At 33.6% G+C, this 71,636-nt stretch overlaps 6 protein-coding genes across 11 annotated transcripts; 3 read left to right on the top strand and 3 right to left on the bottom strand.

Annotated features, from left to right (window-relative positions):
- Positions 1–222: 222 nt before the first annotated feature.
- LOC131180993 (GRAS family protein RAM1-like) lies at positions 223–2,365 on the bottom strand. The gene is given in 3 exon segments (XM_058149304.1): positions 223–1,344; positions 1,443–2,203; positions 2,206–2,365. Coding segments are annotated over 3 exon segments (2,043 nt in total).
- Positions 2,366–9,118: 6,753 nt separating this feature from the next.
- Positions 9,119–10,981, top strand: LOC131180839 (major pollen allergen Ole e 1-like). 2 transcript variants are annotated; one of them, XM_058148661.1, is made up of 3 exons: positions 9,119–9,262; positions 10,055–10,172; positions 10,277–10,981. In XM_058148661.1, the coding sequence occupies exons 1-3, from the start codon at positions 9,221–9,223 to the stop codon at positions 10,609–10,611; spliced, it is 495 nt and encodes a 164-aa protein (XP_058004644.1). In that variant the 5' UTR covers positions 9,119–9,220; the 3' UTR covers positions 10,612–10,981. The 2 variants fall into 2 exon arrangements, with proteins under 2 accessions (XP_058004644.1, XP_058004643.1); XM_058148660.1 differs by having other exon boundaries at positions 9,122–9,262; positions 9,840–10,172.
- A 4,826-nt stretch (positions 10,982–15,807) lies between these two features.
- Positions 15,808–17,791, bottom strand: LOC131180838 (omega-hydroxypalmitate O-feruloyl transferase-like). Its single transcript, XM_058148659.1, has 3 exons — positions 17,666–17,791; positions 17,069–17,542; positions 15,808–16,861 (listed from the first exon to the last, which is right to left on the bottom strand). Exons 1-3 carry the CDS (start codon positions 17,666–17,668, stop codon positions 16,001–16,003), a joined length of 1,338 nt encoding a protein of 445 aa, XP_058004642.1. The 5' UTR covers positions 17,669–17,791; the 3' UTR covers positions 15,808–16,000.
- Positions 17,792–32,757: 14,966 nt separating this feature from the next.
- On the top strand, positions 32,758–41,891 carry LOC110636446 (protein ESSENTIAL FOR POTEXVIRUS ACCUMULATION 1). 2 transcript variants are annotated; one of them, XM_021786159.2, is made up of 11 exons: positions 32,758–33,117; positions 33,480–33,545; positions 33,730–33,824; positions 35,096–35,893; positions 35,972–36,071; positions 36,141–36,281; positions 36,394–37,206; positions 37,295–39,652; positions 39,725–39,797; positions 41,071–41,222; positions 41,314–41,891. In XM_021786159.2, exons 1-11 carry the CDS (start codon positions 33,039–33,041, stop codon positions 41,643–41,645), a joined length of 5,007 nt encoding a protein of 1,668 aa, XP_021641851.2. In that variant the 5' UTR covers positions 32,758–33,038; the 3' UTR covers positions 41,646–41,891. The 2 variants fall into 2 exon arrangements, with proteins under 2 accessions (XP_021641851.2, XP_021641848.2); XM_021786156.2 differs by having other exon boundaries at positions 35,066–35,893.
- Positions 41,892–45,097: 3,206 nt separating this feature from the next.
- Positions 45,098–49,177, top strand: LOC110636442 (cation/H(+) antiporter 15-like). Its single transcript, XM_021786151.2, has 3 exons — positions 45,098–45,662; positions 45,921–46,919; positions 47,091–49,177. Exons 1-3 carry the CDS (start codon positions 45,414–45,416, stop codon positions 48,297–48,299), a joined length of 2,457 nt encoding a protein of 818 aa, XP_021641843.2. The 5' UTR covers positions 45,098–45,413; the 3' UTR covers positions 48,300–49,177.
- A 12,059-nt stretch (positions 49,178–61,236) lies between these two features.
- Positions 61,237–64,988, bottom strand: LOC110636465 (ACT domain-containing protein ACR6). 4 transcript variants are annotated; one of them, XM_058148658.1, is made up of 8 exons: positions 64,782–64,982; positions 64,231–64,384; positions 64,079–64,124; positions 63,707–63,821; positions 63,543–63,610; positions 62,346–62,951; positions 61,917–62,021; positions 61,237–61,825 (listed from the first exon to the last, which is right to left on the bottom strand). In XM_058148658.1, the coding sequence occupies exons 4-8, from the start codon at positions 63,762–63,764 to the stop codon at positions 61,523–61,525; spliced, it is 1,140 nt and encodes a 379-aa protein (XP_058004641.1). In that variant the 5' UTR covers positions 63,765–63,821; positions 64,079–64,124; positions 64,231–64,384; positions 64,782–64,982; the 3' UTR covers positions 61,237–61,522. The 4 variants fall into 4 exon arrangements, with proteins under 4 accessions (XP_058004641.1, XP_021641876.2, XP_021641878.2 ...); XM_021786184.2 differs by lacking the exon at positions 64,231–64,384 and having other exon boundaries at positions 64,782–64,988; XM_021786186.2 differs by lacking the exon at positions 64,231–64,384 and having other exon boundaries at positions 64,079–64,095.
- Between the last annotated feature and the right edge of the window lie 6,648 nt (positions 64,989–71,636).

The following is a 71,636-nucleotide window of genomic DNA, read 5'->3' as shown; positions in this document are numbered from 1 at the left end:
TTAATCGTGAGATAATTTTTCTACAAAAGCAAACAAATAGGCCGATTGTTATCCTTTAATATTTCTTGGCGCTAATGTTGTCTTTGTTGAATGGATTTTATTATTATTATTTTTTACTTGTACCAAACGAGTTAAAAACCTCAATAACAAACAAAAGAAGACCCATGACAAGAATATGACATACGCGTGAAAAAGAGGATAGAAAGAAGCTAGATTATCAACTCAGCATCGCCATGCAGAAGCAGCAAGTATAGCCCTGTCTTGCCACCCCAGGAGCAAGCAACCTTTATCCTCTGTCAATCTGTACCCATCGCATGAATACAAACCCAACAATATCTTGGACTGAGTCACTGCATTTGCACTCAGTGGCACCCCTTTAAATCCTTTCCCTTCCATTAGCTTCCTCCATTTCTCCAGCCTTTCATGCCTCATTGTCCTCTCGATCCCCTCACATGCCACTATGTTTCTTATGTCTGGAGCAAATATGTACTGCTCCACTTTTGCCCTCTGTGCAGAATCTGGTGGAAAAGTTGCATCTAATGAGTCAAAAATTGCTGAATAATAGTGCAATGCCTCAAGGAACCTACCCAGGAAGTATGGTCCGTTGTGGCTTGCTTCTTGTTCAACTAGTGTTACTATGTTTGGTGCTTGGTCACGGATCATGGCTAACAGGTTTCCTAGACAGTGTACAGGGACACGGTGGAGCCGGTTAACGGAGTTAACAGCTAGAGCCTCACCAACCCTTCTGTTGAACATGTGGGGTTTGAGGTCTTCCAGTTCTTCAGCCACTGGATGAAACTCAAATGGAACATGGAGAGAGTGTGCTAGTTCTGTTAAGCAACGACCAGTCTCTCTCACGCCCTCTATGGAGGAGCCGACTCCGGTGATCCGGAGAAATGGAGCACCACCTGGTCTAGCTGCTAAGGCTTGCATGAAAGCTGGCCACTGATAGCCTTGGAGAATGTCTAGGTCAATAACATGAACACGTTCTTCTGCTTCGAAGGCCTCAAAAATGGCTTGATTGGCGGTGAAATGAGCAAATTTTACGTATGGGCAAGCTTGGTAAAGAATCTGATAAATTTTGAGAATTTCCATGGAATTTGGAGGGTAAGGAGAAAAGGGTTTTGCAGTGGAGGTACTAGGTTTAGTGCTAAGTGTTGCAGCAAGCCTAGCACTTAGGGCTTCAGTGAAGCAGGATGCCACTCGTTGCATGGAGTCACCAAGGGGTGTGACCACCCCATTGAGGTGGTGGAGATATTTTCTTGCTAACATATAGTCCTCCTTGGCCACGGCTTCAGCACAAACAAGAAGGAGGTGCACAAGTTGAAGTCCACTGTCTTGCTCCTGCTAAAGTATATGAAGCAACTGAGATTATACTGAAAATGGAAAGAAAAGATTAATGATGATGAGAGAGAGAGAGAGAGAGAGAGAGAGAGTTTCACCTGCTCATCAGAACCAATAGGGAGAGGCACCATCAAGCTGTGGTTAAGATTCTGCTGTTGCTGCTCTGGGGATGGCGTTATTGATGGTGGCGGTGTTGTTGTTGTTGGTGTTGGTGGTGGTGGCTGTTGCTCTTGTTGCTTCTGTTTTTGTTCTTGTTGCAGTTGTTGTGACAGCGTTGCATTTCTCAGAGAGCCCATCGGGTAAATATCTCTATCCTGGGTCAGTTGAGAGCCTGCTGATGATGTTTCACTCACCGATCCACCAAACCTCGAGGGATTTGGCATGGCCATGCAATCCAACATTGCAGGAACTCTGCTTGGCATATCAAACAACTGCGATGAACTTCCATTGCCAGATGACAGCCTAGTTGGTTGGTACCCTCCAAGCCCATCTCTTTGATAATCATCCAAGAAATCCTCAATAGCAGGCAAAGAAGAAAGGCTCTCAATTTGCATGTATTGGTTATTTGGAGAGTTAAATACCCTATGGAGAGGGCTTTGTCCCTTCCCTTTATGACTGCTGCTAAAAGATCCAAGCTGAAATAAATGTCGAGGAGGAGAGCACCCTGAAAGACTCTGCCCTTGCATTGCATGAACGTGGTTGTAATTGCAGTTTGAGGTTTGTGGAGATGGCAAGTTCCTCACTGGAGATAAGACCATGAAGTCGGAATCCAAATGATCAGAGAAAAACGTCTCCCATATCGAACTATCAGGCGACTGAACTTCAACATCTCCATCCAACTCAAATTTAACAGCAGGAAGCTGAGGCTTGGAGGGTTTAGGCTAGAATGCTCCATATCAGAAGATAATGGAGTTTTCTTGGATTCAGAAATTGATGATCCATTAGGAGAAGTAGGTTGCATCTTGGTGCATGAGCTCTCACTTTTGATTGACCCCATGCTTCCACAAAGAGAATTAATCATTCCTTTCCCTTCTCTAACGCACTAGCTAATTAAATAACTTGTTCTTCACTTCAATACTGGTCTAATAATCATGAAAATTTTTCAGAGCGTAATCTTGCACGCTATGGTTGGCAAACTATAGAGCAGAAGTTAATTAGAGACTGTTTTCTCTTTTTATTTACAAGGATTTGTCTCATTGTCCAGTATGCCTTTGAAAAGGAAAGTGAAAGAGACAAAATGCAGATCTAATATCTTTTGATTGGAGCTTAGCGAACAAACAGCTCCAATTTATCACCTCCCACGAGGTTCCTTGCCAAGTTTTGGTGTTTCCTAGAGGGTAGAGGCTCAATCTTGTCACCTTGGATTGCCTGTTTTTTAACCCTTTTGCTCCTCTACCTTGGGAAACCCTGTACTTCCACTAAATGACAATTTCTTGACAGGTCCCCACTTTCATTGGGCCGGCCCAGCTCAGAACAAGGAATTTGGAATGATTAATTGTTCAAGGAGGAAATCATATACATGGATTAATAAGATAAGGGAGGATTAAATTTGGAGCACTAAATGCATAGATTAATAAGACAAGGAAGAACTTCATCAATGCGAAGATTTGTGAATAAAGACAAAATGGATCATAACATAGTGCTTTGCGTTAACAAGGAGGCCCGCAGTTCTTGATACTTCGGCTTTCTTCTTCTATTGTGAATATTTACTCCTGTGGCACCAACCTTGTGTTCATTCAACTCAGTTATTCAGATTTCAGACAATTTCAATTTTATTTATCCTCTAAAATTGATGAAATATTTATATTTTAATCCTTAAATTTATTTAATTTGTAGATACAAAATTGAGATCTTGTGAAATCATTATTTATATCTAAACTTTAAATAAAAATAGTTAATTATTGAAACAATATTCCTATTGTATTTTATGTTATTATGTGCATGTAAGCATAAGCACATACAAGATTTTGGATCGCCATTGTAATGTAGTGTAGTATATATTAATTTATGGTCCATATATGTCGTTCATGGTAAAAAAATATAGTTAAAATCGTTTTCATGGATTTCAAGTTTATCACTTTGAAGTAAAGAGTTGACTTTACTACCATGCACACAATGGCTACCTCCTAATAGGGAGATACAAAACTATTATGAGCTCTCATTTATAAGTTTAAATTTTTAAATTGAGTGATTCCTTGATATGGCATAAGAGTCTCTTAGACTAAAAGGGTCAGAGTATGAATTCTGACCACCCCATTTATTAGTTAAATATTTCAGCATAAAGTAAAGTGGATTTATGCTTATTCACACATCAAATTCAGTGAATTTTCACATATGAGGTGTAATAGAGATATATAAAATTATTTTTAGAGTCCTCATTTACACGCTTGAGAGCTTATAAATCACTAGAAATTACAGTAGGATTTACATATTACTCACCCACAAAGAATTATAACAACAATAGGTGAAATTTAAACTTGAGATGAGTGTATTAAGAACCAAATTTTTAATCACTAAGTTCATCATTTGTGAGTGCCTTCAACTGTATTATAATGATGCAGAATACGCGTATCAAATTTCTCGAGTAAAATTTTTAATGTTAATTTATATATTGAGTTATTAATAATTTTTTACATGGCCATTATAGGGTGATTAAGTGACTAATCATTAAATTAAGCAAAATATTTTTTTTTTCCCAATGTACAACATATAGTAAAAAAGTGACAAAACTAGAGGGGGAAAGATAGAGAGAATTATGCAAGGTGGAGGAAGAGAAGAGAAAAGAAGACAAAAATGGAGAGATATGCAAGGTCGTCGGATGTGTCGTCGGTGGCGCCGCCTACGCCTTGGATTTGCCAAAGGAATGAAGTGGTTGTCTTGTCCACAACCCCCTTTGTACTCCTAGGCGGCATCTCTCTCACGTGACCTTCTTCATCATCATATTGATTCCCCTTATATATATATGCCTCGTGCTATGGAAACATCCCCATTTGAGAACAACCAAGTTTGTCCAAACATAATCATCTAAATTTCCCCTCTTTCTTGTTTTATTTCTCACCACTCACTTAAATCTTTTAATTCAAGAAGCCAAAACACATCTTTTATTTTTTGAACTTTAATTTTTTTAAAAATTATTTTATTAATTATTTAACTCGGATTGAGTCTTGATTCAGTTGAGTAATCAATAGTTTAACGGATAAAATTTTTACATCTATTAATATACATAATTTAATTTAATTCATTAATTTTTAAATTTAGATTTTAATATTTATTAAACTATTTTTTAAGAAAATTATTAAATAATATTAAAAAATTAAATAAAATATGGTTAGTTTCATAAATTATTAAAATATTTTATTAATATTTAAAATTTAAAATTATTAAGAGAAATAATTATTTAATTTTATTTATTATCAAAATAAAATAAAATAATTTTAATGTAGTTTATATACAATAACTTAATTCATATAAAATAATTTGATTCCTATGTGAATTGAAGCCAAACCATCCCTCTATGAATCAATCATATTTTAATTACTTTGGGTCCATTTGCTATGATTTTTAATTTTAATTTTTTTACTTCTCTGCCTTAAACGACACTTATAATATTAAGAAATTGTTAAAAAAATAAAAAAATTATACAAAATTCCATCAATATAATTTTTATTATGAGAAAAATAATGAATATTTTTTTTACTCACAAACCATTAAACAAAATTTTCATTTACCTCATAAATTCAAGCCACCAATTTAAACCGAAATATAAATTTAGGAATACATATGCAATTAGCTATTGCAGTTAATGTAGTTGTTTCCTCCATAACTACAGTACTATCCAAATTTCAAAGCTTTAATTCTTTGGTGTTTGGACTGTTCATGGCCAGGTTATGGCACTGCTACTTTCATCAAACACTTTTCTTTCATTTTCTTTTCTTTTACAAGGACTTTCATCAAACACTTTGCAACAATATTTATGATGAAAACGACATCTCAAAGGGCCAAGTCTTACTGTTTAGTGAAGATAAGTGAGAGGAGTTTCGGTCCTTGCTATGGAGACCACTCCAATAATAAAGTTAATTCAAAAATTGTTGTTTTATATTGGTTTAAGATAAAGTATTTATGTTAAATATAATTTTTAGGTAAATTTTCTCCTTCCTAAATTATTTTTTAAGGTGGAATTAGACTCGATTCATTTTTTCTACACTGTCGATGAGAGCATAGTACTTAGGATGAAAGAAATCAAAATAAGGATGATAATTATTTTTAATCTCGACTCAGTCCGGTCTGCTTTGCATTCAATTAATTTTTCTTTTGAGAAATTAATTAGAATTTTAAAAAAAATCCCCAATAGAAAACCTAGCTCACCCTACTTTTTAGTAAGAAAGTCTCTGTTTTAATTCGGATTCTCTGCAGAGTGGTGATGGCAAGACCAATCCCCACTCCAATCTTCTGATTGTTATCTCTATGTATAAAACATACCTTAATTCTAAATAAATGTAATCATATAATGAAATTAGATCTAAAAAAAAGGACCTTTAAGAAAAATTTAATTTTAAATTATTTTTTTAATACTCTCTAGCTAGTATATTTAAAAAAGTGATTTTCTTAACAGCAGTTTTAACAGTAATACCAAACAGACTTTAGATTTAAAATTTGCAAGATTGTTAATCATTATCAAAAAATAAAAGGATGTTAGTCATTAAAATCTTGAGTGGAAATTTTATTTCACCAAAAATCTTATAATTAACCAATCCAACTCATATATCAAATATAAAATTAAATGTTTAAGCTATTTTTAAGGGTTACGCTTTTGAGTTGGATAAGTTGAAATTTAAGCCCTTTTATAGTTATTAGCTGATAGCTGTTATTATTAGCTGATAATTGATAACTGATAATTGATAATAGCTGTTTTATATTAAGTGTTTGGTAAAATTATATTTAGCTGTTGCTATTGATATGTTAAATGATTAATAAGAGTATATATCATATAATTTATTTTATTATTTAAATAAATATAAAATTATAAATTTATTACATTATATTATTTATTTTATTATTAAATTAAATATATATTTATTAAATTAATATATTATATTATTTAAATAAATATATAATTATTAATCTATTATATTATATCATTTATTTTATTATTGAAATAAGAAAATAATTATTTTTAAGATAATTAAATAATTTAAAAATATAGATAAAATATTAAAATAATTATTATTGTTAATAGAAAAATTTATAATTAATTTTAAGTTTTTAGATATAAATAAATATTTTATATTTTATGTTATTAATAAAAAATATTTTAACAAAGTTGAAATGCGTTAATTAACATATTAAAATTACAAATAAAAAAATAAAAATATTAATAATATTAATTTTTAAGTTAAATAAAAAAATGATAATATGGTCAAAATAAAAAATAAAACCAAATCAGCTATCAGCTAATAAGAAACAGCTCTAAAAATAGAGCTAATACAAACTGCAACTCATATCAGTTGCCCATCAGCCATCAGCTTTATTTTTTTAAACTTGTTAAACACTATAATTTATCTGCTTTGGTGTCTATCAGCTATCAGCTGCACCTAATAGGTAAACCAAACACCTTCTAAATAGTTTAACTCAATTTGGGTAAGGAAGTTATTTTTTGAAAAGTGAAAGAATTAAAAGTCTTAATTATATGCGAAGTTAAAAATAAAGGCCAATCAAAAGCTTTAGTGAGTGAGAAGTTGCTCTCATTAAACAAAAGAAATCAAAAGATGGAAAGAAATTAAATTATTTATTATAGATTCTTGTCATTCAAAAGGAAAACTAAACAAGAGTAAATAAACATTAAAAAAAAAAGTTGAATCAAACCAAATATGTAGTTGAGGATAGTGTTTTATTTTCAACTTAAAATGAGTTGTGGTCCAATGTGATTTAGGCCTTATTGGTAATATTAATCATTCTAATAATTATTAATTATTTTAATAGTTGTCGATTGTTTTTTATCAATTATTAATTATTAGTAATTAGTTATTTATATAGTGATTTAAAGTAGAAATGTTCGATAAAAATAGCTATTAGATTAGCTATTAAACGTAAAAATAGTGATATCATTTTATTAATCCTAGTCAAAATACTCCTTTAACCTCTAAAATTAGAAAATGTAAATTTTTATGAACTATTTTCTTAACCTCTAAACACTAGTATAAATATTATACTACACAATAGTACAAATAAAAGAGATATTATTTAAATTATAATTAAAATATTAAACGCTATCTTAAAAATTGTTGCTAAATAAGACATTAAGATAAATTTTTAGCAGATTATTTTTGTCAAGGAAAAATAGCATTTGGTAAACCTTTGTTTTCTATGCAATACATATTCATACTAGCATACAATCATCTAACTTTATCACAATTTATTTTTCAAATAATAAATTTAAACATTTTAATAAATTTATATAATTATTTTAAAATTTTAAATGTTTAACTAAATTTTAAATTCTAAAGCTTAAAAATTTTAATATAATTAAAAAATATATATATATCTAAAATTCATCATAAAATGTTATATTTAAATTAAATAATAATAATAATAATAATAATAATAATAATAATAATAATAATAGACCTATATATAAATTTATTCTGAATTATTTGATAAACCTCAATTATATTCTTGACCTTCTATATATTACACAATTCCAATTTAATTTTAAAAGAACAATTTTCTTAAATATTAATGATAAAAGAATATTTGGATTTTGGATAAATTACAAAATTTGAGATATGCTTTTTCTCCAATAATTTCAAAATAAAAAAATATTGTCATTAAAAAATAAAATTATTTCATTTAAATTGATGGAAATAATTATATCATAGTTTTAAATTAAATGATATTTTTTAGCATTTCATCTTTGATATTTGAATATCAAGATGTGAAATTTCTTTTATAGCTTAAAATTATTAGTTATTTTATTTTAACAAATAAAAGGTAATAGTCCAAGTCCAGCTGGTCCAAGACAAGTGGGCCCAAGGGATACCTGGTCCAAGGCAAGTGGGCTCGACTCGAGGCAATATCTTTCGAAGACTGGTTTAGCCACTACTCTGTGAAGCCTGCACCCCGTGCCGATGTCAATAATATTAGTTATTCTCATAACCGTTAGCTATTTTAATAGTTGTTAATTATTTTATTAGCTAATTGTTAATGATTAATTATTTATATAATGATTTAAAGTAGAAATATTTAATAAAAATAATTATTAGATTAGCTGTTAAATACAAAAATAATAGAATCATATTATTGATTTTAATCAAAACGTTTTTTAAATACTATTATAAATATTATGTCACAAAATAGTATAAATAAAAAAGATAATATTTTAACTATAAATATTACTTTAAAAGCTGTTATCAAATAAGGCCTTAGTATTTTTAAGTCAGAGTATTTTTATTGATTTGATTTGTGTCAATTTAAATTCGAATTATTAGAAAATAAATTTGAATCAAATAGGTTTTATAAAAAAAAAAATTAAATTGAGTGGATATGATCCAGTTTTATTTTTTTTCATTTGGATTTTTTTAATTTCAATGATAAACAAAATTTAAAAATATATTAGAATTTAATGAAAAATAAAATATATAGAATGAACTAAGTTAATTAATCACTACATATCTTTTAAAAGTGTAAAATTTGAATCCTCTATTCATCAAATATTAGTATAATCTAGGCTGTGCAATTGAAAATGTCACATGGGTATAAATAGAGGGATTCCATTCCACTTCATTATGGCTTCCCTGTCACAAGGAGCTGAGGAAGAAGCTTAATTTTCCACAAGCTCTACCAACTCAACCATGATACCAGCTATAATGCAGACAGGCAAATGCTTCAAGATGATCTGCTGCTCTTCTTGAGAGGTGCAAAGGTAAGTTGATAAACTACATCCTCTCCTTCACTGCAAATGCTTTTTGTTCATTACATGGCAACTCTTGTGAAGCATTAAGTGCCTGCCATTTGAAAGCTCACATGAGCAACATGAACAATCCCTGATTCCCTCTTAAAAAAGCCTTTTCTTCTTCTACAATTTACTCCACATCACCAACACATGCTGTTCAGTGCAATAAATTCAAAGAATGAATTTCTTTTGTTTAAAGTAAAACAACACTTTATTATCTTCAGACATCATATAAACATACTCATGGAGTACTTCAATTTGCAAAGTCTTTTTGGGTCAAGTATTAAAGGTTTAATCTCTACTTAATTAGTTTCTTTTCTACCATGATTGAGTATCAACCTCCAGTTCTGTTCTGTGGGTCTATAAATGCCCTGTAGCTTCTTTCCTGTGAGCTATCCTGGAAAACGGACCTTGAAGCCCCACAAAAAAAATCACAAAAAAAAAGAGATACTTTTCCTGCACATTTAAACTTCATATATGCCAAATGACATTCACATGTCTTTGTTTCTAGTGAAAAAGATAAATCTCCTGTAGCTTTTGTTTACAGTTGGATCTCCACCAACTCTCCTGCTGCTTATCCACAAAAGAGAACTCATCTTCTACTATATGATAATGCTTTGATTGCTATTCACTAGAATCCAACAGTTCATTCAAGTGCCCATCTGAAGTTTTTCCCTTTTTTTTTTCACCCTTCAATCTCCCAAAATTTTTGCTGCCATGAATCCAGTAATTCTCTTATTTCTCTCATCTTTGTTTATCAAGTCACTGTCTTCAAAGGTTGCGCCAGCCAAAAGCAATGCCCACATCACTGTAATGGGTTTTGTTTATTGTGACATCTGCTCCAACAACAGCTTCTCCAGACACAGCTACTTCTTACCAGGTGATTGATCTGCAAATTTCAAGTTTTATTAGATATATTTTCTGGGAGATTTCCATATGAACTAGAAGTTAATAGCTTTTCATGTGCATAAATTGTCCAACCAGGCGCAGGAGTTAGAATAGACTGCAAGTTCAAAGCAAGTTCACCAAAAATCAAAGAACAAGTATCGTTCTCAGTAAACAGAACCACAAATAGGCACGGACTCTACAAGTTGGAAGTACCTTCTGTTGATGAAATTGCCTGTGCAGAAGTGGCCATTGAATCTTCCTGTGAGGCAAGCTTAATGTGGAGTTCTTCTAAATCATGCAATGTTCCTGGATACAAGTCCACATCAGATCAGATAACAATCAAAGCCAAACGCCCCAATCTCTGCATCTATAGCCTCAATGCGTTGAATTTCAGACCATCAAAGACTGATCTTACCTTATGTGGAAATTAAGAAAAAAGAAAGATTTCTGCAGTTCTTTCAACCTTTTGGTCACCGATATATGGCTTTCTTCTGTCTAAATGTCCACCTTTTCTCTTTGGACTCCTCTTCTATTCCTCCAATTCCGTCTCTCCTTCAAAATAAGTGCACTTTCCATTAAAATATGCTCCTAAGCCCATCACAGGTGATCACCATTTGCTAATGCAGTATCTTGGGAGCTAATTATTTGTTTTATATATTTTTATTTTGTTGTTTCTTTTTTCTTATGTTTGGTCTCCAACTAGACTTTGGAAATGACTACAATATCATTGAGTTAAAGCTCATTAGTATTTTGTTAGTTTGTTGCAGCTTATACTAATGTAATGTTTGAATATTTTGTGTATTTTAAAGTCAAGGTCCATGGACAAACTCCACTATTCCTCAACTTCACAACTCTCTCTCTCTCTCTCTCTCTCTGCCCCTCCTCCTCCTTTTTTCAATTCTAATTTACATTAAGCTTTTGCTAGCACTTAATATTGCTGAATTTTTAATCGTTTTTTAAAATTGAACAAATCTAGGAGCAACACATGATGCCCAGCTCCAACAAAGTTGATCAGGCAAATTCCCTACTGTTGTGCACTGCGTAAACATGTAAACTGTGAATAAATAAAGCAAAATACTAATATTTGCATGATTCACTCTCCCTCCATAGGGCTACATTCACGGGCATGCCATCATCCAATATAATCAAATAATAAATCACACATAAGCTCAAAACTATACTACCAATCAACCCACTTACACCCAAGAGATCACTCACAACAAACTACTCATAATAAATACATTAGTTAGCCATTTCAATCTCTTCTAGACATAACTCAATATATTTACTACTACAATTGCTACTTCACAAATGGTGTCTTCAACTACATAGGCAAAAGCTCTTTCACTAATGGATAAGAATTCATTCCCCACTCTCCATCGGCTAAGCCTCTTTTGTAGGCAAAACCAAATAACCTTTCCACGATTCTCCTATTTGTGTTAATTCTCTCAATCATAATCTAATTAGGAGTCCCACTCAATTTCAGAATAAAATTAAAATAGGAATTCTACTCTATATAGGAAATACACCTCCTATTGAAAAATATTTCTCCAACTCAAATTAGAAAAAGGTCTCTCTCCAAATCCCACTAGGACTTTGAGTCATAATTCTAACACCTACCTACAAAAGAACTACTAGAACCCATGACATTTAGTAAAGTAACACTTGAATCCCTACTGCTTAAAAAATATCAATATATGTCCTTAAACTAATATTAGTGAAACTAATATTAGTGAAGTTTTCAATAAAATTGAAATTGAGGGACTAAATAAAATCAAAATTTAACATTAAATGACAAAAATATAGTAAAAGACTATACTTTTTCAGTTAAAGACAAAAATGTAGTAAAAAAAAATTAATAGTATAGCACATAAGACTAAAATTTCAGGAGAATCATAGAAAGTGAAGTGCACATTTATTAAACAAGGACCGAAAGTATTAATTACACTAGCATTTGGGGAGACTCAAGTAATTTTTCCTCAATGTTTACATCTCCAACTCATGTGGATCCCCTGAAAAAGACACCGAAGTGATCAATAAAAGCCCTCTCATATGTATTGTCAGGTCCATTAAATTAAGGAGCAGCCTTGCCCAACAAATTTACATTATAGGTTAAACTTCAATACTTCAACTAGACAATGGGTTCTAAGTCTTCACAGTCATTTCCTCCATCATCTGCGCTTCCACTTCTCCAGTTGGAAGATAAGAACTTTACCACAGGCAAGTCATCATTTCCCCTTTGTCTTTTCTGTATGAGTAATTCTTGCCTAAGCCATATACCATGGTGGACCAAGACACATATTGCATGTGAGACTCACATGTTTTGTGTCTCAAGACCATGGTCTAGACAATTTTTAGAAAAGCTAAATGGTGTAACCAAGGATTCAAGAAACAAATATTTCATCCCGGAATACACCTACAAAATTAAGAAAATGGCTGTAAAGCCATTTTTTTTTTTTAATTACATTTTGCAATCAGCATTAACCCATCATGCCTCATTGCCACATGAACCAATAGTTCTTTGCCACATCAGAAAAAGTCATATGAACATGCATACAACAATCTAAATATGATGATCATATGTAAATCATGTGACTTTTCCTGCAATAACAAAAAATAGTGATTTGTATGTTGGAGAATGTTAATTACCATATTTTTACTCATTTTCAAAAATCACAAAATTAGATACCCACAACAGCAAATCATCTAGATGCAGAATAACTTCTGCAGCAACGAGTTCGGAGAAAGAACAAAAATGAAGAGATTCATCTGCTTTCTTGCTTAACATTCCATTTGATTTTGAAATGTTTCATGTCAAGATCAACTTTATTCGCATACAATTTTCAAAAACAAAAATTATTCAGCTAAAGCCTTGTTAAACCAAACTTGCATCTTTTTGATAATCATAAGGAATAACAGTATCCTGTTAATGCTGTTTTCTTATGGCCTACGCAAAGTGCCCTACATGCATTTGTGGCTCACCTTTTTCAGAGTTGCAACTGTATGCACTCTATAATGGATAACGAAAGGTCACTGAAAAGAAATGAAAAGATGCCTTTAAAGGAAATTCAAAATTGAAAAACGGTTCCAATGCATACAAGTTGAGCAAGAGGACATGGAAATAAACCAAGGAATTCTGTATTTTGAATATCAGTTATAGTTTGTCAAACCTCTTAAAATTCCATTAGTACATACCAAAAGGCAAAATTATTGCCGCAAAAAGTAATTATACATCCAAAGAACTAAACTAACGCAAAAAGTTGCAGAATCCCATCTCCCTACATCCAATTTGGCAGCATATAAAATAAATGGCAAAATGTTTAATTTAACCCCCAAGTTCAATTTAGCCTATTTTTAACATTTTGTCTAATTTAGGCTAGAAGTTTAATTTAAGCTTAATTTAGCAAAAAAAAAATTAAAATTTATAGAATAAATTTATTGATTTAAAAAAAAATAAAAAATGTTCAATTTTTTTAATTTTGAGACTAAATTTCTTGATTTATTAATTTAAATCCAAAATCAAGAAGTTTAATTTCTTGATTTTCTTGATTTTTAGGTTAAATTTAGTTTAAATTGAAAATTTTGAACTAATTTGGACAAGAAATTAAAAATGGACTAAATTGAATTTCTCTCCGATAAGTATTGGGCCAAATTAAGTTTTAAGCTGCATATACTGCAGTATCATCCACTCATCCGATTTTTTCTAAAATAAAAAGTAGTCATTGGTTTTGTTCATGTGCAGATTTACTGTACCACAAGCTACATCATCTCGCATTTCCATTAACAAAAGGGTCCAAGATTACTTAAGATGGATGGCAAGGATGGGACTTCACATAAATTGAGACAAAAAGAAAAACACAAGCAATTTGCTCCATTTGGTTTCTTGGAGAAAGTAGGAATACAAAAAAATAAACTTGTTCTCCTATCAAAATATGTAGTACGGAAATGGAAATGCAGACAGAGAAACGCAAAAATGGAAAAAAAAAAAACATTTTCAAAAATATAAAAAATAAAAATATTATATATATATATATATATATATATATATATACAACAATTCTTTTTTTAAGAAATAGATCCCTCACCTGCGCCACGTTGCTGCCGTCGCCGCCGCCAGGTAAGTCCTCTCCTCCTCTTCCTCCTTCTCCTCCTTTTGTCTTCTGATGCGGGGCGAGTCTAAGGCAAGAGACGAGAGTCTGCGCTTTTAACCTAAGTATTTTCTATTTTTAAGAAACGGTTGTCTGACTTCTAGTAATTCCGGAAACGCCTCGCCGCGGTGTCATCTCGTTTCCATGTCGGAAACGTTTCGGGAGGGGAAACGCCACCCAGTCTCGTTTCCATGTCGCAATAAGTTTCAGTTGGAAGACAAACCCAATTCGCGAAAGAGCTAAAAATGCAAAACCCACTCTTGTAACAATTAGCTGATGGAAGGAACCCATAGACATTTAAAGTATGAGCGTATACAATGACGAGCCCAAAACGCCCTTTTCTCATTTCCGTTGTCTTTGCTTCCCTCTCCACTACTACTGGCATCTCCCCTCCTGTTAGACCAGAGATTACGAAGCAAAGCAACCAACCGCAATGTATCGGGCCGAAACCGCCTGTTCGACCCGGATTTAGTTCAAAATGGATCCAAGGCGATTCCGAATCAGTATTGAGTATTATTAAACTATAATAAATTTAAATTTTAGATATTATTTATTTAATTTTTAATTTAAAAAATATAAATTTTAGAAAAAAAAAATCAAACTGATTTGAATTTGGATCTATTTGAATCGGTCGGTTCAAGTGGAGATAGCCTTGAATCGGCCCTCCTAACCCTGGTTTAGGGCCTGTTGAAGACCCAAGCCATTGACCCAGGTTGGTTTTGGGTTTCATCCAGACCACTCTAATCTGGTTCATGAGCGAAACTGGCCCTTGACCGGGAATAAAAGTATGATCTAAATACGACAGCGTTTTCACAAAGTTTCTATTGATTATGAATTAGATTTTTTTTATTTAAGAATTAGGTTACATTTGGTAGAAAATTAAAAAAATAAATTAAATATTACTTATATAAGTTTTAACATTTAAAAAAATAATTATGATAATTATTAATCTATACCCTTCAAGGTTAATATTTAATTTTTTAAGAATATATAAATATTAATGAGATTAAAAATTAACTTATTCTCTTTTAAGTATTCAAATAATATTAATAAGAGTTAAAATGATAATAATTATCCTTTTTTAACTTGAAACAAATTCTTAGGCTTAAAATTGAATTCTCAATCATCAAAATTTAATTTAATATATCAATATTGATATGCTTTTTATACTATCGATGGGAGATTTTGCTCCCACATTCAATATTTCAACAAAAATTAAAAATTTTTTCACATATAAAATCATCATAAAATATAAATATAATATAACTCAAATTCTCATTTGAATTTATGAATTTAAAAATTAATTTTTTATTAATAAACTTTAACTTAAGTGATATTAAAATTATTTTTAACAATAAAATATTAAATTTTAATTTTAATTTTAATTAAAAAAATATACATTTAAAAAAAAAAAAAAACTAAATGTTATATTCACTTTACAATAACAAAACAAATTGAAAAAGAAGGAAGAAAGCAACAAATAGAAATTATGAAGTTTCAATGAAAAAACTTCACAGAGGTGGTAGATAAATGAAAAATAAATAGACGCCTATAGGTGCATTAATTTTCTTTATCAACCCATAAACATATGTATAATGGTAGTCTAATACAAAGATCAAGCCACCATGGTAAACATAAAGGCAATAACATGATTAAAGATAATTCTTTTTTCTCATATCTGCATCAATTCTTGGAAGATCTTCATGGCAGAAGCTGGTAATCCCAGAAGCACATTTATGCTTTTTCTCTCTTTACCATGTGATAGGAACAAGATCACTTCCTTCTCTGGCAATGCCACTGGCCCTGACAGAATTGGTTCTCCCCATCCAAAATCTGTAGTGTGAAAAGATAGCCTAGACCAAGTGGTTATCAACAGAGTAGAAGCCAGGGAAGGCCTTGCTCTTGTCACTTCAAAATAATCTATAGCAGATCTCATGTAAGAGTCTGTAACCATTTTAATTGCATCTTGAACTAGCCCAACTGCATGTGAGAGTGGTTTTTCTAGTAGTTCACCTGCTTGGCTTATAGAATTTGTCAACACAATTCCATTTCCAAAGTACCCTTTTTGCAGTGGTGGGTTGAATTTAGGCCTTCCATCAACAGCAAATAGAAGTTTTGTTTGTTGATCAGGTAGCAAATTGAGTGCCTTGGCTCGAGCTCTCCACACGAATGCTGTGAGGCCTTCAAAAGTAGTGCACTTGTCAAGAACCTCATCTTCCATTGCTTTCATTTTGATCCTTTCAAGCATTTCAGAATCGAAACAGAAGGAGCTGTACAGCATTTCATCATCTTTATAAAGGTTATTGGTCTTGGATTTATCTTCTAGCTCAGAAAATTCTTGGTGAATATACTCTATCTTTGGTGGGTTCCTAGCTTTAAGAATGCTTCTGTCTGTAAATGGAGGAACAGAAAGTGGCAAGCCTCTAGCTGTTTCTCCCCATGAGTTCACAAATTCCATAGCACCAATTCCATCAAACATACAGTGATTCATGCACAATCCAAGTGCAAATCCACCACATTTGAACTTGGTCACCTAGAAGAACAAGAAGTTGATTCTTTAATATCATATTTGAGTTAAAATTATGCAAAAATTGCAGGCAGATGATCATTATGCATCTCCATGGCTAGCGTCATCCAGATGTGTAAGTGTCTGAATACACTTTTAAACTAAATATTAGTATGCAAGTCATGCACACAAAATTTATAGCTTAGGATAACATATTTGGAAGAGTTAAAAAACCTGAGCCACCAGAGGCGGCATCTGCAAAATGTTCTTTGCATCAGGAATGTCATAAACAAGCTTCCCAAGAGTTTCTGGATCAGGCTTTGTAATGTCTCCAATCTCTTCCATTGCACAGTTTGCTTCAGCCTCAACAAAAACAGCACCCTCACCAGTGCAATTTATAATAAGCTTTCCCTCGGAGCTAATTGTTAGCCTCCCTGCAAGAGGGTAGTAGTGAACAAGAACCTTTTTCAAGGCATTCTTGATAACTTCTGCAGCAGTTTCATTCCCTTCCTCATCTGACTTGAAGCAGTAGACTGTACGCACAGTCACTGCAATATTTTGATCAAGATTAGAGAGAAAATAAAGACCTTTCTCTGTCTCCTTTTCCGGAGCAACCAGAGTAGGCTCCCCTTGTTTCACAATTAGTTGAGACATATTGCCATTAGAGTTCTCCATTGCAGCACCAGCAACCTTTTCAATCTCCACAACCTGAGCACAACAAAACCAATAAAATAGCATGTGAAGTGAATTAATAAAAGAAAAAAAAATAATGCTAGCCTGTATAGAATTGAGTGTAAATGCAATATTTATTGATTGAAAGAGACCACAAACCATGTGAACAAGCTTGGGAAAATTTCTAAGGGCAGTATAAATGAATCAATTAATCCCAGAACCCAGGACAGAGAATTCCAGCAACTGAAAAATGGTGATTGTATTTAAACCTGAAATCTGTCAAGGTTTTTAATTGGCAGTGGTATATATGGAAAGACGGTGGCCCAACTCTAACAAAGTTGATTTACTTCTTTGGGTAAGTGAGATTGTGAAAGTACAGGTGTCAGTCCTTGACTGGGAAGATTGGTGCCTTGCAGAGATATTTTATAGCGACCACGTTGAATTTTATGTGGAAACGATAATTATGTTCAAAGAATTTTTGTTTTCTTGATCATTGATTTGGTCATGTGGGTGAGGGTAGGCCACTGATCTTGGGAACAACCATTATCAGACTTGTGTGTGTTTGGTGGAGTTGGCATCCCAAATTTGCTTGCTTGATTCTCTTCTTATTAAAATCTTTTTCCTTTAGATTTTTCATAGTTGAATATTGTTAGCTGATTCTTATCACCATTTTGGCCTTAAGAAGCATAGGATTGAAGTGCTATTGAAGTAGAAAAATACCTTATAAAAGCAATTAGGAAATGGAAAATTTTTGTTAAATTTGGTTTATCTCGAATTAAAGATATAATATGTATAGCAGAACTCACATGTAAATTAAGTGTAACTTGTATATTTGTGTTTGAGGCATGGACTAGAGAGCAGGTCAATTGATCCTACTCAATTTTTGTTTTTCTTTTTCAATTATGATATATGTATTTATTTGAGAGCCATATTAAAAAATGTAGATTCAAAATACAAATATGTGAATTTTACGAGTTTCATTATATATAATCTTGAATACATAATAAATTAGATCTGAACGATAATTTTCAAATAAAACAATCTCCAATTGCTAAAACAATTAAACTTTTGTATTTTTGCATGGAAAAATTATAATTTGGTCTCTAAGTTTTACCCCCTAAATTTTAAAAAATTAATTATTTAGTCTTTAAATTTTATACTATATCACACTTTACTTTCTATTATTTTAATAAATAAAATAATTTAGTCTTCCCTTTAATGGATAAAATTATTATAAATATTAAAATTATAGAGACTAAATCGTTCTCTATATTAAAATTAAAGGGACTAAATAATTAAATTTAAAAATTAAAAAATTAAAGTGTAATATAATATAAAATTTAAAAAATAAATAATTAATATTTAAAAATTTAAAGACTAAAATGTAATATAAGATAAAATCTGATAGTTGCATTAATTATGCTAGCATAATCATATTCTTGTGTTATTCAATCTGTAAGGATTGATCTGTGATGTGGAAGACTTTTTTAATTTCTTTACCAAATTCGTTGAGGGGTTGAAATCAAGCCCAACCTTTTCTTTAATGAAAATGTCATATTACGACGTTAACAAGAAATCATAATCTTGAGTTGCTCAGCTCGTCTTTCTTTTCTTTCTATAATTATAGACTAGACGGTTCCCTTGATTTTGGACACCTTAAGGCATGCGTGTTTAATTTTTTTTTTTTTTTCACATTTCATTTTTATTTATTTATGATTACATATCAATATATTTAATGTTCTTCTTTTTTCTTTGAGGATAATGTTTTTTGTTGTTAAAATTGAATTTTTAAAATCAATGAATTTGAATTTAATGGTATTAAAATTATTTTTAAAATTATAAATTTTTTAATTTAAATTTTAATTAAAATTAGTGAAAAATAATAAAAAAAAAAAATTAGCGAACGAAGCATTCCATATTTATGAGCTTTGAGAATTGAAGCACATAGTCTTACTCTACTTACACTAAATATTTATTTATTTTTTATTTTGTAAATTTATTCAAATGTTTTAATTCTGAATTAAATATCCTAACCTTATAATCAACACCTCAAATTGATTTATAAAAATTTAAAATTTGTCTGCTAAATTTATAATTGTGATAATCAAATACACTAAATTTACAAATATGATAACAAATGCTCTAAAATAATTTTGTATTTTTTTTTGTAATAAAAAAGATTTTATACTTTGTTAATTGATTATTTTAATAATTATAACCATATTATTATTTAAAAGAATAAAATTAATTTATTTAAAATATATATAGATAGATTTCTATAGATTTGAGTGATAAAACTTAAAGTTTAGAATATTTAGTTATTATAATTGTAAATTTAATGAACAAAATTTAAATTTTTTAAAATCAATTTTAGACTTTGTTTACAATTACAACTAATGTTGAAGGTTGGGATTTTTAATACAAAATTCAAATATTTAAATAAAATTGTAAAATTACACAAATGTTTAATATTTTATATCAAATTAAAAAAAATTGAAATTTTGTATTTTGAAAAAATAATAAATGTGACACCCCTTACCCGTCTACAGTATAGTCAAATAAGATATGCCATACAATATACTGGAACACTATAATTTATCTCATTGATATTTATCAGTTCTTAATTTATTTATTATAGCTATTAAGTGAAATTTATAAAATTGATCTCATTTAGATCATTTATTGAAATTATAAATTAATTTGCAGCTCCGAAAATTTTATAAAAAATCCGGCAGAGTGCAGGCTAAAAATGGAGAAAACAATTCTTTGGAACCCATGAAAAATACTTTCAATAATTTTCAATCATTCTCAAACTCCATTTGTATCACATCAATTTACAACAATTTCTTAACAATTCCTCCATTTGTCATTCATTCATTTCACATCATTATCAGGCTCAAATCATAAACAAATTCTCATATGTTATTTATAAACACAAAGTTACAAATACTTACATTAATATAAAATTATATTACATAGGTTTCAAATATACATGATAAAATAAAAGTTTAATTACAGAACTTATAAAAATCACAAAATACAAAACGGAACCTAGTGTTCTACCTAGGGGTGAGCAGTTTACGGGTTAAACCGATTAACCGAACCGAACCGAAATTAGTGGTTCGGTTCGGTTAATCGGTTTAACCGGGCCGGTTCGGTTAATACTTTTAAAAATTTTCGGTTATCGGTTATAACCGAAGAACCCAATAAAACCGAAATCAACATAGGCCTTTATTGATTTAAGCCCAACCCTTTCACACAGCCCAGCCCAGCCCATAATTGCTTCTGTAACCTAAAACTAAAACTAAAATCCCTAACCTTTCTTTCCATTTGCCTATTGCCGTCTGCCGCCGCTCAACTTTTCTCCCTCCTAAAACTAAAATCCCAAGCTTCCTCTTCGTCTCTCTTCTTCCTTGCTTGTGTGTGGTGTGCATCTTCTTCAATCTTCATTCGAGGTGAGCATTTGTCTTTCATACTAACACATTCATAACTGCAACACTAAAAAATGAATTTAATTAACTCATGTTTTTTTTTTTCTTGCACTGTCTGCTATGATGAAGATTGTTTGTTGAGTTTGCATTTTTATCTGTTGATTTATTTTTCATCCTATGTTGCTTAACTAAAGTGGTTCCTGGGCATGAGTGATTGGGGAACTGGGTTTCTAGAATTTGGGTTCTTGAGGTCTTAGTGAAACGCTTTGAAGTTTCATCAACTTTTTTCTGAGATTCTGGCAGAATGGCACATAGATACTGTTAGTTGCTTTCAGGGTTTAGCCGTTTAAGATCTAGACAGTGTCTATATAGTTTATGGTTTGTAGACTTGGGAAGTTGTTATTTCGTTTGTCTGCAGGTAGTTCAGGGATTTGGGATACTGGAAACGCTGAAGATGAAGCTTTTGAGTTGGTTAACTATAGTTTCTGCTTTTGTTCTATTTGACCTTTTTGGTTACAATAAATCATTTGCCACATTCTCTCCTCCTGATAATTACTTGATTGCTTGTGGTTCTTCCCAAAATTTTACCTTCCAAGGTAAAACTTTCGTTCCTGATTTGCAGCATTCTTCCCTCACATTAAAGAGTGTAACCTCTGTTGTTGCTGTCTCCAATTCTAGTTTCCCATCTCCCATCTATCAATCTGCTCGAATCTTCTCTAAAGTAGCTTCTTACAAATTCCAAATTCAGCAAGAGGGAAAGCATTGGATCCGCCTCTACTTTTACCCTGTTCCAAACTTGGGTCAAAACTTGACATTTGCATCAATTACTGCAGTCACAGATGATTTTGTGCTCTTGAACAATTTCACATTCAAGAACTACAAGGGTTTAGCTCTATTTTTGCTTCTCAGAGGGGAAGAAAAGTGGAAAGAAAAATAAAAAAGATGATTTTTATCTAGGAGTTCATAATTATCAATATATTATTATTTTGAAAAGTATTTTATTTTAGAAAAATAAAACTATCCTCAATATATATTTTTTTCTTCCAAGAGAGGAGTGTAGTGTCTTTTTTCAATTTCAGGTCCTTGGGTGTGATTATAGTGGGCTCTCAAGGGTGGGGATATGCGTTTCAAAAACTTAAAAATCGCATTGAGGTTTCAAAAAACAACACTGGGCATTGGTTGAAGGAATGGATGGGTTCTCAAGGGCTTAATTTTATTTTATGGACTTCTCATAACTCAAAGTTAACTTCTGCAGCTTGCTATGATGAGTGTCTAACTACTAACTGTCTCTTGCTTATTATAGCTGAATGTTATAATTAACTGATTATTCCTCAATTTGGTCACTTTCTTGCATTTAATGCTTTTGGCAGAAGCAATGTTTATAAAAAGTTGCTTATTTTGGGGTAAAAGCTGGCCATGAATCAAATTTTGATCTTTATGAAAACCTAAATTCTTAATACTTATTAAAAGAAATTATAAATCAGTCATTGATATATATGAAAATTTATTAATAAATTACATATACTAATAATTTATATTATTAATGTGAATTGAAATTGCTCTTTCTATGGTAGCTTGTGCTCCACAATAATATTGATTAGAGTTCTAATGTTAATTATTTGTGTACTCTTGTAGCAGCTGAACATGGATTCTAGTTCTAGCAGGCAAAATGATCCAACAAATACAACTGATTCCACTCAAAGTGAACAAGAAACTGCAACAAGTTCAAAATCAAAAGTGAAAAGAAAGCCAGTCATGCCAAGGTCTACAGTTTGGGATCACTTCACCAAGTTTAAAACTGATAATGGTGACACCAAAGGCAAGTGTAATTATTGTAATAAAGAATTTTGTTGTGATCCCAAGAGAAATGGAACCACTGCACTTAGGAATCATATGAATATTTGCAAAAAGCATCCACATGCCATTGAGACTAGGCAAGCACTATTGGATTTGCAACCAAATTCAAACAATGTAAAGGGTGAAGTAGGCACACTTACTACTTGGAAATATGATGAAAATGCAATTAGGGAGGCTCTTGTTTCTATGATTATCATTGATGAGTTGACATTTAAATTTGTAGAAGGTGAGGGATTTCGAAAATTTATGAGAGCTATATGTCCCAAGTTTAAGATTCCCTCTCGTTGGACTATTTCACGAGATTGTTATTTAGTGTACGTTGAGGAGAGGTCAAAATTGAAGTCTTATTTGAAGAGAAATTGTCAAAAGGTGAGTCTTACTACGGATACATGGACATCATTACAACGAATTAATTATATGTGTATCACTGCTCATTTCATTGATAATGATTGGAAGTTACATAAGAAAATCATTAATTTTTGTCCTATTACAAGTCATAAAGGTGATGCAATTGGTAGAGCTATTGAAACTTGTTTGCTAGAGTGGGGGCTAGATAAGATATTCACCATTACAGTTGACAATGCTAGTTCAAATGATATAGCAATTTCTTATTTGAAAAAAAAGCTTGCAAATTGGGGTGTCACTGTTTCTAATTCTGATTACCTTCATATGAGGTGTATGGCACACATAGTTAATTTGGTTGTCATGGATGGCTTAAAAGACGTTGGTGAGTCAGTGCTGAAAGTAAGGAATGCAGTGAGATACATTAGGAGTTCTCCAGCTAGGTTGAAAAAGTTTAAGGAGTGTGTTGAATATGAAAAAATTGATGGCAAGTCTTCTTTGTGTTTAGATGTGTCAACTAGGTGGAATTCAACTTACTTGATGTTGAATATAGCTCAAAAATATGAAAGGGCATTCGAGAGGTATGAGTCACAAGAACCTATGTTTAGGCTTGATTTGGGAGAGAATGGAATGCCTGATTTTCATGATTGGTCTGAATGTAGGAAAATGGCTGAAATGTTACCTCATTTTTATGAGCTTACTTTGCGTATTTCTGGTTCTCGATATATCACATCTAACATGTTTTTTGGTGAGATAAGTGACTTGGGTTTTATTTTAAATGAATGGGTGGATAGTACTAATGTTAAGGTGAAAAATATGGGGGACAGAATGAAGAAAAAATTTGACAAGTACTGGGGGAATATAGATAAAATGAATAAATTGATTTATTTTGCTACTGTTCTTGACCCTCGTGATAAGTTTGAATATATGGAGTTTCAATTTTGCCAAATGCATGGTGAAGAAAAGGGTGAGCAGTTGTTCCAGAAGGTGAAGTCATCTTTGATTGAATTATTTAATGAGTATAAGAAAATGTATCAAACTGATTGTGAGCAAACAAGTGATAACACTAGCTCACAGCTCTCAAGTGTTAGTGGTAGTACAATAAATCTAAAGCCCAAATTGTACTTGAAGCATCACTACAAGAAGCAAAAGTTAGAAAAAAATGGAGGTTTAGATTCAAAAACAAAGTTGGAAGTGTATCTCAATGAGGCAATTCAAGAGGACAAGGAAGATTTTGATCTCTTAAAATGGTGGAAAATCAATTCTGAGAGATTTCCTATCCTTGGAAAAATGGCAAGAGATATATTGGCAGTCCAAGTTTCAACTGTTGCATCAGAGAATGCTTTTAGAACTGGTGGGAGAGTACTAGATCCCTTTAGGAGTTCTTTAACTCTCAGAATTGTGGAAGCTTTGATATGTGCACAAGATTGGACACGTTCCTCAAATTGTCCAATAAATGTTGAGAAAGATTTAGAGGAACTTGAAAAGTTTGAAGAGGGTATGTAATAAATACATGTATTTAGATAATTTTTATCTTTTAATATTTTTATTTCAATATGGATTGATTTTTTTTCCCCTTATATAATTCAATTTTCAGTATTGCCAAGTATTGGCCTAACTCAATCAGGAGGATCAAGTTGTTCAACCCCTACCCTTAACTCTTAGATGTAAGTTTGATTGTTTAAAGTTTTACATTATTTTATGCTTTCATTAATTATTATATATCAATTGTCTTTTTTTTTTATTATTTTGTTTGTGTAGGTTCCCAAAGCTATTGCCTGTTGCCTCTTCATTTGAGGATTTTTTGGATTTGGTTGGACTGCTCAAAATCAAATTATTGGAGATTTGATGGATTTTAATATTATGTTTAATTCTGTTGTTATTTGATGGATTTTAATATGGACTATATTTAGCTTTTATCTTGTTGGAGATTTGGTATTTTATTATTATGCTGTTTTATGGATTTTAATAATAACTGAACTGGATTGTATTTAGAGTATGGTTGTGGTTATTTTAGCTTTTGTTTCAATTATGTTTTGTTTTATGGTTTGGCATTTGATGCTTGGATTATTATTTGGTTTAGTGGTTTTATACTTTTATTTATTTTATGGTTTATTTGGCATAGTGACATTTTATTAAATTGATTGTTTATTTGATGCTACACAATTGATTTTATATGAATTGTATACCATGAAGTGTGAACAAATGCAAATGTGCAATTTACAGGTCAAGCAGGTTTGGCATTTGAAAAAAATTAAAATTTCAATTTTTCATTAATCGAACCGAACCGAACCGATAATGATTGGTTCGGTTCGGTTTGATTTTTCTCCAATAAACGGTTCGGTTCGGTTTACAATTTATGAGATTTTCGGTTATCGGTTATTTCGGTTCGGTTTGGTTCGGAATCGAACCGACCGAATGCTCACCCCTAGTTCTACCAATGCACTGTAGCTTGTGAGGTGACACGGACACTGTACAGAACTGTGAACGGCCTTACCTACCCAATCTATGGTCTACTGGGCCCTTTGTCCAAATCTTTAGTGCCTACGTGTTGCAAAAGCGACGCGCTAAGCATAAAGCTTAGTGGTGCCAATAATACAAGAAAATATAATATGCAAATAAAAGTAATAATTTCCTAGTTATTGTGTTCATGAGAAATGAATAATTACTAACTTATTATTTAGTCGAGGACTAATTACATTTTATGATATTAAGTTCTTCATGCATTTTGTTAATTATTTTCTTGATGATTTTGAGCTTCTTTGTATTTTATTGTAATCATTCATGATATTTAATTTTCGTATTTTCTTTAATAATCAGTTTAATTACAGTTATACTTTTCCATGCCCAAGTAACCTATACAAGTTGATCGGACTGGATAAACGGGTAAACTAGCATTGGGTACCAGGTACCTCAGGCCGTTACACCATCAGTCACAATGTGTCTCCTGGTGTGCAAACAGAATGGCTAATAAGCCATAAAAGCAATAAGGCATAAAGTCAAGTAAAACATCATAATCAGTATAGCCATAGGCTATTACATCACAGAATGGCAATGAAGTCATACATCATACGCAGTACTGCTATCAGAACCCTATTGGCATGCCAACCTATCCAAACCAATCACATTAGGCCTACTAGGGCATATTACAAAGTCATTTCTTGAATATTTGTACTTTATGTATAAGGTTACTATTCATTTTATTAGTCAACTAAAATGTTAACTTTTTCATAGATAATAGGTATATTGGCTCAAATATCATCAACATACCATATTTTGCATTCTAAAGTTGTTGGCATTAGTTGCCAATTCCATTTCAAAGCTTAGTGTTAGTTATTCACAATTTTCAGATTTCAAGCCTCATGTTTACTGTTCCATTGGTCATTTATACAGTAGGAATTTAGCAAAATTGTCTTCATTAAAGTTGTTCCTTATTGTGTCTAGTTTCATTTCCTTTTTTGAATCACTCCATTTGGAGTTTTGTAGCTCAAGTTATGGCCTAAACACCATAACTGGCTGGATTGGACAGAATCTGGGCAAAACTGGTTCTGCCAGATTTGGTAACCTAAGTTTGGTTAGCAATTTTGACTAGGTTATGGTCAGAATTTGGATTTTTATTTTTCATGAAAGTTGTAGATCTATGTCTTAGCTTTTTGCTGGTAAAATTTTAGGTCAATTGGACCTTTCTACGCTGAGTTATGATCAAATGAATAAACACTATTCATTTGGTCATTTTGTCTAGGCAGAATGCAAGTCACCCGAATTAGGACAATTTTTAGGTCAATTTGGTTTGGTTTCTGGGCAGAGTTTCTTCACCAAAATTGTGTCATTATGTGTCTAGTTTCATGTCCAATTAGCCTTGCACCAATTGAATCTCTACAACTCCATTTATAGCTGCCCAAACATGCTAGACTCGCATCCAGACCTGTAGGGCACTTAAGGGCAGCATACCTAACTTCAATTCCCATTGCACAAATTACTTCATTTCCTAATCAAACATAACCAAATGGTCACTAATTGACCATTACAACTTTAGTTTATGTCCATTTTCATCCACCACTAAAATTAAATTTCAAAACCCTAACCCTAATTTACCAAGCCTCCAATTCATGCATCTTACCCCTAATTTGCTATACTAATCATATAATTTATACTAGGGGCAGCTAATATGTCACTTTAAATCAAAGAATTCTCCTAAGCCTAACTCATGTCAAGGCTGCCAAAATTTCATGGAACATAATCATGCCTCATTAATTCAATTTTTATCAAATTCTCAACTTAACTTAGCTTAAATTCATGTTTAGAAAGATGTAAAAGCAAAGAATATGGCACTAACCACTTTGGTGATTTTCTAAGCTTATTCACACCTCGCTTTCTTCCACTTTCTCCTCTTCTAATGGTTGCCCAAGTCTAGCTCTAGTGGTAGAGATAAATTTTTGTGAAGGGAATATGAGGTTTTGAGATGGTTTTGGTAGAGGTTTGGAAGCTTGCGTGAAGCTTCAATGGTAGAAGAGAGGGAGTGGTTCATTTGTGAAGAAGAAGCAGATTGTTTCTTCCATTTTTTCTGCCCATTTTGCTCATTTTAAGTGGTTTAAAGACATGTGTCACAATGTAATTGGGTGAGAGTGCTTAGTAACATAAGCATGAGGTCAAAATTACAATTTTAATTCATTTTCTTTTCTTTTCTTTGCTACTCATTTTCAATTCAATTTTTAATAATATTTATTCATATTTTAAATCATAATAATTATTTACTTAACTAGACAAGTCGGTCAAAAATCACCTCTGAAGGTGAAATGATCAAAATGCCCTCAATTTAGCTTAACAGACCAAAATTGTCTGTACGGATTGAAAAATTTTTCTAAACATTTTCTTGGTATTCTAATGCCATAAAAACCTCAATGACTCTTCTTTGAAGTCCCAAAAATTATTTTATGAATTTTCTCCCAGGTTTAGGGCTTCTAGCTGCGAAGACCGCAACTTCCCACGGGGTTACCCATCGCTAAGGCACCAGCTCATTTAACTTGATTGTATTTTATTTCTAAAATTTTTCCTACATTTTTCTTGTTAATATTTGAGTTAATTATGGTTCCTCACTTTAGTTTAAATATTTTTTCCAGACGTTCTAGCTGTCCGGACCGACACTAGTCATCAAAACAGTAGAATGTACGGAATAGTTACAGTGAGGGTGTTACAATAAAAAACCACCTTTGTGATTTGTTTTTAAAGAGATCAAATAATAAAAATAAACAAATATATATTTGATGGAAGAAGTCCAAATTGCAGATCACAAAATGGTCATGAGACTTTCTCTACATTAATAAGAGACAGCCGAGATGGCCATAAGACCATAATTTTATCTAATTTTTCTTATTTAAATTTAATTTAGTATAAATTTAAAATATAAAATATACGGTGAAATTCATTTATTTGTATTTTAAATTTATAATAGACTAAATTTAAGTAAAATTTTTTTTAATCTCTCGCTCATATGAAAGTAATTAACTTAATTTTTATTAATTAATATTAAAAAATAATTTATGCACTACTATATAGTGAAAGGTGCTAATTTGAGTTTAAATCAAAAGGATTAAGTAAATTAAATTAAAAAAAAAAACTTAAAAATAGATAAAATTGAATATGAATAAAAAGTTTGGGGGTAAATTGAGCTTTTATCCGATTATTTAGCATCCAACACCTCCAAAGTTCTGAAATTTCAAGGCTAAATAACTCATTAGAAAAGATTAATTTTCCACTTTAGTCCGTGATGAAAAGAGAGAGATATATCTATAAAGATTGAAAGCATACGAAGAATTTTGGAAATCGTTAAATTGTTAACACAATTTTTTGTTTAAATAAAAATCACAATCTACGTGAATTGAGCATAATAATTCATTATAATGGTCGAATATTTTTTAATATTCAATTCAACGAAACTTTATTGGATTGAATTTAAGTAGTACTTTAATTAGATTTGAAAATGAATTTTAATTTAAAAAATAATAGTCGTAATAAATTTAAATTTTATATGATTAAATATTTATTATTTAAATATATTTTATAAATATTTAATTAAATATTAAATTTTTATTTTTATAAAATTTTAATATAATATACTTTAAATAAATAGAATTTAACCGAATACAAAATTAGGGGAGAACAGATTTCGGTTTAAACTGAAAAATTAAATCGAATCGAGTCAATTCGATTCAATTAGTTTGATTTTAAAATTCAATCAGTTTGATACGATTTATAAATTTTGATAATTTTGGTTAATCCATTGGATTCGGTTATTTTCATAAAAAAATAAAAAAAACTAAACCGAACAGAAATTACTAATACATACATATATATATATATATATCAAGGAAATCCTAAGATTTTTGAGTTTCTAAATTTTTTTTTTATATTTTTATTATTGAGATTTAATATTGAAAATATAAAATTTTATAAAATTTAATTTAATCGGCTTAAAATCAAACCGAACTTATATTTATCGGTTTGATTCAATTTAATTTTTTTTAATAATTGATTTGATTCAATTTTTAAAATTTTTAATTTTTAATTTTTGATTTTATCTGCTCGATTCGGTTTCGACCGTTTGCACACTCCTACACAAAATAAAACCTTTTTCATGAATAATTTAGTAGAGGGCTAAATCAAAAAAAAAAAAAAAATGCATGATTGTCAATAATAGCGCCAATAAAATATTCCCATTAAATTACATAAACCAACCAAGGAAGGGACTATCTTTAATTAATAGCGATAGCCTTAAATCAGAGGAAAACAAGAAAATTTTTATTGGGTCAACCACAATATATTTACAAAATATATATATTTTTTACTCATTTAATAAGAATCAAATAATTGTAAACTTTAATTTTAATAATAATAATAAATAGACTATAAATCATTGGAGATCAATAAAAAAAAAGAAATCAATTAATAAAAAAAATTTGCTATACATATTAAGATTTTTTAATAAATATTTGGAGAAGTTAATAAAAGATTTTTTACACCTATTAAAAAAATTTTATAAATATTTGGTGGGCCAAGCCCTCCCTTGCAGTTGCATCCAATTGTTTTTTTTTTTTTAAAATATAAAAAAAGAAAAGATTTCTATTAGTCAGGAGAAATTGCCTATTGAAAGAAAAGATGTACAGAGAAAGATAGCTTACAAATTAAGAAGCCTAAACTTTTAATCTTTAAGTTATCACAATTAAAATAACTTTTAAAAAATCTTAATAATAAGATTAGGCTATTTTAGGAGTGGAAGCATGACTCTAAATCTAACAAATATAATCTCTTTATTTAATATTAATCATTTTTTAAATTTTATTTTAAATACTATACTTATCAAATATTTTAAGTCAATAAATTTAGACTTTATTTATTTTTTTAGAATTAATACTCTAAAGTTAAAAGACCATCTCTAAATCACATCTTACAGGGTCGCACAACTTAGAGGAGAACTTCCAGAGGGACACAACACCACATCTTACAGGGGAAAGCATTGCTGGTTTCTGCTCTTCTCAGCAAAACAACAGGGGAACCACATCAAGCAGTAAACATAACCTTCAAGCAAGAAAAGATCTATCTATTGAAGGAAGATGTGAAAGTAAACAAAGAGGCCGAAGACAACAGGAGCCATTATAAACAGCAAAGGGAGGAGATGGAAGTTCTCTTTGACGTCCCAATCACGCCATTTGGGTCAGCCATATAGCTATCGGCGGTGATCCCAAGAGAAACCTCTATCAGCCACTGCTCCCTTACACCTTTATTAGATAGATCCTCTGGGGCTTAGTTATCTTCTACGAAGGACATGGCTGATAATTGAAGGAGCACAAGACCCATGATTGGACCAGTAAAAGACATCATAAGCTCACATAAGACAGCCACAAATAGTCCCTCAAAGTTAATGCTCGATTGCTCAAAATTCGACAAAAAATATCTATAACCCCACCCAGGGGAGGAGGGAAGCCACACATTTGGTAGAGGGAAAGCAAACAACCTCCCTCTGCGCAAAGGGGCAGAAGGAAATTGCCGAAGACACAGCAAAAAATGACTTGAAGCCCTAGAAAGAAGAGAGAGAACTCGAAAAACGACTAAATTATATGCCACTCTTCTATTCTCTTTCCTCTGGATAAATTATAAACTAACGATAATTTTATAACCAATGAAAGCAATTACAAAATTTCGATCACGGCTAATGTGATATATTATACAATAATTAGGAAAATTTACTATTTAGTTGTCAAGTTTTATCATTAATATCATTTGAGTTCTTGTATTTTATAAATGAAACTATTTAGTTTCTCAGTCTTATTTTTATCATCCATTTAAGTCATTTCATTTATTTTAGCCGTTATTTAAAATAAATTACTATTTAATCTCTAAATATTATAATTATTTATAATTTTATTCCTCAATTTTATAATTAATTACAAGATTATCCCTTAATTTCATCTCTTCATCTATCTGTTCTCTCATCTCTTCGTCTATCTATCTCTTCTCCCCATTTTTGTATCTCTCTCTCTCTTTATCTCTATCCCAATTTTGTCTATCTATAACTCTCTTCATCTTCCTCTCTCTTCATTTCTATCCCATCCTTCCTCTTTTAATTTTTGTCTCTCCTGTTCTTTCCTATAAAAGAGAGACAAAAAGGGGAAAAAGGAAAGAAAAAATTAGGGAGAAAGAGATAAGAATAGCAAGGGAGAGAGAGACATGAAGAGAAGGAGAGAATGAGAGAGAGGAATAAAGGAGAGACGAGGGGATGGAGAGATAGAGAGAAATGAGGGGGAGAGAGGGAGAGAGAAGAAAAGATAGACAAAACTAGAAGGGAGAGAGAGAGAGAGAGAGTTGAGGGGGGAGGGAGGAGATAGAAAGATGAAACTAAGAGATAAAATTGTAAATAATTACACAAAATTAAAGGATAAAATTTTAAATAATTGTAATACCAAAGATTAAATATTAATTTAAACTCGTTGTGGCTTGCAAGAGGCTCTTCTTGTTTGTTTGGTGAGCTTCCTCCAATTTTTGTCATACAGATGATGATCATACTCATTTTTTCAGTAATTGTCACGACAGTTATAGTTATTATAATTATTATTAAAATACTACACTCCTATTTTTTTAATTACTTTAATTAATTATCTCACACAGCATGTTAAAATGTTCTCAATCCACCCACATAGCTTTCATCATTTTTTCTTATAGAGGAAGAAAAGAAAAAAAAAAACCTCATTCAACCACTTAAATAATAGATGATAACATTGATTTCATTTTTCTATCCTTCAACTACCAAAATTTCATATTACAATTAATGGTGGCACACACACAAATATAAATTTGAACATATTTATTATTAAATTTAATAATCTAAAATTAATAAATTTTAATTTTCATTTTAGTGGAGTTAGAGGGTGAGACTTGAATCTGTATTTATAATATACTTTCAACTATTAGATTAAACTAGACAATAAATATTAATTTAATAATATTTAAATTAAAAAAATTAATAATTTAAGAAGTTTATTTTTGAAAATTTAAATATTAATGTTTATGTTATCCACTTATAGTTTTTTAAACAATAATTTATATAAATATAACAAAATTAAGAAAAAAAACCTCACTCTTTGGCTGTTGTGATCAATACAACCAAAGCTCACAGCCCTCTCTTGTGTCCCTCCTGCCTCTCTCCCTCTCTGAGTTTTTCTGCAATTCCCAGATCCTAATCTATCGGCGTCCTCTCTCTCTCTACGCGAATCCCAAACCATAGCAAATCACCTCTGCACCATCTTGTTTCTCTGCGACCTCTTCCCCAATCAAATCTCTCTCCCTCTCGCTCTCTCTCTCTGTTCACCTCCAATCTACTTCGTTTCTGCTGTTGACCTGTTGCTTCAATGGCTGACGGGAAGCTTACTCTGCCTGACGATCTCATCTCATCCAAGTTCCCTGATGAACACACATCCAACGCCAAAGGTAATATATATATATATATATATATATTCTTTAATGTTGTTTGTATTTCTTGTTCTCTTTATTACCTGTTTATTTTGCTTGAATCGATGCCTATACCTGATCGATCTATGCTATCTCAGTGGACAAATTTAGCATCTATAGTTATCTTCTATTGTTGCCTTTTCTCTTGTATAACGTGCAATCTATTTTGGGGTTTTAAATATCATCTGTGCTTTTCTTATTTTATGGTAATCTTATCTGTGTTGTTTTTGGTTTTAAAGGGTTGCCTTTTTTTATTAAAATAATAAATGATTCACCTCGAAACAATGGAACTAATTATTTTATGAATTCTTCGTCTTCCTTTATTGCTTTGCAAATGCTAGATGAAGCCTGGGGTGGAGGAATTGGTGAGGACAAGCCACTGATGAGTTTGCTTGATGAGTCAAAAGGTAGTCTCATTTCTGCTTAATGTATTTTTTGGAGTTAAATTTAATTGATGGCTCACATTAGCTCTTTAACACTATTGGTTGTTCACATTTAGTGTCTCCCTTTCAGTTGTCTTATAGGCATATTCCCTTGCGAATGTTTTTGGCTTTTGATTTTTAGTATAATTTGTTATTATTGTATTTGCAGATGAAGTAGTTTCAGATAGCGGCATGCCTCTTTCTCCACAATGGCTTTATACTAAACTTGTTGATGCTAAGATACCAACTGCTGGAGCATCAGGGGTACAAAATTAAACTCTTGCATAGTTGGACACATCTCTTGACTAGTCCCTTTTTACTTTTTTGTCGACAAGTTAGTCCTATTATATTTTTTTACTGGTTTTCAGTGGACATATTTCTATTCAATATTTTACACGTTGATCATTTTAACCCTTATTTTATAGTTTTTGTTGGATTATGTAATGCGATGGTGCTCCATTTTACTGGCTTTCTTTCCTTGTTAATCATTATAATTTTTTTTGTCTGTGTTAATTTTATACCCTGGTCTTCAAAGTTAAAATGTTAGTTTATTGTCTGTGACTTCATCTTTAAGATAGTGGTTTTTTAATTTGTATTTTGGGTTAAGTGTGGAGAAGAATTTCCTCTTCTATATTACGAAGTTCAAGTTTATTTGGAGGAGAATGAGGATTACTCGTAAACAATGATTTCTCCACTAAATTCAAATTGTCATGGTTAGACTGATATACAGTCCTTATTCAGAGTGCATCAACTTATCATGCTTTCAGTTGCTTCTAATGAACTTGAAAATATCTAATTTGTTGTAAATATCTTTATTTCTGTATCTGTTAACATGTTTCTGGTGAATATGTAGGATTTTGTTTGTTAGTGTTCATAAAATTTTAGATTCTTGATGCCATGTTTGTAGGCTCTACTGTTTCTCTTCTTGCAGCATTGCATTTGCATTATTCTGGCCTCTTTTTAAGCCCCCTTCTCCACACACCCCCGCCCCGCCAAAACAATCCCCACACCAAAATGGAAAGAAAAAAGAGACCATCTCTTGTTGTTGATATTCAGAACCATGTATCTTAGTTGTAGTTGTAGCCACTGACAAATTGTGTTATGCTTGTTATGTGTGGAGCATTTAGAGATTGATGTGATTGAAGATGTATGATTTACAACAATAAACTTTAGTGAAGGGGATTGTTAAAAATGGATTTTTGGTTTTGAGTAATCCCAAACTTATTGAAGGTGGGAAGAAGTACAACCACTTAGTTCTTTAACGGGAAATGACCTTATTTATTAGCAAGAATTAGGCCTCTTTGCTTGACATTAGTCCTTACTCCTTAGTTTGGTGACTAGATTTTTTTGTCTTTTCGGTGAATTGGACTCTTTTTGACCTCTTGACAAACTCACTTATGATTGACCAGGTTTAATTACAAATAGTCAAGATTGCCAACATTTAATTGTTAATATTTATTCTATTGTTCACATTTATGATTCCTTGGATTTTAAAAAATTGACAGGAAATGCGTGCACCTAATTCTCTGTCCCAGGGGAACTGCCCTGACAACAATTTGAAAGATAGTTGGCGATTGGATGGCCAGGATAAAAAAGATTGGAGGAAAATTTCAGCTGATGTAGAAAGCAGCCGTTGTTGGCGTGAAGAGGAGAGAGAGACAAGTTTACTGGGTAGACGAGATCGTAGGAGAGAAGATCGTCGTGCTGATGCCATATCAACAAGGGACATAGCTGAGAGCAGAGTATTGTCTTCTTCAGATCGTTGGCATGATAGTAATAGCCGTAATTCTGGGCATGAATCTCGGAGAGACAGCAAATGGTCATCAAGGTGGGGTCCTGAAGATAAAGAGAAGGATTCTTGGAATGAGAAGAGGACAGATGTTGAGAAGGAAGATACTTACACAGACAAGCAATCTTTTGTTACTGGAAGCCACACAACTTTGGAGCGAGAGAATGACTCTCGAGAGAAGTGGAGGCCTCGCCATCGCATGGAAGTTAATTCTGGTGGAATGCGAAGTGCACCAGGATTTGGGTCAGAAAGAGGATGCATGGCAGGATCAAATATTCGATTTGCTGCAGGAAGAGGAAGGTCAAATAGTAATGGGGGCATATCAATTGGAAGGCATCCTTCTGCTTCTGCTATTGGATCTATTCCTTTGGATAAGAATCAATCATACTGCTATCCAAGGGGAAAAATTCTGGACATTTACCGAAGGCAACAAACTCTTCAAAGTTTTAATAACATCCCTGATGGGATGGAGAATGTACCCTCAGTAACAACAGAAGTTGCTATTAAGCCATTGTCTTTTGTTGCACCTGATGCAGAGGAAGAGGTATATCAAAAATCTTATAGCAGAAGGTATATGTTCAACTTGCTATTGTCACAGCTTTAACCTATGCAATCCTTGCAGGCTGTACTTGGAGATATATGGCTGGGGAAAAACAAAAGCAGTGGAGGGTTACACAATTCACTTCGTGACAGGAATGAGGGATCAAAAGATGATATCAGAGGTAATCTATATTGTACCTTGTTTGAATCTTGCAAGATTCTTTCTAAAACATATTTTGTTGCTTATTCAGGCTTTGCTGAAGTGACTAGTGAGGGGAATCTGAGTTCTACAATTAACACTGATGAAATTTTTGAATCTTTTAGAAAGTTTGCTGTTAATGATTCTGATGATGGTAGTGGGGCTGACGTGTCAGATACATCTATAATGGAGGGTAAATAGTCACCATTTTATTTTATTTTATTTTATTTTATTTTAGTCATTGCTAAATGCAGATTCATAGAGCTGAGGACCATAACATTAGTGTCTTTTCTTATGTATTTCAGAGGTATGTTCTTCAAAAGAAGGCAAAGAGAAGCTTAGAACAGCAATTGGTAGAGCTTTGAGTGATGGCTTGATGCCTGCTGTTCCAAAGAAAGAGAATTCCAGTAGTTCCCAGGAGATTGGCCCCGGTAACAATATTGTGGAATTGAAAACTCTTGATAACCAGCAAGTGGCAGATTTGGCTAATATGAACCATCTAGAGTCGGAACATATCAAGTCAGCTACTTCTTTTGAAATTGGTAGTCAGCTTCCTGATGATCCGAGTTCTCTATTTGATTTTCCATCTGGACAGCAAAGTCAAAGTGATAATCAATTTGCTTTAAAGAGCAATGATGAGGTACACCTATTAAGAAGTGTTGTCATTCCTGAGGAGCTATCTTTGTGCTATCTTGATCCTCAAGGGGTGATACAGGGGCCATATCTGGGGATTGATATTGTCACATGGTTTGAGCAAGGGTATTTTGGAACTGATCTACCTGTTTGCTTGTCAGATGCTCCTGATGGATCACCTTTTCTTGAACTTGGTGAACTTATGCCACATCTAAAAGTTAAACTTGGATCTGTTTCTAGCACCAGTAAGTTATCCGATACTGTTGGAGGCAGCTTGGAAGAGAGTATACCTATTGCTTTTGCTACTGACTTTGAAGGTAGTTCTGCTGTTAGAGCAGACCAACAACAGGCTTCATCAGCTTCATCTAGATTTGAGGATCCCTCGAATGTTATTGGTCAGTCAAGTGTTTACAATAACAGTTTTCGCTCTGGGATGCAGTGCTCTGATGATCAAAGATTGGAACATTTTGTCACTCAGGGTGAAGGTAAGTTACTTACATTGGTTCTACTGCTTCTATTATTGTGTCAATTTATGGCAGTAATTTGGTTGTTTTGGTTTTTGTTTTGATACAGAAGTTCTTCCTGGAAGGCCTGGAAGTAACAGTGGTAACCCTTCGATGAAGCTTGCTGCAGACATTCCAAATTCGGTTTCTAATCCTTCTAGTGACCCTTCCCTTGCGAGTGAATTCTTAGGAACTCATCAGGATGAGAATCTGCATCCATTTGGCCTTTTGATGTCTGACCTCAGAGGTAACTCTCAGCTGAGGCGTGTTCAATCATCAAATATATCTTCAAGCATGGGTGATCAGGGTCAAACTATAGATCCTTGCTCAGAAGGAGCTTTTGCTTTCTGCAATCAGAGCTCTTTTGGTGCAGTGGTTGATCAACCTCCTTATATGGAGACATGGTCTGATGATTATAGCAAAAATACTCTCACTAACCCTAGCATTCATATAGATTCAAAAGATGTTCACTTATCTCACAGGGAGCAAGACTTCAGTGATTTTGACCTGCAGCACCTTATTTTACAGAATTTGCAAAAAGAACAACTTCAGCCACAGAATAATTTATCTACACATTCCCTCTCACATGGCACCAGATTGGGCATTGAAGAAATTCCTTCTAATTTTTTGAAACTGCAGTTTCAACAACAGCAGCAATTAGAGCTTCAACAACAACGGAGATTGGAGCTTCAACAACAGCAGTGGCACTTGGAGGTTCGGCAGCAGCAACGGCAGTTGGAGATTCAGCAGCGGCAACGACAATTGGAGCTCCAGCTGCAACGGCAGTTGGAGATTCAGAGGCAGCGGCAGTTGGAGCTTCAGCAGCAGCGTCAATTAGAGTTTCAACAGCAGCAGTGGCAGTTGGAGTTTCAACAGCGGCAGTGGCAACTGGAACTTCAAAAGCAGCAGCAGTTACTCCAGCAGCAACTTCGTCACCAGCAAATGGAGTTGCTGCTACAGCAGCAAGAAAAACAACAACAGCAGTTGGTTCTTGAGCGTATGCTTCAGCATCAGATGTCTGATCTTGGTTATAGACGGTCAAAAGTGGATCCTCTGATGGAGAACTTGCTTGATCAAGTTCAGTTCAGAATGCAGCTGCCAGAACTGCAACAGAGTTCTCATCCTTCTAGACACCTTGATCCATCACTGGAGCAAATAATCCAAGCTAAGGTTGGATTGAATTCTCTTCAAGAACCACAGGCTGATTTCTTAGACCTATTACAGGAAAAACATGGAAATGTACTCCCTTCCAACCAGTTTCATTTTCAGCAAGAACGGTTGCAGGCACAACAATTATCTTTGGCACTGAAACAGCAGTTAGGAATGGATGGGAAGAGACATCTCAGTGGACCATTGTCTGTTGATGAAGCAGGTCATCTTGCTCGGAATGGTGGTGCTCTTAACCAGTCTCAGTCTTTAGGATTTGATACTTCAGATTTCTACCAGCAGCGGAGGCTTTCCTCACCAGAGGAGCATCTAAGCCATCTTAAACGGAAACATGCTTTACAGGAGCAGTGTCAACATGGGCTTTATGAACCTGTTGTAATCCCTGGGATAAAGTTGGATAATGTAAATGATTGTCCTCAAGATCCCAATTCAACAGAACATCTCTACATGCAGCCTGCCGACCAACTCGGTTCTTTCTCTTCTGGTATGCCTTTCCCGTTTAAACAAATTTCAGATGATTTTTATGGTTCTCCCCCAGCAGCATTGGGATTTCTCCCTGGAAAACAAGGGAAGCTGGAAAAGAGTGGGATTAAAGGAGAGATGCAACAACTGCTTCTTGAAACTCAGCAGCAGAGTAAGGTTTCCGAAGTTGCTGCAAACTCTAGTATTTGTGCACCAACTGGAGGTGATGAGGAAAACTCAAAGATACTTTTGATGGATTGCCAAAAACTGGGTCTTCAATGTATTCGGTCGTCAGAAACTGATTATCAATATCTTATATCATCTTCTGAGCCTCAGGATGCCTTATGCCTGATCAAGGATTCGCGCTTTTCAAATCTTCCTTTCAATCACATCCTAGATCAAGAAGCTGCTATGAACCTTTCATTTATGAAAGGGCCACAAATTTTGAATTCAACTTCTCTATTGCAAGATAATCTGGTTACTGCTGCTTTGAGTGGTCAAAATGGTGAAAGATTGCTCTCTAAGTCAAATTCTGGAGCACTAATTGAAGAACAGACATTCTTGTCAGGCGCAAGAGATCCTTCTCATGCTAGTTATGCGAATGCCAGATTTATTGGTAAATCAACATTGGACGAAGACTTGCCAGAACTGGAAAGAAAGGGAAGTATATATGGGTCCAAAGCTATGGTTCCGATGTGCAGGTCAGTTTCACAAATTGAAGACAACTTGGTTGAGCAGGCAGAAGCTGCAACGGATTTGGGGAGGATACCAAGCAGGCATAGTTTGCTAAGCATTGCTGGTAGTATGTCAGGCCTTCATCATTATATAGTTGTTTTTAATTGAATGCTAAGTCACTATGAACATTGTACAGGCGGAAATCAAGGCATCTACTGCTGCAAGATGGGAAACAATATATCATCTGGAGGGGAGGTTTCTAATGATAGGTATGGTTTTCCTGCTATGTTGAATGACAGAATTGTTGTTTTTAATGAGGTTGAGTTGAATATTAGCTGTCATTCATAGAAGAGTTGATTCTTTGTTTTCAAGTTTTTGTCTTATAAAATTTAGTCCCTTGCTTTGATAAATATATGTTCTTATCACATATTTTTCAAGCTGCTGGGGGGATGCTGAAAGTGTTTGAATCTAACACTTATGCTGTGGCTGCTAAGTTGCTAAAGTCTGCTTTAAAGGATTTATTATCTCATGTTTGCTTTTCATGAAAAAAAAAATACCAAATTACCAATTGAAGTGTCGGATTTTGTAGATCACTGTATGATATTATTTGTGGTTATTATATTTTGTTCAGTTAGTTGCTGAATTGGATTACGCATCTCTGCTTATGGTTGTTAACATGATATGTTTGGTGCATTTGTTATGCTCCAATTGTTGATTTAGGCTTTATTTGTTCTGTGGATAATAACTTGTTAAAACATATTTTTTCAAGGAAAACATTTTCTAAGGGAATGACTTGTTTCTTTTGTTGGATGCAATACTGAATATCAATTTGGAATACATTGGAATATATTAATTTTCTTACAATAAAAGAGATTGAAAATGTATGGAGCTTCAAAAGACAATTTTCCAGTTATAGTTTGAAATTTTTAAATGAGGAAAAAATACACAAGATAAATAGTGGTTGTTGCTGGTGACTGATGATAGTAATCAGTGGCTAGTGATGGCTGGAAGTGATTGGCAGTAGTAGGTATTTTAATGGGTATATGCTTAGGTGGTTCCTTTCCTTTTTATGATTTATGAGGCCCAGAAATTGACTTTCTATTCTTTGACCCAAAAACCATCTTTTTCTAGTCAATGTTCTTAAAGTGCCCAAAAACTGTAAAATGATTTTTTTTTTCTTTCCTGCGTAAAAAATGGAGTCTTGAAATGAAACTTAGATCATTGCAATTATCTGGAGCCGCAAGTGACATCTGCAATGTCTTTCCTATACTATGATAAAAATCTTTGGTCATGATGTATTTCAGATTTTGCATATGATAAGCTGTATCCAAAATAAATATGTATGTCATGATTATTAGTAACACTGGAATCTTGGAGTGCAGGTTTTATTTTTTGGATTGTCCCTAGTAAGTGATTGTGCTTTGACGTTGAACATCTGTTGATAGCTAGTTATGTTGAAGAAGTATTGCTTCTGGTGCTAGTATCTTTCTATGTTTAAAGGCATAACTTCTCTTGTGCTGATTAAAGAAATGCTCTTTTCAGTGTACCTTCTATACCAACCAAAGGGCTTGATAATACTTTACATAAACGTCTGCCCGTATCACGGGGATTATCTTCCGACGATGGTTTGCCAGACTTGGCCCCCGCTTCAAATGTCAAGCAGAAAAGCTCGCTGAACCTTCCAACTTCTAATGGTATATGATACTGCTCTTCTCAATGTGTTAGTTTTTAGTATGCTGGTTTTAGATAATTCTGGTGATTTATAACTGATATGGTAACTTCCAGAAAAAAGGCATTTGTCTGAGGGGAATGTAGCAGCAGCCTCAGTTGGTGAAATGCAGGCATCTGGGAAGAAAGAAATGCGTTTTAGGAGGACCTCTTCTTACAGTGATGCTACTGTGTCAGAGACATCATTTATAGATGTGCTTAAAAAATCAGTTCTTTCTGAGGCTGATGCAGCTAATGTGGCTGCTCTGGAGTCATCTGATGGTTCACAAGCAGCACAAAGTGCGAAAAAGAAAGGAAAGAAGGGAAGGCAGATAGATCCTGCTCTTCTTGGCTTCAAGGTTTCCAGCAACCGTATCATGATGGGTGAGATACAACGCCTGGAAGACTAACCAGTACATGGTGTATATATCTCTGTAAATCTTTCTTTAATTGTTTTATAGATGAATAGGTTTTGTACAGGTTACTGGGGAGGTATAACAGTTTTGAAATTCTTTCATTCTTTTTTGTTCTCCACAAGGCGGAGCAATAATAGTTCTGGTTTTGACTCCTGCCCTTCATACTATGTTGTACAGGCAATAAGCCAATAATTAAGAAGTTTTGTAAGGCAATAGAAAAAAGAAAGCTATTACAAATTATTTTGATCGATTGTATTTCCAGGATGGCTGCATCTGCATCTGAGTCTGTAGTCCTCAGGACGAAATTTGTTTCTTTTGGCCCTGCTGCTAAAAATGGCTACGCCATAGATGTAGGTTATGAACATCATCTCCATATTCAACTGGAGACTCCAGTACACTCCCAAAGACCTATCAATTAATAAAAATTATTGGTTATGCATAATTCTCAACCGATCTTGTCTTCATTTGCAAATATGGCCAGGAGGGAGTGTCTACCAAAAAATAAGTAAATAAACCCCTCTAAAGTATGGAGAAAGTTGATTTGGATGCTTAAGTTGGCAGGAAAAATGGAGAGAAATTAAAGAAAAAAAAATTAATTTATTCTGTATTATTTAGATAGATTATTATAATAGGAGAGAAATAATATTATAGAAAAATATTTAAGCATTAGCATAATGTCTATATTGTGTATAGATAATTTATAATTTTTATTTTTTAATTTAATTTTTAATTACATTCTAAATAAGATAAATTATTATTGTTTAATTAATTTTTAACTAATTAATTTTAAAAAAATAAAATAAAAAGAATATTAAATTATTAACGTAAAAATTAATACATACTAATTATTTTAGTCAAATCTCTATATTTTATTTTTATAACTTTTTATGTAGATTACACTTTTTGTCTCTTAAAATTTTTAACAAAGATTTCATAATAAAAATAATAAAAAATATAACAATATAATAAAAATATTTATTAAAGATATGAAATAATTTAAAGTTGATTAAATTACGTGATAGTTGATTATGAGATCATAAATTAATGATCAATTTTCTTTAAATTAATAATCATCACTGACTTATTATTATTATTATTATTGTTGTTATTATTTTTTTTATTTTAAATTATTATTATTATTATTATTATTATTATTATGGAGGGTAATATGTAGTAAATAATATATATAATTTTTAAATGTTACATTTAATCACAAAAACCATTAATTTTTAAAAATTAAATTTTTAAAAAATAATAATTTAAATAATAAATATTAAGGTAGAATTGTAAATAATATTAATAATTTAAAGAGAAATAAAAAAATTAAATAATAATTATTATAAAAGTATATAAAAGAGAGTTATTAATTGAAAGTGATACGTGATAACACCATATTTGCATTTCCTTAGGAATATTATATGCTTTATATATATATATATATATATATATATATATATATATATATATATATATAAATTTAAGAAAATATTAAATAAGAAATTTATAAAAAATAATAATTAAATATATTTAAATAAATAAATTTTAAAAATGATAACTAATAACTTTTGAAAGGAATAATAAAAAATAGTGAAAATAAAAAAAAATTAAGAGCATTTAGGTGAAAAAAAAAATAAAATTAAGAGAGTGCTTAAAGTGTATTAAATGTCTTACATGATATACTGTACATGGATAAACAAATGAAAACCATTTAAATAAAAAATTAATTTATAATTAAATATTATTTAATTAAAAAATGATAACAAATATTTAAATTTAATTTTTATAATAATAAAATATTTCCTATTTAGATAACCATTTTAATTAAATTATCATAAATTGACCATAATGATAATAATAATAATAAGCATTTATTAATCTTAGAAAAGTGAAATAAAAAGAAAACTAAATTATTAACATAAAAATAATACATACTAATTATAAATAAGTCAAATATAATTTTTTTTATGTAAATACATTTTTTATTTCTTAAATTTTTTAATAAAGATTTTATAATAAAAGAAATAGAAAATATAATAATATAATAAAAATATTTATTAAATATATGAAATAATTTAAGGTTGATTAAATTATGTGATAGTTGATTTTGAGATCACAAATTAATCATTAATTTTCTTTAAATTAATGATCATCAATAACCTTTTATTATTATTATTATTATTATTATTATTATTATTATTATTATTATTATTATTATTATTATTATTATGTAGGGCAACATGTATTAAATAACATTTTTATATAAATAAATTTATAAAAAAATATAAATAATTTTTAAATATTACATTTAATAATAAAATGTGTTAATTTTTAAAAATTAAAAAAATAATTTAAATCATAAATATTAAAGTACTATCATAAATAATAATGATAATTAAAAGAGAAATAAAAAATTAAATAATAATTAGTATTTATAAAGTAATATGAATAATTTTAAATATTATATTTAATTATAAAATGTCTTAATTTTTAAAAATTAAATTTTAAAGAAAATAATAATTAAAATCATAAATATTAAGATAGTAATGTAAATAATAATAATAATTAAAAGAAAAAAAAATTAAATAATAATCTTTATATGATTGATTATGATATCATAAATTAATGATCGATTTTCTTTACACTAATGGTCATCAATAGCCTTTAATTATTATTATTATTATTATTATTATGTATGGCAACATGTAGTAAATAATATTTTTATATAAATAAATTTATAAAAAAAATATAAATAATTTTTAAATATTACATTTAATCATAAAAAGTATTAATTTTTTAAAAATTAAAATTAAAAAAATAATTTAAATGATAAATATTAAAGTACTATCATAAATAATAATGATAATTAAAAGAAAAATAAAAAATTAAATAATAATTAGTATTTATAAAATAATATAAATAGTTTTTAAATATTATATTTAATTATAAAAGATTTAATTTTTAAAAATTAAATTTTAAAAAAAAATTAAAATCATAAATATTAAAATAGTATTATAAATAATAATAATAATTAAAAGAGAAATAAAAAAATTAAATAATAATTAATTAAAGAAGAGTATGTATGAGATGTGATACATAATAAATTTTTTAAAAAAATTATTATGTGTTATTTTTTTAGAAATACCCCCTTTATCTCAATTTTAGTAAAATTTTTTTTATTAATAAAAACAGTTTGGTCTTATATATATAAATATAAGTTTTAATAATTATTTCACTCAATTTCTCTTATTTTTTATTAATAAAAAAATATTTTGAGTTTGAATTTTTTTTAACCTTTCCTTTCCCTTCAAGTCTCTACTTTATTTTATCGCTCAAACAAAAGAATTTAAAACAATCAAATTTTTTCTTCCCTCTTTGCCTCATTTCTCTTATTAAAAAGAAAACAAAAATTAGTATAAACCAAACTTTTTAAACGTCAATACGAATGGCGTTGGCCTCATGATTTTTGGGTAATTTTCTGAAATTGTTACCTCAATATGACGTCTAGTTTGTGAGGGAAAAAAAATCATGCCAAAATACTAGAAATAGGCAATCTAAAATCTTGCAGGAATAAAGGAATATTTCATGGGGGGAAGCAGCAGATTTGCTAATAATGGGGAAAGCCGTTGATTTAATTTTTAATTTTTAAAGAAATTTGATACATTTTTACCCAACTCCTCTTCTGTTTCATCATTTTCCAGCCCTTTCCAGTTTGATTTTGTTCCCCATTTTCATTCTCCCTGCCAAGAGACAAAATCATCAGCCATGGGTTCTCTTCTCATGGACCCTGAAGATATTGTCACCTTGGCAGGAATTGGGTTAGCCAGAAATATTACCACAATCTGCTTAAACATGGATAGGGTTAATTCACCAGGTATATTTCACGCTGCAGATCCTCTGTCTTTCCCTTTCCCTCTTCTTCTAATACAATTAGCTCTAGCTTGTGGAACCTTTCTTCTCCTTTCAGCACTTCTCAGGCCTCTTGGCCTACCCATTGTCGTCAGGCAACTCTTAGTAAGCTCCTACCCACATTTCTCCTTTCATTGCTTTGTCATTTTTTATTTTTAATACCTTTGAAATTGTTAAAATAAATTAATACTTTCAAATTGTTAAAAAGGGAAAGGGATTTTAGGGTTTGATTCTTTTGCCTCCTGCACAACGAGAACGAAATTGTCAGGACATCTTGTAATTGTATATATAGTTATTTGATGTATAATTTTTTTTATTTAATTTTTATTTTTGGGTATTAATTAATTGCTGATGAATTCCCAGGGTGGCATAATATTAGGTCCAACACTTCTATGCAGGAGCCCTCAGTTAGCAAATATTTTTTTTCCTTTGAGAGGAATAATACTGATGGATGTAGTATCTTCCTTTGGGTTCATTCTTTACTTCTTCCTCCTTGGAGTTCAAACGGATCCATGGTTGTTTAAAAACGTTGACAGAAAAGCTATTAGACTTGGAATTTTTGCTGTGGCCGTGCCTATGGTAATAAGCACTGTCTCATGTTTTTTCATCATGTCCCATGTCAATGTAGACAAAAACATAGCTGGGTCACTTCCCATAATTGCTCAAGCTGAGTCTGTGCTTTCCTTCCCAATTATTGCTCAATTCTTGGAAGAGCTCAAGATTATAAATTCAGAATTTGGCAGAGTAGCATTATCTTCTTCATTTGTAGCTGGGCTGTGCAGTCTCAGTGTGATAACAACTACAATGCTATTGCAACAATCACCTGATGACAATTATGAAGCATTTCAGACCCTAACTAATGCTGTTGTCCTTCTACTTGTTATTATTTTTGTGATGCGACCAATAATTATGTGGATGATCAAGCGGAATCCAGAGGGAGAGCCACTCAAAGAAAGCTATGTCATTTGGATTCTTTTAGCAGTCTTTCTCACCGGCTTCCTTAGCCAAGCACTTGGTTTGCATACTTATTTTGGACCTCTTGCTTTTGGGATTACTCTACCTGCAGGGCCTCCTATTGGTTCAGCCCTAGTTGATAAGCTTGATCTCCTCGCCAATTGGATATTTATGCCCCTCTACCTTGTGAAAAATGGGTTGGTTATCAATGTCTTCAGTGTGAAATTAGAGAACTATCTGATAGTGCAATCCATTGCCCTCATCAGTTCATTTGGCAAGTTTCTGGGAACTTTTTTAGCATCCAGCTACAGCAAAATACCTCTCAGGGATGCTGCTTCACTAGGCCTTGTCATGAATGCCCAAGGTGTGCTTGAGCTTGGCATGTTTAAGATGATGAAAAAAAACAAGGTATGATCAAATTTTCATAATTCTCACTGCCTGGAGGGTACTTGACCCCTGTATTATACGTGTTCATTATTGCCATTTGCAAGAAAGAGTGACAACAGTAATTGCCATAAATAAGTACAAACAACTGTTGCCTTAACCAACGTGATGAATTGGGTTTCTAATTATGTGCAGGCAATAGACAATGAGGCTTTTGTGATCATGTCTGTATCCATGATGCTTGTAACAGGAGCTATCACACCAATCATTAAATACTTGTATGATCCTTCAAGAAGGTATGCTGTTTACAGAAGAAGAACTGTGATGAACTTAAAACCCAATTTTGAACTCCGGGTGCTCATATGTATTCATGAAGACGAAAATGTTCCCGCTGTCATCAAACTCCTTGAGGTCTTAAATCCCACAAAATGTAGCCCTTTGTGTGTTTATCTCCTCCACCTCCTTGAGATTGTTGGCCGTGCAAACCCCCTCCTCATCTCCCACAACTTGAGCAAGAGGCCCTCTAAGAAGGTCAAGAAGTCAGAACAAGTAATCAATGCCTTCAGACACTTAACGGATAGCAACCATGGTCTCATTACACTTTACCCTTATACTGCAATTTGTCCATCTAAAACAATGCATGATGATGTGTGCAGACTCGCACTAGATAAAAGGACTTGCCTTATTATAGTTCCTTTCCACAAGAGATTCCAAGGGAGTGATGGGGCGAATTCCCACAAAAGGGCCATTAAGATAACAAATAAAAATGTCCTTGAGAAGGCACCATGCTCTACTGCAATCCTTGTTGATCGTGGGTTTGTGAATGCTCGAAGGACTAGCTTGAATAGCCAGTCTACTTATCACAGCCAGTCTTCATATAGCGTTGCTTTGCTCTTCTTGGGCGGACCTGATGATAGGGAGGCACTGGCAATAGGGGCACGGATGGCTGGACATCACAGCATCAACCTGACAATGATACGGCTCCTTGAGTATGGAAGTATTACCAATGATAATGCCAGAAGGAGGCTTGATAATGAAGTGGTTAGTGAGTTTAGAACGGCAACGGCAGGAAATTATAGGGTAAAGTATATAGAGGAGGTGGTGATGGATGGGACAGGGACTACTTCAGTGATTAGATCAATGGAAAACCACTTTGAACTTGTCATAGTAGGAAGGCATCATGATAACAAATCACCAATCGTATCAGGGCTTGCGGATTGGAATGATTACAAAGAGTTGGGAACAATCGGTGATTTGTTGGTTTCATCACAGTTCATGGACAAAACTACAATCTTGGTGGTGCAGCAACACAATAATGTCATAAATGAAGGTTGTGAGATTGATAGAACTGTACCAGATTTTGAAGCAGAAGATCTGCCAATTTTTAGGAGAGTGACATGGTAGTTGCAAGCTTAATAAAGAGAATTAGGGAAAAAATATAGAAATTCTCAGACTGAATTTCAAATTAGTCTGATGTTAGTTACCTTCTGATATATGACATGTAGATGACTGATTTTGAGAATTTTATCCTTAGCTTTATGAAAACCAGTGGGGAAGAAACAAAGAACAGTAGCATTGCCAAATGTAGCCAGCCACCATTGCCCATTCTGAGGAGCCAAATTTTGCATCTCAAGCTTAGCCACCATCAATGTATGACTTTCTGCAAACACGCTTCCAAGAATCATCATTGTTCACACATTGATTTAAGCAAGCATAAAATAGATTCAGGTTTCAAAGAAGAAGAAAGGAAGGCCAAAAGCTCTGTAATTATGACTTGCAACGTTGAAGGTGAGGTATCTTTGGAACCTTCATCAGCATAAGCTAAACATTTCAGCAAAACAACTTGGGAATCTGAATATCCTATGTCATAGGCAAGTCCACAAAGCAACTCAAAACCTACAAGAAATTGACCTCCATGGCCATGTGTACAATACATCAGTTAAACAAGAACAAACATGGTAAAGGCTTCAACAAACAACAATCTAACAACAGTGATTGAAAAACAATATCACTTTTGAGCCAGCAACTTAGAGAATGTTAATGATGCTTCATTGTGGGGATCCTGGGGAGAGGATTATTGAATTTAGGCAAGGAATGGTATTCATTGTTGTACAGGAAGAGTCCCTTTGGGGACATCCGATTAAATTGTTGTATAGGAAGAAGTATATACTAAATTTTCTAGGTAAAATTTTAATTTTAAATATTTTTGAGGGGGAACAACGTGGTTCCGCCCCCTGCTTGTCATGTCTTAGACAATTAATATTAAACACCATGATAACAAGAGATTATATTGTGTTGTGCACCGCGGAAACGTGTAAACTGCAAAGGAACAAAGCAAACTGTCACGACCCAACCTATGGGCCGGACCGGCACTAGGACCTGGGCCAGCCTAAATCCCCCGAGGCCCGTAGTAAGCCTAACTATTCCTTAACCCAACTCTAAGGCCCATTTGGGCTCAATTTCAAGAAACCAACCGGACAGAGTCCGGCCATAAAGTGGACCTTTCAACGGGGAGTTTTTGACTCACCGGACCTGTAAACAAAATATATCATCAATTGGGGAGCTCAACTCACCCTCCACATACTCATATCAGCATAAAAATAAATGGAAGCTCAGCTCCCTCATCCAATCCATCAAACATGCATAGAATATTAAGTTTACAGGTCCAAAATAACAATTTAGTTTACAGACCCAATTCAAATAATATTTCTATCACATGCGGAAATTCTAGAAGTTTATAGAATTACACAAACATAAATAGATGACCTGTGAGGGAGAAAAGCAGGTTAACCTCAAAAAATATCCTCCTGTAGCCTGAAAAAATGTTAGAACAGGAGTGAGCATTCGACTAAGAGAGTAAAATATCAATTTTAGCCATAATCTCAATAACTATCTAGAACTAATGCAACCTGTGGAGTGAAATGCAACAGCAACAATATTTTCACATCATAACAGCAAAAAGGTAATTTAGAGCACTCACACACCCTGTAATATCAATCATAATATATGGGAGCTGATCCCTATCTGACTCTCTTAAATCCAACACGTGCCGTGAAGAACTCACTTCGGACTTCCACTTAATAACCAAATCGGGGTCCCAAGAACTCAAGCCGTGTCTACCCAAGGACCGGTCCCAAATGAAGATCTCAAGCCGTGTCTACCCGTCCTATCCATAGTCCACACATCACACGCACGCCAACGCACGCACACTGCTCCAAATTACCACAACAACATTCATGGCACGCTAACAGTTATGAATGCAACATAAATCGTGCCTAGAGTTTAACTACATAAATATATGCATATAAGTGATGCATGGGCATGCTTGAACATATAATAATATCGAAATTACAATTAAAATTAATATTTTACTCACAGACTTGACAACGGTCACTGTGGCGGCTGGGCGGAGGAAGAAGGCTGTCCCGGCTCACCTGACAATTACATTACAATTATTTAATACAAATGACTCAATACAAATCAAGAAAAGACCAAATACGTCCTAAGTCGTGCCGAAAATCCTACAGAGTCTCCCCTATACCTAGGACCTACCCAACCTGCAAAAGGGCTCAAAACACACTTCTATATCCACAATCCATATATTCACAACTCAATCACATCACACAGCCCCTCCTGGGCCCATCAAATCAGTCATCCATCATAATATGTAAAATTTCAATTTAGTCCTTATAATTGATCATTTTTGCAAAAACTGCCCAAATAAACTCTAAAAATTTTAAAACCTTGCCCCGCGGTCCTTAGCAATATTACTAAGCTATTGCAAAAAGAATCATAATTTTCTAAGCTACCATGAATATTTTATGAATTTTTAATCCTATTTAAGCACTAGAAAATTACGAAAAAGCAAGGTTCGGGTTTACCTTTGCCGATTCCGACTTCGGGGATGCGTTCGGGACATCTGACAATGGGGGGGGTAGCCAAAACCTCGGTCCAATTTGGAGACTTTTCCAGAATCTGTCCTGTTTAGCGGAAATTCACGGATCTTATTAAATCACAAATTTCTGCGAATTGAAGATACCTACACGAAGCCCATAACACGGGGGTTAGCACAAATTTTTCAGAATTTTCTAAGCTAATTTACTGCTCGGAAAAATACTGTGAAGTTCCGTGGGACACACCGAAAAACGGTTTCGAAAAAATTCGAAATTTATGTCGCCGCGAAGCTCTCGACGAGTGGAGCGCTCTGGTACTCTCGGTTTTCTAGTGGGGTTTACGGTTTGTGAGAAATCTAGCCCAAAAATCAAAATGGGCTAAAACTTCCCGGGCAAAAATTGGACAAATCGCTCGATGGATTTCGGTGTTCTTGGTGTCTATGGAAAGCTCTCGACGAGTAGATGAGTTTAGACACAAGACCCGATCCGATTGGTGGCCGGATTTTAGCCGGGAAGTCGAAGAGTCGCGCGTGCGCTGCGCGTTGCTTCTGGAGCCGTTTTCCAGCGTTCTAGGCGGCGGCCGGCGGTGAGGGAGGGGTGAGGCGGCGCGCCGGCGAGCTGGGGTGGCAGGGGAGGCGGCGGCGCGGCACGGCAAGGGGAGAAGGGAGGAGAGAGAAAAAGAGAGAAGAAGGGAGAGGGGTCGGACGCGCGCGGGGAGGAGAAAGAAAAAGAAGAAGACCGGTCCGATTCGACCGATCCGGTCCGGTTCGATTCGGTTGGTTCGATTTAGAATACAAAATTTTAAATTTTACTCTGCCTCGGGACCGAAAACGAGGTCCAAAATTCTGAAAAAATTCCAGAAAATTCAGAAAAATTCGTAGATTCCAAATATATTTTTAGTTTTGCCACGTGGCCTTTAAATTAATTTTTAAAAATCATCAAAGTTTATATTTTCGGAAAATCGAACCCAATTTTTAAAATCTGAAAAATCTCAAAAAATTTCCTAAAATTTAAATAAAATTAAAATACCAATAATGCTCATAAAATAATAAAATTTAAAATTTTGGGGTGTTACATTCTTCCCCCCTTACAGAAAATTCGTCCTCGAATTTTACACAAGGCAGAATAAAGTACATGATTACACATTAAACAGATAAGGGTACTTGCTACGCATGTCCCGTTCTGACTCCCAGGTGCACTCTTCTACTGACTGACTCCTCCACAAAACCTTCTCCATAGGGATCTGTTTTGATCTTAGTTGTCTCACTTGGTAGTCCACTATGGCGACAGGTTGCTCCTCAAATGTCAAGTTCTCCTTTAGTTCTATTACATCCGGCTGTAGTACATGAGAAGGATTGGGAATGTATTTCCTGAGCATGGAGATGTGAAACACAGGATGAACGTGAGAAAGGTTGGGTGGTAGTTCCAACCGGTAGGCAACTGCTCCAACTCTATCAGTAGCCTCAAAAGGTCCAATATACCGAGATGCCAACTTGCCCTTCTTTCCAAATCTCATGACTCCCTTCATTGGAGAAACCTTCAGGAATACATAGTCTCCCACTGCAAACTCCACATCCCTCCGTCTGGAGTCTGCATAACTCTTCTGTCTACTGAAAGCTGTTTTCAATTGTTCCCTGATTAAAGGAACTATCTCTGAAGTGTACTGCACTAGGTCTACATCATGCACCTTCGCTTCTCCCATTTCCGTCCAACACAGAGGAGACCTACACTTTCTTCCATATAGTGCCTCATAGGGTGCCATCCCTATGCTGGAGTGATAACTGTTGTTGTAGGCAAACTCCACTAAAGCTAGCTGATCATCCCATTGACCTCCAAAATCCAAAACACTCATGCGAAGCATGTCTTCCAGTGTTTGGATGGTCCTTTCAGACTGTCCGTCTGTCTGAGGGTGGAAAGCCGCATCAAGTTCAATCAGGTGCCAAGTGCCTCCTGCAACTTTCTCCAAAACCGAGAAGTGAACTGGGGCCCTCTGTCAGATATTATGGAAACCGGAACTCCATGCAATCTGACTATTTCTCGAATATACAGTCGGGCGTACTGTGCAACAGAATATATGATCTTCATTGGCAAGAAGTGAGCTGATTTAGTTAAGCGGTCTACAATTATCCATATCGAATCATATCCTCGCGTGGTACGAGGCAACCCAGTCACAAAATCCATAGTAATCATTTCCCACTTCCATTCTGGGATAGGGAGCTCTTGCAGCTTCCCTGACGGTCTCTGGTGTTCAAATTTTACCTTCTGACAAGTCAAGCACTTGGACACAAAATCTGCTATGTCTCTCTTCATGCCATTCCACCAATAGTTATCTTTCACATCATGGTACATCTTGGTGGAACCTGGGTGGACACTATACAGTGTGTAGTGTGCCTCTCGCATGATTTCATTTCTGAGGTTGTCCACATCGGGCACACATATCCTAGAACCTTGCACTAGGGTGCCATCATTGGTAAATCCAAACTCACCACCTTCACCTCACAGATTCTTTTCTATGATCTTCATCAATTGTTGGTCTCGTGGCCGGGAAACTCTAACTCTGTCCCTCAAGTCCGGCCTCACCAAAAATGAGCCAACAATACCCCTCATCCGATGGATCTAGGATTAAACCTTGATCCATCAACTCATATACCTCTGAATCAACGGTCTCTTCTCTCACTGAAATGTGCACCAAATCGCTGTAAGATTTTCTGCTCAAAGCATCTGCTACTACATTGGCTTTCCCAGGGTGGTACTGGATGGTGCAATCATAGTCTTTCAGAAGCTCCATCCATCTCCTCTGTCTCAAGTTTAAATCCCTCTGTTGGAAGATGTACTTCAAACTCTTATGGTCAGTGTATATCTCGCACATTTCACCATACAGGTAGTGTCTCCAGATTTTTAGTGCAAATACTACAGCCGCCATTTCCAAATCATGGGTGGGGTAGTTCTGTTCGTGCCTCTTCAGCTACCTTGAAGCATAAGTCACTACTTTTCCATTCTGCATCAAAACACACCCTAGGCCAACTCTAAAGGCGTCACAGTACACGGTGTATCCTTCACCACTCATAGGTAGTGTCAACACAGGGGCAGTGGTTAGACACTCCTCACAGTCATCTGTCCAAATGAATGGAACATTCTTCCTAGTCAACTTAGTTAGGGGAGCCGCTATCCTGGAGAAATCTTGCACAAAACGCCTATAGTAGCCAGCTAAACCCAGAAAACTTCGCACCTCAGTGACTGTTGTAGGCCTAAGCCAATCAGTTACAGCTTCAATTTTCTTGGGATCCACTTGAATACCTTCACTAGAAACCACGGGTCCCAAAAATGAGATGCTTTCTAGCCAAAATTCACATTTTGAAAATTTGGCGTATAGCTGGTGCTCCCTCAAAGTCTGCAACAGCATTCTCAAGTGCCACACGTGTTCTTCCTCGGTCCGAGAGTATACCAAAATGTCATCTATGAATACGATGACAAAACGGTCCAAAAATGGCTTGAACACCCGGTTCATCAAATCCATGAAGGCTGCTGGTGCATTAGTGAGTCCAAAAGACATCACCAAGAACTCATAATGACCATATCTTGTCCTGAATGCCGTTTTGGACACGTCCTCATTCCTGATTCTCAACTGATGGTAGCCTGATCGCAGGTCTATCTTGGAAAAGAATCTAGCCCCTTGGAGCTGATCAAACAGGTCATCGATCCGAGGAAGTGGATACTTGTTCTTCACAGTCACCTTGTTCAGCTGTCTGTAGTCAATACACAACCTCAATGACCCATCTTTCTTTCTTACAAATAGCACAGGAGCACCCCAGGGTGAAGTGCTCGGACGTATAAAACCCTTGTCCAAAAGTTCCTGCAGTTGCTCCTTTAACTCCTTCAATTCTGCTGGTGCCATCCTATAAGGCGGCATTGATATGGGGTTTGTACCCGGCACAACATTAATGCAGAACTCTATTTCCCTTCCTGGTGGCAACCCTGGAAGCTCTTCAGGGAAGACGTCCATGAACTCTCTGACAACAGGAATATTTTCCATATTGACACCTTCTACAGATGTATCTCTCACCAATGCCAAATACCCTTGGCATTCACGCCTCAACATTTTTCTAGCACTAATTGCTGACACCAAATTGTATGGAGCCATGCTCCTGTCACCATCAAAACTAAATTCTTCCACATCGGGTATGTGGAAATACACCTTTTTGTTCCTGCAGTCTAAAGTGGCATAGTGAGTTGACAACCAATCCATCCCCAGGATTACATCGAAATCCATTACTGGTAGAGGAACCAAGTCTGCTGGGAGGATCTTTCCATCCACTACTACTGGGCTACCCAGAAAAATCATATCTACATCTATGTTATCACTAAGTGGGGTAGCTACCGACAAAGGACACTCTAAAGTTGTAGGGTTTCTACCCAACCTTATGGCAAACACAGGGGAGACAAATAAGTGCGTAGCACCCGGATCTATTAAAACACGAGCTTCATAGGAACAGACCAGAAGAATACCTACCACAACTGCATTCGAAGCCTGAGCATCCTGATGGGTCAGGGTGAAAACCCGAGCTTGACCCCTACCCTGAGTGGCGTAACCACGACATCGACTTCTACCTCTGACCGCCTCCAAATCCATGTCCCCCTTGTCCTCGGCCTGTGGCCATCGAATCGATCGCCGCCATGCCGGAAGCACCGGATACAATCGACGAGGAACATTTGCAACAAACCCCGTGACCCCATCTGTGGCTCATCAACACGGCATTCCCTAGCAAAGTGACCAGTTGGCCACACACAAGCATACTCTGAACCCATCATACAAGTTCCTGAATGTCCTCATACTCACTGTGAACAAGGTGCCAAGGAGGATCTGAACTGCACTGCAATCGCCAGACTCGAATCGTGACCACCGCCGATCCGCACTCGGTCTGAACCCTTGGAATTTGTGTCTAAAACCACTCCTCTTATTTCTGCTTCTTCCTCTGTAATTAGTTTGGCCACCACTATCTGTAGTAGCCATGTGGGGAACACCTGAAGAACCCTCTGCTTTGTTTTTCTTTGCCCTTCCGCTGTCATCCACAGCATAGCTAATCTCTATCTGTCTGGCTCGATCAACTACCACATCAAAAGACTGATCAGACATTATAGCCAGGTTTGCATACCTCCTGTCCCCCTTTAGGAACCTTTTCACCTTCATAGTTTCTGTAGCTACCGCTGTAGGGGCATATCTGCTCAATTCCAGAAATTCTGTAGCATATTCATCTACAGACCTGCCATTCTGTCTTAAGGCCTCAAAGGCCCACTGTTTTTTATCTCTGAAGCTTTCTAGCACAAACCGATTGATGAAAAGTTCCACAAACTGAGTCCACGACAAACCCTCCATCCGAGGTAACACGTAGTCATTCATCCATTGTCTAGGCATAGGCCCATGACATGCTGTATACACTCTACTAGTCTTCTATCATCCAATCGCACTGCTCTCGCTGTCATAGAATCCAAAAACCGATATGCATCGTTTGACATATCATAAGTACCAGGCACCAATTTCTTAAAATTGATTATCTGTTTGTAAGGTTCCCCTCTTGGTGCAGTAGACTGCTGCTGTTGTGGAGGGTGGACCATATACTGTGACATCATGTCGATGGTTCTCTGCAACCCAGCTAGAGTAGCTGCTATGGGGTCCATGGGACCCTGTGCCATAAAAGACTGATCCTGTACTGGTGGTAGCTGCTCTTCTACTTGAGCAGCTCTAGGCCTCCTACCCCGCCTCCTCGGGGCAGGCGCCTCATCCTGTGCCGACACCTCGTCAGGCACATCTGGTTCTGGTGCAGTGGCAGCTCTTCTGCTTCTACGCATTTTCCTAAAATTCAGCAGCATTAGCCCACAAAATTCAAAACTACACATTACACAACTCTATAGACTCATATTTATACATAATATATGGAGTAGAAACTAGAAGCAAAGATGACAATGCAAGACGAATGTGAACCCTATTTTCCGCATGTGACTCTTAGTAGACTCTTCCCAACATTTTAGACAAACATTCCCTAAGAATCTGGAGCCTAAGCTCTGATACCACATTTGTCACGACCCAACCTATGGGCCGGACTGGCACTAGGACCTGGGCCAGCCTAAAGCCCCCGAGGCCCGTAGTAAGCCTAATTATTCCTTAACCCAACTCTAAGGCCCATTTGGGCCCAATTTCAAGAAACCAACCGGACAGAGTCCAGCCATAAAGTGGACCTTTCAACGGGGAGTTTTTGACTCACTCGACCTGTAAACAAAATATATCATCAATTGGGGAGCTCAGCTCACCCTCCACATACTCATATCAGCATAAAAATAAATGGGAGCTCAGCTCCCTCATCCAATCCATCAAACATGCATAGAATATTAAGTTTACAGGTCCAAAATAACAATTTAGTTTACAGACCCAATTCAAATAATATTTCTATCACATGCGGAAATTCTAGAAGTTTATAGAATTACACAAACATAAATAGATGACCTGCGAGGGAGAAAAGCAGGTTAACCTCAAAAAAATATCCTCCTGTAGCCTGAAAAAATGTTGAACAGGAGTGAGCGTTTGACTCAGAGAGTAAAATATCAATTTTAACCATAATCTCTATAACTATCTAGAACTAATGCAACCTGTGGAGTGAAATGCAACAGCAACAATATTTTCACATCATAACAGCAAAAAGGTAATTTGGAGCACTCACACACCCTATAATATCAATCATAATATATGGGAGCTGATCCCCTATACAGCTCTCTTAAATCCAACCTGGTGCTAGCGAAGAACTCAGCTCGGACTTCCACTTAATAACCAAATCGGGGTCCCAGCGAAGAACTCAAGCCGTGTCTACCCCGAAGGACCGGGTCCCAGCGAAGATCTCAAGTCGTGTCTTCTCGTCCTATCCCTAGTCCACATCACATCACACGCACGCCAACGCACGCACACTGCTCCAAATTACCACAACAACATCCATGGCACGCTAACAGTTATGAATGCAACATAAATCGTGCCTAGAGTTTAACTACATAAATATATGCATATAAGTGATGCATGGGCATGCTTGAACATATAATAATATCGAAATTACAATTAAAATTAATATTTTACTCATAGACTTGACAACGGTCACTGTGGCGGCTGGGGGAAGGAAGAAGGTTGTCCCGACTCACCTGACAATTACATTACAATTATTTAATACAAATGACTCAATATAAATCAAGAAAAGACCAAATACGTCCTAAGTCGTATCGAAAATCCGGCAGAGTCTCCCCTATACCTAGGACCTACCCAACCTGCAAAAGGGCTCAAAACACACTTCTATATCCACAATCCATATATTCACAACTCAATCACATCACACAGCCCCTCCTGGGCCCATCAAATCAGTCATCCATCATAATATGTAAAATTTTAATTTAGTCCTTATAATTGATCATTTTTGCAAAAACTGCCCAAATAAGCTCTAAAAATTCTAAAACCTTGCCCCACGGTCCTTAGCAATATTACTAAGCTATTGCAAAAAGAATCATAATTTTCTAAGCTACCATGAATATTTTATGGATTTTTAATCCTATTTAAGCACTAGAAAATTACGAAAAAGCAAGGTTCGGGTTTACCTTTGCCGATTCCGACTTCGGGGACGCGCTCGAGACGTCTGACAATGGGGGGGTAGCCAAAACCTCGGTCCAATTCGGAGACTTTTCCGGTAACTGGTCTGTCTGGCCGGAAATTCACAAACCCGGACAATTGTAGAATTTCTGCGAATTGAAGATACCTACACGAAGCCCATAACACGGGGGTTAGCACATAAATTTTTCAGAATTTTCTAAGCTAATTTACTGCTCGGAAAAACATTGCGAAGTTCCGTGGGACCCACCGAAAAACGGTGTCGAAAAAATTCAAAATTTATGTCGCCGCGAAGCTCTCGACGAGTGGAGTGCTCTGGTACTCTCGGTTTTCTCGTGGGGTTTACGGTTTGTGAGAAATCTAGCCCAAAAGTCAAAATGGGCTAAAACTTCCCGGGCAAAAATTGAACAAACCGCTCGATGGATTTCGGTGTTCCTAGTGTCTATGGAAAGCTCTCGACGAGTAGATGAGTTTAGACACAAGACCCGGTCCGATTGGTGGCCGGATATGCCGGATTTTGGCCGGGAAGTCGAAGAGTCGCGCGCTCGCTTCGAGCCGTGGCTGCGTTTCCAGCGACGGCCGTGGGGAGGGCTGGGCGGCGCACCGGCGAGCTGGGGTGGCAGGGGAGGCGGCGGCGCGGCAAGGGGAGAAGGGAGGAGAGAGAAAAAGAGAGAAGAAGGGAGAGGGGTCGGACGCGCGTAGGGAGGAGGAAGAAAAAGAAGAAGACCGGTCCAATTTGACCGGTCCAATTTGACCGGTCCGATCCGGTCCGGTTCGATTCGGCCGGTTCGATTCAGAATACAAAATTTTGAATTTTTACTCTGCTTCGGGACCAAAAACGAGGTCCAAAAATTCTGAAAAAATTTCAGAAAACTCAGAAAAATTCGTAGATTCCAAATATATTTTTAGTTTTGTCACGTGGTCTTTAAATTAATTTTTAAAAATCATCAAAGTTTATATTTTCGAAAAATCGAACCCGATTTTTAAAATCTGAAAAATCTCAAAAAATTTCCTAAAATTTAAATAAAATTAAAATACCAATAATGCTCATAAAATAATAAAATTTAAAATTTTGGAGTGTTACACAAACATACAAAACACCAATATTTATGTGGTTCACCCTCTCAACATAGGGCTACATCCAAGGGCATGACATTTTTTACTATCACCAATATATAAATAATCATTACAAGCTCAAAATTATGCTATCCATAAATCCAATTACACCCAAGATAACCCATACAATATTAAACTGCTCATAGTAAATATATTAGTTAGTCCCTCTCAGTTTCCTCTAGACATAACCCAATATATTTACTATTACAATACTAAACCACAAAGGGTGTCTTCAACTATATAGGCAAGAGCCCTCTCATCAATGGACAAGAATCCCTTCCTCTTGAATTCTGTGTCTTTACTCCACCTTAGGCCGAAGCTTTTTTCCGCTGCAATGGGCAAAAGCCCCTCATCAATGGGCAGAGCTAAATCCGCAGTAATTGGGCGACAGTCTCACTCCATGAGCTGAAAGCCACTCTCTTCAATGGGCAAAAGCCACTCTTTTCAATGGGCAAAAGTTGAATAACCTTTTCCATCATTCTTCTATTTATAGTATTAATTCTCTCGATCCTTATCTGATTATGAGTCTCACTCAATTTAGAAATAATACTAAAATAAGAGTTCTACTCATTGTAAAAAATATTCTTTCATCAGAATATTTCTCCCACTCAAATTATGAAAAGATCTCTCTCAAAATCCTATTAGGATTTTGAATCATAATTCTAACATATTGCATAATAACATGAGATCAAAAAAATAATAACAATTAAAATTAAACAAACATGAAAAATTAGAAATTAATAAAATACGAAAATTAATATATCATATAAAATTAAATATATATTTAAGTTGATCCATCTAAAATTTGCATAAGATTTGAGACCATTAATTTTATTTACTTATATATATATATATATATATATATATATATATATATGTAAATAAAATAATTTTTTAATTTAAATGAAATAAAGGAGAGTAAAGCAAAATGAAAGAGAAAAAAAATATATTTACCCATCGAAGGAGAGAAAAAGCAAATGTAAAAATAAAAAAATAATTTAATTTGTAAATATAAAAGTTCAAGGTTCCATTTGTTTCACGCATATGTATAAGTGTGTTAACATTTTAATAAGATTATTAAAATTTAGACAACAGAAAATAACTTTCTATTTTAAAAAATAAAAGTAATTTTCTTTAAAAATGACTTAATTTTCTTTTTTATTAGAAAAATATTTTTTGTTGATTAATTTTTTTGAATGCTCTAAACTTTAAAAAATGCAGAAAATATTTTCTGTGAAATAACAAAGTCTAAATAATTAATTTTTATTAAACTTTTGTACTTATTTAATGATAATTAAAATTAAAATTATAATATATAAATTATAAATTGTTAAAGAACCAATAGAAAATTTAAGAAAGAGAATCCCTATTTAATCAATGAGACCAAAAAATTTATTTTAGTTATGGGTATTTAGATCAAATTAATTAAATAAAAATTAATTAAATTAAATTCTTGTAACATTTATTGTTAAACATCTTTTAAATTAAATTTTCTTCAGATATTTTAAAATTAAAAAGTAACATCTCATTTCCATAACAATCTAAGCATTCCCTAATAGACATAACTGCACAGTTCCAAACCATATAGCCAATTCACAGAATTGACATATGAAGGAAACCTACTCATTTGAAGATTAATATTCCAGCCTGATTCCAACCACATTTGTACCTTCGAAACCTTCAGGCAAAGCAACAATTAGAACATAAAAAGATACAAACTTGTATATTATTTTAATATTCAAACTAATTTTTCCCAGTGACCTCAATTATCTGTACAAACTAATAGCTTTTGTACAACCCCTGTGCAATCACACTGTACATCTATAGAGGGGCACTCCAGTGTTAACTAACATTTTGTCTTCTTGATGCCTAAGTTTTTTTCTGGAGTTTATACATCTAATATTCCTGTACAAATATACTCTGATGAGAATTTACACACAGAAAATTGAGTAGGATCCGATCAACTTTAAATTCTGGAATGTTCATGCTTTGAAGAGGTTCCCGAATAGATACCCCATGGTTGTTTCTTGTGGAGGCTTTGGTAAAAGAGTTGAGTTATGTTTCACCTGCAGCTTGGTTTGCCCAACCTGTTGGCAAATAGAGTCGATAATCTTGGGGTCAACTGGGTTACCTGTCACGTCTGTGACATAGAATGTGTCTTTGGCTTTACCACCTTTTGTTGAGATTTCTGCCCTCCTGATACATAAACTGTTTTCTCTGAATACTCTGGTAATGTCTGATAGAAGTCCAACACGATCCTCTGTGCATAATTCTAGCTCAAGGCCCTTGCATGACCAAGTATCATATGTAAATACACAGTGCCAACTTTGGTAGACACTTGCAAATTAAATAGAAGATTCAATGCATAGTGCACACCTCAGATGCTCGCCTTTCAATGGCAGCTTCAAGACACTGAATGACACGCTCTTGCTCAGCATCTGAGCTTATAGGGAGTCCATCGATATGTCGAATGTAGAATTCCTACAATCAAATGGAATCTTTCTGTTTAATGAAAGATAAAAAAACAGTTAAGACAAATAATGCCAACTCAAAGTGCAAAAATTGACCATATAAAATTGTGATCAATCAAGGTGAAAAATTCCATCCTGAGATGAAGAAAAAGGATGGTGTGGGAGTACAACTAATGATTATTATGCCCCTCCGGAAGAAGTGAATAGGAATTTTTTCAGCGCGCTCAGTTTACCAATAAACATCCGCAGTATTTAAGCTGGTGCAAGGAATTTCAGAGGATATTTCTGGAGTTGATTGTCACAAATAGCTGCATTTTAACTAAAACTATCTTACCTGATAAGCTTCCATCCTTCCTGTGTTGACCATTCCATGAAACACTACATACTCCATGTCTGTTAAAGTGCAAACAATGTCAAACAACAGTTTAGGGCGATCCTTGGCCCTCATAGTAATCACAGAGTAATCTTTCTCAATGTTCAATACAGTAACATGGGGTCTTGAGCTCTCATCCTTATGCCTCACTAATCCAGCCCTTTCAATCCTTTCATAGTCCCTATCAGCAAACATGATCTGATGCAATCTTCTCTCCCTACTAGTTATCCCAGGAGGTGAAAGAGTCATTTTTGCTGCCTTCAAATCATTATTTCCTTTGAGAACAATGCAAAGCAATTCCTTTATCGTTGTGAGTCTCTTTGGATCTTCAATTGCACACCCAGTAGAATCATCTGTGACATGAACTACAGCTGCAGCCCTAGCATTATGGGTCCATATCTCAGCATTTACCACATTGCAATGAAGGTCACTCAGAACTGCACATACTTCAGACAATAAGCCCGGCCTATCAGTACCAGTGAGTTCAATTGAGGTATGCTCTTCAGAAGGCATCACCCCTACCGATCCTCTTAATGAGAGAAAACAGCTCGCATTGCTTTCCAGTCTCTGCAGGATACAGCATTAACAGGAATAGACTGAGTCAACAAAGTTCATTAGAAAATGGACTATAGCAATAGATGAATGAAGAACTGTCGTGTGTGGTATTGAAATTGGCATTTTGTAAGATGATCATTACTTGAAAAGAAATGGAAAAGAATTTAAAAAATTTAGTAAATGACTTTTCAACTTTACCTTCCATTAAAACATGTGTAGGAAAATACCCTATTAAGAGGAAAATAGTAAAGGTTGTCAGTTTTTGGCCAAAATATAGCATTGCAACTTAACAGTTTAAGCCCTCCCAGGGATATTGCTTGAATTCTACTTTGATTGATAACGTATTCATTAAGAAAAAATGGACCAAGTTGGGGTTAAAGGGGACAAAGAAATGTAACATGATAACACATGCTCAGGTTAATTGTTTGTATTTGCTGCGAAAGATAAGACTGAGCTTGATGAACTATGTAGCTCAACAGAATAGCAGACAGAAGTCAATAGAAGGAATCCTAATCCTGTTCTATGTTCCTTCACTCTAATATCTCAGAAATCAAATGATTAATTGAAAAGGATGAAAAGCAATAGCAGTAGATGAGTCCTTACTCTTTGAATATATCCGATGACTTCCCTGTCCCTGATTTTTTTACCATCTTGGTCGATCACATTAAACACTGATAAATATTGAGAGAAAAATGAGAAATAAGAAACTAAAAATTCTTTCAATTCTTTCTATAATCTGAGTGATTTAAGAGGAGAGGAAATCTCACCATCCATAAACCATACTCCATCAGATGATATATATGCTTTTGTTATTACCAGGTTCATGTCAGTAAGCACTTGTACGACTTCAAGAAGTATTCCATGCTTGTTAACACTGTCAACCTACAAAGAATAATCAATTCTTAAAATAAGTAAACAAACTCAGAGAAATTATACAAATTGATTGATAAATGATGACCTCAAACATATCAATATGCAAATTCAGCAAAGCCCGGATAGAGTTAATTTCTCAATCAACACGCAAAAATTTTGAAGAACTCATTTACCAACCACAACACACACACACACACACATCTAGCTCAACCTAGTTATGGTAAACAAAGATCGATATACTGGCAGAGTTAAGACATGAGCTATACCTGGATAACAGTGGCATCTTCACAAGCATCATTGTCAATCACAACTCTGACACAAAAAGCAATTAAATTAAAGTTTCCATGGTATAAACAACATAGATGAAGAGATAAAATTTTTTTAGAGAGAGAGAGAGAGAGAGAGAGAGTAGGCCAACCTATGATCCTTAATTTGAAGAAAGGGTTAGGAATCAGGAGGCTCTGTTGGGTTGCCAAGAAAATTGGGGGAAGATGGAAGCCAAAAAGAAACGAAAAGCAAGTTAAAGTAGCTTATTTTCTGCTCACCAACCATTAGAAAATATGCTACTTTAACTTGAGTGGATTTAGTTTCAAATTCTAATTCAAGAAATTCATTAAATACTTAAGATTAGTTTATTTCATTAAATTTTCTTCTCTTTTACTCTAGATTTCTCAGCAATAAACCAGCCAAAATACTGAAAATCAAAGCAATGAAAAAGACCATCAAGCAGAGTAAACTTAAAAAAAAAAAAGGAAAGAATGCAAAACTTTCTCTAAATCCATCTCCAAGCAAAGGATACAATTCATACTCCATAGACCCTCCAAGATTATACACCCAACACCAAGAAATGCGAAAAAAACATAACCCATCGAAACAAAAGCAAAAACGACCTCAAACGCAACATTCACAAGCAGACCCAGAAACCCAGAACACAACTACAAAAATTTTACTCCGGAAGAAAGGATGTACCTTGGTGGGTTCATCCTTCTAATAAGCTTAGCATATTCGTCATCCATGTCTTCAAAATCCTTCAGAACTCAGATGTAAACCCAACAACAAATAACAATCCTAAGTATAATACAGGCCAAAACTTGAAAAAGTATACAAGGATCCTATGCCCCCTCCAATATCCAAGGAAAACAAAAAAACGAGAGAGAGAGAGAGAGAGAGAGAGAGAGAGAGTCCGGTAAACAGTGTTGGAACCTTAGCCGTTTATAAGAAACACATGATCTAATCAACATTTGACACAAAATTAATTTGAGGAAAATTATTATTTAATCCACAAATTTAACAAAACTAAGAAATTAATATATTTAAAAATATATTATTTTATCTTCGTATTTTATTTTTATTAAATTATTTAATCTCTTTATTAAATAATTAAAAAAATAAAAATAAAAAATAAAAAAATATTTAGAGTAATTTAAATATTAAAAATAATTATGAGATTAAATAATTAATATAATTAAATTATATAGATTAATTAATTAATTTTATTAAAATAAATAAATTAAATAATAATTTAAATAGTATCAATAAATGAAAAAATTAATAAAATTAAATAATTTAATAAAATAAAATATAAATATTAAATAATATATTTTTTTAAAATATAAAAATTAAATAATTAATTTTATTAAAATACAAAGACTAAAATTTCACACTTTATTAAATTGAATCATTTTCATAAAAAATTAACTATACTCCTTATTTCCTAATTTATTTTCCCTTATCTCATTTATCTATATGTTTTTCCACTAAGCGCTACGAACACAACCTTCACCTGTGGCGTTCCAAAAGGCCAGACCGAAGGGCAAATAGGTTTCAATAGGCCAACCAATGCTACAAGTTTTAAATTCATTCAAACTTTACTAGGCTACTTGGCTAGGCTTTTTAAAAAAGCTAATGCTAGCAACATGTAATGTTGGTTGTGAGGTTTCCTTAGCTTATAAATAGGAGAGCATTAGCCCATAGGAAAGCATAGAGAGTGAAGTATGCATGATTCATAGGACAAGAGTGATGAAGGGATCATCAAAATGCAATTGTGCAAGGTAGCACACCAAGTGAATTTTGGGTTAGCCATGCAAGTGAGCCACTTGTACAACATTCAAGTTTTCCCTATACCACTACTTAGTGAAAATATAATACTTTGGCAACTGTCACCAAGTCTTGTGCTTCCACCTTTCTTAGTTTCCACAATATGCTAAATTACTTTAGTAGTAATCCAAATAGGCTAATCAAGGGAAAGGTTTACTAGTTAACTTATCAGGCTGGTGTTGCTAACCATGTTATTGAAATGGCATAATTGTTTCTTTATAAAAACCTAGTATGTTGTGGATTTCATATATATGGTTTTTTAAGAGTTCCATTAGAGTTGTTCTGTAACGAGGAAAAGAGAGAAAAAAATGATAGGGAAAGAGAAAAAAAAAAAGGCAATTCCTTTATTTTATTGGAAAAAAAAGGAAGAAGGAAAAATTAAAAGTCTAATTCCCTTATTTAATAAGAAAGAAATAGGGAAAGGAAAAAATTGTGAGGATGTGTGGAGAAAAAGCATATCTAGCCATTTTATTTTATTTTATTTTTCTTCCAAATTGAGAGGAAAATAGTGTTAGTTTTTATGTTTTCCCTCCATACCTTTTTTTTTTCCTCCAATTGTTATTTTTTAATATAATTTTGCTTATTAAATATGGGCATAATAGTAAAAATATAATATTTTTTTCCTCACTTTTCTTTCCATTAAACATGCAGAATAATCAAATCACATCTTTTCATTTCCTTTCCCTACGGAAAAAATTTGTAAGGAACATAATAGTTTTCCTTTCCATAAGGAATTTACTTTCCTTATAATTCTACTAACTTTTCTATTGGACCTAGGGGTCTTAATCCATATTTTGATGATAGTAAATAATTAGTGTGCTAACAATCTACCTTGGAAGTATTTGTGTTAAGATTGTAGGTTCCAAGTTCAAAATTGAGAAATTGCTTGAAATCAATAGTGAAAGAAAGCAAGAAATTAAAACAAAGATCAAGGAGATACTACAATGTAAAATTTTCTTTTATCTTGTAAATCTCAATTGGTTGGTTATGGTGGCTTAAGTCTAGGTGTCTCTAAATTTTTTAGTATCTCTATTTTTAATTTTTCTTGATCAATGGGAGTAAAATGAAATTTTCACTTTTGAGATTTGTAAATTTGTTTTTGAAAGTATTTTCATTGAAAAATTTATCAAATTAGCTTTCTAAAGGTTCAAACGGATCAAAAATCCAAACTCAAGTAAAAAAGTTATAAGTTTGTAAATCTCTAAACTTTTTAGTGTCTCTATTTTTAACTTTTTCTTGATCAAGGGGAGTAAAATGAAATTTTCACTCTTGGGAAATATAAATTTGTTTTTTAAAGTGTTTTCATTGAAAAATTTATCAAATTAGCTTTCCAACGATTCAAACGGATCAAAAATCCGAGTTCAAGTCAAAAAGTTATGAGTTTGTGAATCTCTAAACTTCTTAGTATCTCTATTTTAACCTTTTCTTGACCAAGGAGGAGTAAAGTAAAAATTTCACTTTTGAGAAATGGAAATTTGTTTTTAAAAGCATTTTCATTGAAAATTTATTAAATTAGTTTTCCAACGGTTTAAACGGATAGAAAATCTGAGTATGGGTCAAAAAGTTATGAGTTTTTTAAAACCTAAGTGCCCTTTTATCAAGAGAGCACTTTGGTAACTGAAAGTGGGAACTTCGACAGCCAAAGTTCACTCATTAAATGATAATTTTTGAGTTTTTAATTTCTTTTTGTCCAGAGAGCACTTTAGTAGCTAAAAGTGGGAACTTCGACAGCCGAAGTTCACTTTTTGAATGGTGTTTTTTGGTGCTTTAACCTTCGATAGCTAAGGTAATGAACTTTGGCAGCCAAATCTTGATTTCTAAAACTATATAAAACAGAGTTTTGGGTGGTTGAATGACTATATTTGCATTTAATGCACCCCTAACGATCATTTTCTTGTCAAAACTATAAACAGAGGCTATTTATGACTGGAGGATATGAACAACAACTATTTCTTGAGAATTTATTATGTTCAAAAGATTTTTTCTTCTTCTCTCTCTCTAGAACATAAGCTACCATAATTGATTATTGAGAGCTTGATATTTTGAGTTATAATTTCTTTATTCTGAGAGTTAATTCAAGATTATTATGAGCATTTATTGTAACTTGAGTGTGATAGAGCATTAAATTGCTCTTGAGTGTAAAGGGTTTTATAAAAGAGCAAAAGTTTACTCTTGTGGTAATTGTAAAGGGTTTATTCTTTACCCAAAGAAGAATTTTAGTGGAGTTAACCCTCAAAAAGGGCCTTGAGGAGAGGACGTAGGCTTGGGATAGCCGAACCTCTATAAATTTCTTGTGTTCATTCTTCTTTTCTCTCTTCCTTGTGCTTATTCTCAAAATTTTCTCTTAGCCTTTAAATTTTTTAATTAACACTCAATTCACTCCACCCCCCCCCCCCCCCCCCCCCCCCCCCCAACTCTTGGGTTGCTACAAGGGACAACATTTTCCTTACTCAATCCTTATAATTCCACTAACTTTTCCTTACTCAACTTTCATTTCTATAAAATAGGCCTAGATGTGTGCTTCTAACACTAAGCTTTTTTTTTTTCTTTTTTTCTCGTTTGAGAACACTAAGCTTTCACTACTTAATGAAATGTCAAAAAATAATGAAATACATGCATACATACATGGATTAGTATTTATACAAGCCCAACAAACAATCCATATAGTATATATAATTGCAAGAGCGAAAGCTACATGCATGGAGCTCTCTACACTCCATTATTATTATTATTATTTGAGAATAAAAAACTTTGAATTAAAACCCAAGATTAACAAAGTCCAAGAGAGGTAAAACATCAGGTAGACTGTCTTTAACCCAAATAAGCTCAGGGTCATGAGTAGTACAATAGGCACACTTAGCCAAAACATGAGCAGGTTCGTTGCCTTCTCTAAACACAAATGACCAGCGAACATCCACTAGGTGCAAGCAACCATTATGACATTCATCTAGCAACACTCCTAGGCTCGAGGTAAGTAGCACATTAGTATTGAGAAGATTTACAACCACTTAACAATCAGATTCAGCCATAGCCCTCCTAAAGCCCAAATCAATAGCTAACTAGAGACCATAAGCAAGAGTAAGAGCTTTAGAAATATTCAATGATCAAGCCCCAGGAACATGCTTAAAATTACAAGCTAAAAGCTAACCTCTATCATCACGAATAACAATCTCATATCCCACATCTGCATCACTGAGATTACCAGCATCATAGTTCAATTTGACAAACCCCAAAGGAGGAAGAGACCACTGCCTACAAGAATCCACCAGAATATAAGAAAGGCCTCCAATCAAAGATGGAACAATTGACCATACTCAGAAATTATATCAAATAGCACCCACCACTCCACTAGAAGACTTGTCACACCTTACCTCTTCGTAAGGCATAACATGATCTCGTAGTATACATAGTGAATCACCGAACTTCGCCTATCAATAACTCATTAAATATACAACAAGGGATTTTAAATCAATTTCTATTCATTTTAAAGTGTGGGTTAATGATGATCAAGTAATAAAAAAACCTTTAATTGAAATTTAGCTCATAAATTAAATTTTAGATTAGTTTGGGATTTCCAAAGATTTTACAGAAAATTCTGCAGAATGCCAGATAAAAATAGAGAAAACAGTTCTTCCAAAACCTGTTAAAAGCACTCCCAAAATGTAATAAATCCACAACTCCAATTTTTATCAACACCATTTGATCTCAATCAACTCAATGTCAAGCAAACTCAATATTTATAGAATTCTAAGAGAAATTTAACTACTGTATTTATAAAAAAAAAGTATAAACAAATTTATATTACAAAAATTTACATTGACCAAAATGACAGTACCAACTTTTATACAACTGCTCAATGTTCACATATCGATACATACAAATTAATTTACATCAGAAGAAAATTTACAAAGAGGTATAACTGATATACCCGAGATAAATCCAAATACTGCTCCAATTTCAGTCCCAAGCAGCTCACTCTGCTACTTTATCCTTTTTTCTATCTGCGACAGCAAGAAAAGTTATCGGTAAGTAATTTTACTCAATGGTTCACAACTAATATCAATTAAAAATCATTATAAAATAAAATAAATCAATTCATAACAGATCAAGGTTTTCATAAGAATGAAGCATATCTAAATTATCAAATCACTAAGAGTCATTATTTCAAACATAGTTCACAAATCTCAAAGAAAAAGTGTTGCCATGAACACACAGTCTAGACCATGACATAAAATTTCACGACCAATACCGTGTTGTACACCACGACAAAGCAAATCACCGCATTAACCTTTATTAATGAGGGAAAGGCTAGCTAGCTAATGAGTACTCATATAGTCTTACCCCACTAACCGTTATTAATGGGAGACATATGCAATTTTAATTGCCAAACCCTTAATAGCCTTTACTACTGGGGCGTTCCGAACAGGACTGTCATGTTAACTGTGGTTTAAAAACTAATTCATAAAATTTTCATTCTAATGATTGCATTTCGATTCACTTAATACAAGTCATTCAAAGAATTTACCCTTATAGGGTTGGCAACACATAATTCATAAAACTCAAGGAGAAAATCATAATTGTAGCCAAAACATTTATAATTACCATTCATTCAAAATAATTTACAAAATTAAAATCAATTGAATAAAATTAGTTGTGTACAAACCTCTAATGAGTCACCTCTTTGTTTTGACTCACTTTTTCCTTATCTTTTCTAGTCTTTTTTTCCACTGAAACACACAATTTAAAGTGTTTTAATATTTATCCAAATTATTTCTAACAATAATTCTAACAACTGCATTTTGCATTTAAAATTTACTTATATAATCCCATAAATTGAGTTCTTTATGTTCTTAGTTATGGTAGTTACTATTCACTCGACTAATTTAGTAAAATATTGACTTTCTCATACTTAATAGGTATGCTAGTTCTAATTACCCCCACATACCATATTTTGGGTCCTAAATTTGTTGGCATTTGTTATAATCTCAATTCAAAGCTCATTGGAAGAAATTCCAAAAATTTAGATTTTGTCTCTTAAGTTTACTATTCTATTGGACTAATCTACAATAGAACTTTGGCTAAACTTTCTTTATCAAAGTTGTTCCTTAATGTCTTGGCTTTAATTTTCTTTTTGAATCACTCCATTTAGAGTTTTGTAGCTCAAGTTATGCCATTTTTACTAAGGCTGGCTGGATTGGTCAAAATCCAAAAATTCTGGGCAAATTTAGGTCTAGCAGATTTGGTGATCTACGTTTGGTTGGCAATTTAACTAGGTTATTGTCAGAATTTGGGTTTGTGTTATTCATGAAAGTTGTTCTAATATATCTAAGCTTTCCAATGATATAAAAATCAGGTCATTTGGACCTTTCTACACCAAGTTATGACCATTTGAACATATACTATTCATAAGGTCAGTTTTGTCCAGTGGCAGGGTATCTGATATGGATTTAACCAAATTTTACACCAACTTGTGGTCGGTTTTAGGGCAAGGTTTGCGCATGAAAATTATTGCTTTGGGTCTTAATTTTCATCTCCAATTAGCCTCATACCAATTGGAGCAACATAATTTTAGTTATAGCCATTTGAGTGGGCAAGGGTCAAACTGTCCAAATTTGGACATTACCACATTCACACTTCAATTCCATTCCATGTATTCAATCACACTCATAAACACACCAATTAACCAATTTAAGCATCAATTATGTCAATTGGGCATTAATTCACTAA

Source organism: Hevea brasiliensis, chromosome 6 (assembly GCF_030052815.1).
Source record: "Hevea brasiliensis isolate MT/VB/25A 57/8 chromosome 6, ASM3005281v1, whole genome shotgun sequence".
Classification (NCBI taxonomy): domain Eukaryota; kingdom Viridiplantae; phylum Streptophyta; class Magnoliopsida; order Malpighiales; family Euphorbiaceae; genus Hevea; species Hevea brasiliensis.
This window is presented reverse-complemented; position numbering and strand designations above follow the sequence as displayed.

Excerpts from the sequence above, each read along its gene's own strand:
- LOC131180839 (XM_058148660.1), top strand. The coding sequence starts at position 10,010 with ATGAATCCAGTAATTCTCTTATTTCTCTCATCTTTGTTTATCAAGTCA. Across the intron at positions 10,173-10,276 it reads ACACAGCTACTTCTTACCAG|GCGCAGGAGTTAGAATAGAC; the intron begins GTGATTGATCTG and ends TTGTCCAACCAG.
- LOC131180838 (XM_058148659.1), bottom strand. Across the intron at positions 16,862-17,068 it reads TGCCGCCTCTGGTGGCTCAG|GTGACCAAGTTCAAATGTGG; the intron begins GTTTTTTAACTC and ends TTGTTCTTCTAG.
- LOC110636446 (XM_021786156.2), top strand. The coding sequence starts at position 33,039 with ATGGCTGACGGGAAGCTTACTCTGCCTGACGATCTCATCTCATCCAAG. Across the intron at positions 36,282-36,393 it reads AGATACATCTATAATGGAGG|AGGTATGTTCTTCAAAAGAA; the intron begins GTAAATAGTCAC and ends TATGTATTTCAG. Across the intron at positions 41,223-41,313 it reads GAACCTTCCAACTTCTAATG|AAAAAAGGCATTTGTCTGAG; the intron begins GTATATGATACT and ends GGTAACTTCCAG.
- LOC110636442 (XM_021786151.2), top strand. The coding sequence starts at position 45,414 with ATGGGTTCTCTTCTCATGGACCCTGAAGATATTGTCACCTTGGCAGGA. Across the intron at positions 45,663-45,920 it reads TTGTCGTCAGGCAACTCTTA|GGTGGCATAATATTAGGTCC; the intron begins GTAAGCTCCTAC and ends ATGAATTCCCAG. Across the intron at positions 46,920-47,090 it reads AGATGATGAAAAAAAACAAG|GCAATAGACAATGAGGCTTT; the intron begins GTATGATCAAAT and ends AATTATGTGCAG.
- LOC110636465 (XM_021786184.2), bottom strand. The coding sequence starts at position 64,828 with ATGGATGACGAATATGCTAAGCTTATTAGAAGGATGAACCCACCAAG. Across the intron at positions 62,952-63,542 it reads TCATCGGATATATTCAAAGA|AGACTGGAAAGCAATGCGAG; the intron begins GTAAGGACTCAT and ends TGTATCCTGCAG. Across the intron at positions 62,022-62,345 it reads GAAGGATGGAAGCTTATCAG|GAATTCTACATTCGACATAT; the intron begins GTAAGATAGTTT and ends ATTTGATTGTAG.